Here is a 71,453-nt window from a genome sequence, read left to right on the forward strand (position 1 = left end):
AGACTGACACTGACTATTGATTGCTTTTTTTATGACACAAATGTTTTGACTCTAGGCAGACACAGACGTCCTGTGGTGTCCTGTGCTGCACAGCCTGCCCTGGTGAGCGTGCCTGCAAATTCATCAAGAGCTGCTGTACTGATGGCAAAGGCAAAGTTTTGATTTATGCATGTGTTTGGGGATTTTTTTCTTCCTCTGACTATTTTTGAAGCTAACCACAAAGTTTCCTGTACAACTTGAACTTGGTGTTCAAAGCATGCCCCAATGTCATTTTTGTTACCCAGTGTGTCAAAAGCAAGCTTAGTGCGTGCAGCCTCGCTTTCCTCTAATGCCTGGCTCACAGTTTCAGCCTCCATCAGTGATGGGGGTCCCTGCTCCTGATGTTCAAAGCCACATGTGTGTCTCTGCTGGTACACAGCAAGATGTTGCCACAAGTTCGACAGCCCCAGAAATGTGCTATTTGGGGCTCTGGAACTCATTGCTTCACAATGTCGTGGAGGTAAAGAATTTAGCAAGGTTCAAATTTGGGCTCAGCACTACATGAAAACAGAATTCTTCAGAAGTAAATTAATCAAAAAAATATTTGGAGAAGCTGCAAAGTGCCAAGTTTTGAAGATTTAAGCCAGTCTTTATGAGCAATCAAGACTTCTCTGAGGGGAACAATTTATCCTGCCAGAAGTTTCTTGCAAATGCTCCTAAACCACCACTGTCAGAAGACAACCAGTGGGGTCAAGCTAAGCTGACCACTGGCCTGATTGATTTTTAGGTATCTAGAAATAGAAAATAAGGTTAAGTCAGAGATTTATGTAACTGTGAACATAACTAATGTGACAGACATGATGTACAGTTGCAGAAGAGAAAACCAAACCATTGTCATGAAAAATAGGCTGTGCTAACCAAGAAATGACTCAGCCATTGCAGCATTTCAATAAAAATATCTTTGACACTCTGCATGTACCTACGTACACACACATAGAGTGTGAGTAGCTGAAGACATATAAACCTGTGTCACAATCTCAGGTCAAAAGGGAAAAAATAGTAAACATGATTTAAGCCCTGTTGAAAGGTGCTGTGCTGGCATGCCTTGTTAGCAAAGTGCTTTTGTATCTGGAGTACAAGCACAAAGTGGGTGGACAGGCTTGCTTACACTGGTGTGGCATTGTGCCTCACTCTGATCCCAAAAGACTGTCCCACCCGTGGGTGAGAGTTTTTTGGCTGAGGAAAGTGGACAGTGCCCACTGCAGCCCATCACAGAATCACAGAGTGGTTGAAAGGAATGGAAAGGACCTCTGGAGGTCACCTACCCCAGCCCCCAGGTTGAAGCAGGGCCTCCCAGAGCAGGGTGCCCAGGCCCAGGCCCAGGCAGCCCATGAAGTCATGCAGCCCCCACACCCAGGCTAAGCCCCCCCACACGCACTCTGCAACTATTGGGCAACTGTTGGGCATCAGCCCCTCCATCGGGGCTGGACCAGCTTTGGCCTAGTGACCCAGGGATCTGCTTGCATCCCATTTCTAATGCCTTGAAAAAAAATCCTCCATGCTCAGCTCCCACAAGAGAACACCAGGGCCCTGCTTGCTGGACAGCACTGCACGCTGCCCTTGGTGCTCCTGGTGCACCTCAGTAAGGGAAAGTGGCAGCCATCACCCACGGACAGCAGCACCTGCAGCCCCGACACTCAACAGCTGGTGAAAGCCCCGTAACCTGTCCTGATTGGTGGGGTGGGGCTACATAAATGCCAAAGGGCAGAAGCACAGCAACAGCTCTGATGGAGAAAATGCATTCTTGTTGTTGTTACAGCTCTCATTGATGTCAATGAAACTCAGCTCCTTACTCCAGCCTTCATCTCAGCTGTCATGCTTGTTCTCATCTTACCTGAAAAGGTATTAAACAGATTTTCCACATAATAACTTTTTTTTTTTTCCTAGTGCTCAGGTTTTCCCTGGAGCTATGATCTCCCTACACAGCTCAAGAAGCTGATCATGCTTAGTTTGGAGATCTGGGTCTCCCTGCCTCAGCCACACTGAATGGTATCATCTAGCCCTCTTGTAGTTCAGGAGGCCATGCATGTTGCAAGCCATTTCTTAATGGTGAAAGAATCTGCCCTCTTCCAGGTTTAAGGTGGGAGTTTAACAGCCACTTAATTCTGCTTTTGAGGAATCAGAGATCTCTCACTTTGGTGGGAAAAAACTCCACAATTCTTTTCAGAATTCCACTGTAATTTACCTACTCACGTCCTTTTGACAATCTAGGTTGTCATATAAAAATGACTATGGGACAGTAAATACTGCTCAATACAATAAGAAAAGAGAGCTAACACAGAAAAGGATTTTTTTCTGTCTTACATGCAGTGATGTCCCCTCCCGCAGTATGCTTGTGACTCTTATTATTGCCCAGTCTGATTACCAGCTCAGTAGATAGAATCCAGAAGCCTGCTGAATTAGGTAAGTGTATGGTTATTTTTAACTGAATTGAACGTTACATGTTCGTATGGCATGTTGTGCAACAGATATATGCTGGTGTCATATGATATTCTGTCCAGACACTTGTCCTAAATTTAACCTGAGAGAAGTAGGGCAAACAATTAAATGTCAACCCTGCAAAACAAACCTGTTGCGTTGTGATTTGAACTTAAAGGAGGCATAAATCTCTGGTCCGTTCTCATGCGTGCTTGGAGCAGTCAGTGCAGGATAGCTAAGCTTTCTCAGTGGCACTATAAAGGGGAGTTAATTTGATCAGAGCTTCAAATATTGTATTTATTACATTTGAATTTGACTGCACTGCAAAAACAGCACTGGCTAAATAGAGATGATGGTGCAATGTCCTTTAGCACAGTCTATTCTGGTTCTTTCACTGCTCTCATCTGCACAGCAAGCAATGATGTCCCAGGCCTGATCATTTCACTAGGGGAAACAGGCCAGTGCTGCATGGCAGGAGTCAGTAGGGATGACAGGCTGTTCCCCTGCTTTGAGTTTCTGAGTCTGATGGCAGTGAACCCACTTCCAGCTGGGGTGTCTGGAAGCCACCTTCAGCATTTGTTCCAAGCCAGGCTGGAGCTCATCTCTGTGGAACCCAAACCACCCGCTTCTCCTGGCAGCACTGCGCAGCAGGGTCTCACTCTGCCTCATCTCTCTGGTAGCCTTGGTTTAACTCTGGACACACAGAAAGTTATAACTGAACTCCTTGAACTTCATCATGCTGAAAGGTTTGTATGTTTTTGCAAGCTGCTCTATTTAGGTGGGGACATCTTTTGGTTTCCAAGGGCTTTTTGTCTGTGAGAACAGTAAAGCAAGGACAGACCCGTAACTAGAAGGCCTGCTGTTCCCAGGTCAGGAAAGGGGAGGAGAGCACTACAGCAGATGCTCTTGCATACAGCAGTCACAATAGTTGGAAACTAATCAGTCTTAAAGGAATTAGAGGGTACCAGAGAAATGCATCCAAAATTGTAAAGTAGCAGAAGGAGACTGTTCAGAAAGTTGATTATGGGATAAAATGGAGGGGTAAACTCCCATGGTATATTTACGCAGATTGCTTTTTTTTTTTTTTTAAAAAAAAAAAAAAAAGGTACAAAGCTTGTTTTCCATCAAAATCTCTTTGACTTTTTCACCATTGCTGTTTTGGAGTCCCTGTTTCTGCTAGGATCTTCACTGTTTGCAGCAGCTCGTGTCTCACATTGCCATTCTTGCCCTCCTGCTCCTCTGCAAGAGCCTCAGAGCAAACAGTTTGCAGCAACATCTCTGAATTCTGTGGATTTTGTAAAGGTCAAGAAAAAGAAAAGCTTTCATTAGAACTCTTAATAGCATACATTATAGCATAAAATAAATGATATTTGGACAGCGAAGAGTAACTAAAAGATAATGTTTATGCTTTTTCCCTTCCTCCAAGGAGTTGTATTTTTTTTTTTTTACATATAGTTTTGGGGTTGCATTCACTTTGTATTAGGATTTCATGTTCTACTCCGACTGATTGCTCTTTCAGTCTGAGTCAGTGGATGTGACCTTAGGATGACATTTGCAGAGAGGCAACGACTGCAATAGCTGTGCGTTCTTCCAAAGCTCACTGGTATGGCAGGTCTGGCCTGAGTCACCAGATACCTGAAATAAGGCTTAGGACCCTAATACAGGGTGTTCCCTGTTGTGATCATACCATGTTTCCAGAAGACTGAGGGCTCCATTTTGATTGCTTCTGAAAGGTTAAAGTTTTCTGTGAAGACCTCCCAACACGGAGGTTGCACACTGAGCAAAAGTCCACCCTGGCTTAGGGGTGAGGGCCAGGAGCCACTGAAGAGAGCTAAATCCCTCCTGATTATTATGTTTTCAGTAGAGTGAACTCAAAGCATCTACATCTTTGCAATGATGAAGTACTGAGACAGCAGCCTCAGCAAGGAAAACTCTATATTGTATTCCCTACCCCTGGGCATGTGTGACACTCTGCACCTTTTCCCATGCAAGTGCCTCTGGCTCCTTGCCTCTCTCAGGTTACTGTGGCCAAAGCAATGTTTAGTTCTTGCAAGGGAAATTGAAACTGTCTTCCCCTGTGGGAGTTTCTGCCTCCTTGTTGTTTGAACGTGGGTTGTATAGCGGGAGGTGCAGGAGGATTGTTTTTGGTTCTGGCGTTTGCATTTAATCTTTGGGAGTGCCTGATGGAAGCGCAGCATGGCAACACCGAATGCAAAGCAAAGCTCTGCTTACTGGAATACGATTGCGAGAGGTGCAGAGACATGTGCCCTAGGTCTATACTCACATTGAGAGGTACCACCCAAATTACCTTGCTGTCTTGCTGTAGTGAAAAAGTTCAGACAAGACGTAAGTGACAAGGGAAGAGTTCATGGTACCTGGCACACAAGTCTGTGGCAAAGTATTGTGGGGTTGCTCTGCTTTAAACATAAGAAATTGTCAGCAGGAAACCTAATCAAACAGCTGCTATGCAACTCCATACTGCAAGGGGTCCCCTCGGCTGGATCTTTTTGCATCTCATATCTGTGTGCATTCAGCAGTTACTACTGCACAAATGAACTTTGTTTTTTCACAAGCCTTAGTTACCTGATTAATTTGTGCTTTAATAGAAAATAGCACTTAGTGGAATGGAAGGGCTACTCAATTCAACTAACTATATTAGCGGCTGCAAACAAATCCAAAAATAAAACACGTTAAATGTGCTTTCCTGACCTGGCTTCTGATGGCTATTTTGAGGAAACGTAAAAAAAATAAAGAGAACCTTGTTGTTCATTTAGCCATTTGCTATTTTTACATGGTTGTCCTTTGTCTTCTCTCAGATTCAACTCTCTTTTTATTGCTCCCTGTTTGTGAGACCCTAGCTGACTCCCCCATCAGCATGAGTTGGCTATTTCCATCGTTTTCTATTTAAAGAGAAAGCAAACAGATCTAATGTGCAGTGTCTGAGTTTGAAGTCTGTCCCAGAAAATGGCATGAATTTATGTATTTATTTTTGCAGGTGACATTTTGTAATCTCTTGGAATGTCTCAGGGTTAAGTTGAAAATGCAAATTCATTATTGGGTGAGTCCCAGGGGAAATATTAACAAATCTGATGCAATGCTAATAAATCATAATGATTGTTATTATTATGCTTTGGATGTGTTGTAATAAAGACACAACATTGTTTTGGAAAAAAAAAAAAAAAGAAGGAAAAAAAAAACTCAGCCTCCAAATGTATGATTTCATGACTGTGTAGTAATATTTCTGTAATTAGTATTGCAAACTTCTATGAGGTCTTCCTCTGAGGATAAGAAAGTATTTCACAGATACTGATTAAATAAAGTCATATTTGTCAATCTCTATCCATATAAGTAATCTTGTTGGCTTCCCGTCTATGAAGAAATCTGAACTCATCTCTGAAGTTAATGCATTTGGTTATTCACTGACGCAGATGAGACACAGAGGAGTTAAATGTTTTACTCAAGAGAAAAGTGAGAGTCAGTGGTATCTAAAAATAGATCTTCTGAGGCACTTTTATTAGAAAAGGGTGCAGCAGCCTTCATAGGTGCTCCCAATACATCAAATCCCTTATGCCCACAGTGATGCATTCGTCCAGCAATGGGCACTTAATGCTGCCTGGTCTGTCCAGAGTCATGCACCAAGGGAGACATTCATGCAAAAAAGCTCCTCCATGGTGGAGCTTCTCTCCCACTCATGAGCTACAGCTGGCAATCCTGCTCCATGACCTACCAGCCTGTGGCATTTGGTTTGCTGAAATGTGGAGTGGGGGAAGAGGCTACAGCACTGTGCTGTGCTGGGTAGGCACCAGAGGACCCTGCACCAAAAGCAGCCACCCAGCTGTGGCCCTTGCCACTTCATGCTGTGTGTCTTGCATGTCTCTGTACAGATGAAACATCTGATGCAGTGCACAACTTGAATGGTCTGATCTGTATAACGCTAAAGAAAAGCAAGGCATGGGCCAGGACTTACGGTGACACGTTCCTAATTTCTTGTATGCCCCAGGACTCAGAGTATGCTTCACACAGTTTCTGTGTGGGAAGGATGCACTGGGCATTGCAAGGAAAACCAGTAGCGTGGGAGGGAGGGAAGTGCAGTGTGCTTAGTGTGAATGACATGGGTTACCTCCTGCAATGTTCATAGCTGCTGGGACCTTGAGCTCCAGTGTCTTTTTTCTGATTAAATAACCCTTACTGGAACACTTACACACCCTTGCCTTTTCCAAGTATGAATCTGCAATGAAGTATCAGCATTGTTCCTTGAGTTCAGTGGGTCATCACGCAGGCCATAAGAGTGCCAAGGGTGTGGATCTGATGAGAGGCTGCCAAAAGGAAAGCAGAAGGGTTAGATCTGGGAGATATTCACTCTTGTTTTTAAGGCAAGGCTGGTTGCAATCTTAAAGTAATATCAGGAAAAAAAATGTTGGGTGTTGTTTAAAAGTCACAGAGGATTGGCTGACATGCTGTCAGGGGTGTAGGAGTTTCACACCCACTCAATGACGACATCCATGGCTCCTTTGCCTGCCACAGTAATTGTTGAATGTCCTTAACTTTGGACAAAACAATTGCCCTAGAACTGGTGATGAGGGGTAGATCATTTTTCAGACAGCAGAGAAGAGGGACGTGTCATGTAATGGCCATCTTCTTGTGCTGGAGCACATCGGATTGAAGAACAGACACGGAGAAGGAATGATGCTGGTCCTGAAAGACCCTAACTGCAAAGCAGGTAAGTTGGAAGGGATCATGTAGGAGTGGATGATGCTAAATGGGTTCTCTTCCAGATTGCTCTTGCCAAGCCTTGGATGGGGTTGTTTATGCAGTGACAGGGTGAGTACAACTAGCCTGAGGCTCAACAAGGTGTTCTGAAAGGAAACGAGACCTGTTGCAATCCAGGCTTTATTCTTTTTAAATGCAATGTTTTGTCACAGGAATTAATGAAATGGGAGCTGAAAGAAAAAGCATAGACATCATTTTGATTCTGTATTATACTTCATCCATCATATTAGCTAGACAAATACATAGTAACCATCCCAAATGGAGGATTATGCCCATGTTCCAGTTAATCCAGCAGTGTCAGCTCTCCTGTATGTGCCTGACTATTTCCTGTGATCAGAGTTATCTCTTCCTTTGCCAGTTTGCCCTATAACAGATGTGGGGACAATGGCTGCCATTTCACTATTATGGCCGAAGGCAGTCTTGTGTTCGAGGGTCTTGTCTTCTACATTTAAGTGTTTTGAGAGCTGTTCTTTTCCAGTTGTAAGCTCTTATAAATATTACTTGGAACAGGTTCACAGCTGCTTTTGTCGTCTTTGGAATTCTCAAGTCTCAAACCTTGTAGCCTTAAAAATGCACAAACCACTCTAAAACATCACTAAATACCCACAGTAATGTTTGCCTGTTTCATTTAACGTGCAGCAGCTAAAGGAAAAGTAAATTGAGCTCCCTTCACCCATGTAAATAAAACTCTCCAGGACAACATATTTTACTTCAAAATTATATGGTAATTTCTTTTCTTTTTTTTTTCTTTAGGTTCCAGAAACATGTCCATATATGGTCTACTTGTCAGGGACAATAAATAATGATGTAATAGAAAGGTCAACTTTGTGTCATTTAGTTACAGGATGCTTGATGAAGTGAAGTTCCTCAGATTAATGCAACAAAGAAGAACTTTAGAATGGGAAAAAGTTTCAGCAGTACATCTTCAAGCAGGAAATCTGAGATTCGGAACAACTTATATTTTGGCTTGTATTCGCTGATCATGGGGTGATCCAGAAATAAACTCCAGGCTTCAAAGCGAGAGTGTTTCAAAGCTGTCCTGCAGTTGATCGAAACATCCAGGCAAAGCAGGGAGATGAATACCAACAAGGATTTTCTGAACTAAGACTTAATCAAGGAGATAACTAATTTCAACAATATTATTACCCTTTTATTTCAGAACAAAAAGGTAATGCAAATATGCATGTTTTGAACTTATTTAGCATTTTCAATCTGTCTTTTCTATTTGCTATGTCTGTGTAAATGCTTATTCCTATAGCAGTTTGTAACCTAACACCCTAACACAGTCTTGGGAGGTTTTGTGGTTTCCTTTTGTGTTTTTTCATTTATTTATTTATTTATTTTTACAAATAAGCCATACAACACTCACTGGTGTTAAGCAGAGCTGTAGTTCTGTCATTTCCTTAGTTTTCTTTTACTTGCAGGTGATGCTTTTATCTTTATCCCTTAGAATATCTTGCTCAGAAATAATTGTTGTTGTTATGACATGAAAAGGTAAAACATAGTGTGCAAGGCACAGTGCAGGAAAAAGATGTCATCAGCAAATAATTTCTTTCATTTTTAAATTTCCAGTTGGTATGACACAAAGCTAATATTGCACTTATTGCTGTGTGAATCAATGCTTTCTGAGAAAAATAAAAGCATGCAGGTGTATGTATTTCCAGTAAAGATTTTGCACAGAATCACAACTTGATGACATCATAACCCATGCCAGACTGATAGGTGACCTGTTTTGACAGCTGGGGCTGGACAAGTGGATTTGTTTGCTTGGAGGATTCCTTTGGGAAGCCTGGCTTTGCTCCTCCAGCACTGGGCTATAACTTGACCAGTATGCATAAGCTGTTGTTACAAAATGTGTTTGCCTGTTGCTGCAGCTGGACTGCATGAGGTGTCTTCTAATGCCCCAGCTCTGACAGGTCTGATAGGCACTGGAAATCTTTCTCTTTTTAAAATATCATTTGCCTCCCAGCAGTAGTTAACAATATATTTCAAAAACTGCAGAGATGTCTGGAAACTGACCTAAAATATAGAAAAAAATATGAGCGCTCTAAGTGCTGTAAATTGGTCTAGTTTCTACTGCCAGCAGAGGATCTGGCCTGAAAGGTGCAGCAGAAAGAGCTGAAGTGGAGGCTTGGTTTTCTGGGAAGACTTCCAGCCATGTTTACCTTCCCCCTGTGTGCTCCTGCTGCTTTCAGAAGTAAAGGCAAACACACGGAGTGGTATCCTCAGAACCTGGGGCTCACTCATGCCTTGTGAAAGGTAAAAGGAGCAAACCACTCCTCTTCTCTCCCATTTGCAGCCTCTCAAAGACTTGTTTTTGTTTTTAGAAATGTGGTTTATCTCACCCTGTGCCATAAATACTGAGGTTCTGTATTGAGTTACAAGCTGACCGGGTAAACGAAGTGCAAAGGCAGGCAAAGTCCCTGGCTGTGCTCCCTTAATGACCTTGTCACTCACCTGCCGCCCTCCTCTGACAGCGAGAAGTAATTCTGCTAATTCTGCTGCCTGGGGTGCATTGAAGGACAAGCAGCCTTGCTAAGCTTTTCTTGAAGGGAGTGCTATCAATGGGGACCAGTTGTTTCAGATGCTAATGGTGTCGAACAGTGCACTCCTGCATGTTGAGAGCCAGCTGTAATCCTCCTTGTTTATTTACGCTGCACCAGGAATCCGAGGTCCATTCTCCCAAACACTGGATGTTGACAGAGCCTGCAGTCCAAATGTAATAGCATCCTAATTGTGTTTGTCTGTGGCTTTTACCACAATGTGAGTGGTTGCCAGTAGTCAGCCGGGAGCAGTACCTCTGCTTTCAGAGCCAGGTACAGCTGCTCGTCCGTCGCACAGTGAGGGCAGGGCCTGGGCCTGCCACCACCATGTCCCTGCTGGCCCTACCTGCTGGGCCCCGGGTGCAGCTGCAGTACGTCTGTATGGCACAGACCTGATTGCTACATCAAATAAACTCACTGAAACCAGGAGAGCAAAGTTACAAATCAGGTGGAGATGTTGTTTATGTCAGGAGAGCAGGGTCAGGCCCGAGGTGGAAATGATGAGGAATTTAGATCCAGAAGATCTTGTCAGACTGAGGTATTAAGTGGAAGCAGAGGCAGCAATATCCTAAGATGTGTCTCTAACAAGAGAGTTCACTAATGAGGCAATTCAGACCTGAAGGCAGAGTGTTCTTCTGTGACTAATACAGGCGCTATAACCACAGCTTTAAAAATCAGGTTCTGCTCTTCTAAAGTACAAGCAATGTGCCTCTGAAGATGATTGCTGTAGAAATTACTTGGTAGGTGACACAATCACCCACCTGTGAGGATAGGCTCTCGGGCTGCCAGAGGAGTACAGGGGACAGCCCGAAGTGAAAATCTCCCACAAAAACTTGGAGATAAAGTGGACAGTTAAGCCAGCATTTAATTTCTAGATCTGATTCTAATATTTTAAACCTACAATAAACAGTACTGAAACAAGTAAATAGATTCATGCTGACTGCAGAAAGACCACTTTGGCTAGACCTTATTTGACCAAATTGGTTCAACCATTCCACACAAGAAAATTTTATTTATTTATTTATTTATTTCTATTTATTTACATCTTTGTTACTGCAGGTGGAAAATATGTAGCTTATAGCACATTAGCCTAGTGGGTATTTATAAGGCCGTGGCTGGAGGTTCACTGCTGTCCAGCCAAGCAGGGCAGCACCAGGCGAGCGACTGAACCCAGCCCAGGGGGAAAGGAGGTTAATCTCCATCCCACTGCTGTGCACCAGCCTCCAGAGGAAGGCATGCACTTGGGCAGCTACCACAGCTCGCATGGCTTACAGCAGCTTCCTACAGAATTAAATCGAACCCAAATCAGATCACTCTGACTCCACAGCTGCCTACTAAAGCATCTCGCCAGAGAATGGCTTCAAACCCAACTTGAATCATCTCTTGGAGGGTTCAGGGCAGCTAAGGACATCTTTGGCTGTCCGAATGGGCCTGAAAGCTCCTGCAGCCCCCAGATGTGACCCTCACAGCCACAGCAAGGTTGTGCCAGTCAGATGAGCAGCACTTAAAGCTTTCTCTATTTCGGGCCTCACAACATTTCTGACTGCAGGATGAGTCAGTGGTGGGAGCTGCTGCCAGCACTGTTGTTTCTGCACTCCATGGGACTCCTGTCAAAATATTTAGATTAGTGAGGATCACCAACACATGGGGGAGGTTCTCCCTTTCCTCTCGAGTGGGTGGGACCCAGTTAACCCATACAAGAGTAAGAGGATCAAGCAGGAATGATCCCCAAGTTAAGAAATGTTCCCTCACTGTGCTTCAACAAGGCAGGAAACAAAAGGAGGGAAAGGAAGATGTCCAGAAATGGCCTTTATATCTAGATCTGATAGGGGTTTAGAGGGTCACCTAAATCAGTAGGCCCAGTGTGCCGGAGCATGGAATTGCATTGCTGCTGCTTTGCCCCTGTGCAGTCAGGATGCAGGTGGTGGTGCTGGGGAGGATAGAGAAGAGGCATATGAGCCCCATGCCCCACTGCTACAGGTTCCCCTCAAAGAACACTTTAGCTCCATTCTTGCCTCCTCCAAAGAGTCACTGTGCATCACCTTCATTAGGAGCTTAGGATAAGATCCTGCCCCCTCCACTAACAACTGAGTTTAAGTCTCTGAGTCACCATCTGGGCCAGGCCCCTGCATCTGGGCACAAAAGTGCTGGATGTTGCAGACAAGCTCTCTGATTCCAGCCCGTGGGTTTCACACAGCCACAGCACACCACTCACTACGTAAGTACCTAGGCTGCGGGACTGTAAGTGTGCTGCCCAGCATGCCAGGAATTGAGCAAGCCAAACAGCAGCAGAAGTTGCAGGGAAAACAAGGCTGTGTCATGGGTTTGGGCCAGCCGTGGGCTGGAGTGCAGCCAAGGACAGGTACTGGAGCAGCTGGGGTATGGGGCGACAGCAGCTCTTGTATGGGGACTGTCAGTGGTTTGATGCCTGGTTTCAGTTCCTTGGGACAGCAAGGGGTCAGAGAAGAGCTGAAGTGCACCAGCTCACATTAGATCAGCCTTCAGAAATCTGGGGAAAAAAAATAAAAATAAAAAAAAATGGGTTGCATTATTTACAGGAACAGAAGGTTTTATTTTGGCAGTTTTCATGACTGCAAAACACATCCTTCATCGTTAAGAGTCATAATGTTGATCTGAAATCTGCTGGGCTTCCCTTTCCCACTTCCTCTGGGGCATGCTTGGAGCTTGAGGGGGCCGTGGATGTAGCAAACATGACTGTTTCTGAGGTGAAATGCTTAAATCCAAGGTTTTAAGTTTCTTGTGGCTTGATTCAGGCTCTTGCATTTCTTTAAACTTTGTGTGTATACATATATATACATACATATTATGGTTAAAGATATGACCGTGAGTGTCTTGATGCACATAGCTATGTCCATTCCCATGTGGGGAGTTACTGTTTCCCCCAGGTCCGGACTGTCTCTCAGCTGTGCACACAGCAGCAAGGGCTGTGGGAGCAGACCAATCTCCTGGCATAAGCCCCAGGAAGCCAGTCTGCCCTGGGTGGCTAAGTGGGAAAGAGAGGTGGAGGCTTCAGTGGTGCTCTGGCATGGCAGGGGCAGGGACCCCCTTACTCTGGCATGGTTTCTGGGGCAGGGACTGACACCCCTAGGGGCTGAAAGGGGCCCTGATCCCCAGCGGGAGTAGAGGCAGCTTTGTTGAAACCCCACAGGTACACTTAGCCAGCCCCTTGCCTATGTGTGCCTGGGGGATGCTTCTCCACCGTCATATTCTGCTGTCTCCCTGTCCTCCCCTGTCCTGTCCACCTCCTCCTGGGCAGCTTGTAACCATTTCTCTTCATGCCAGTGTTCTCTGTAATTTTACACAGTTCTTGTCACTTTGGTGCGCTTATAAAGAGCAAACCTATTCCCTCTTTGCTGTCATCTTAAAAGAGCCAAGCTTTTCCACCTCATCCCTTGATTTTGGGACACTGACGGCCAGAATCCTCTCTGGCATCTGGAGCAGATCCTGCTAGAGTATTGTACTGTTCATGGCATTAATTCATCCCTATTACTACTGGAAATGCAGTAGTACTTTGGATTGTCTTTGCCTTTTTTGAGTCCGTATTATGATGAGGGTTTGCAGTCATTCTGTGATTTCTGAGTGTGCCCTTGTGTTTCCCCCACCTCTCCTTTCCAGATCTCAACCACCAGTTTTTAGAAGTGAGTCTTACCATAAGTCTTGAAACTGATGACCTTGAACTTTGTTCTGTGGGCAGCAAAAAATCAGAAGTGAAACTGAGCAGTGTCGTGTTGCTCTGCTAGCTGAGCGAGACAAAGAAAGTCACTTCAAAGAATATCTTTGCATGTTGCTCAAGAGATCCCCTGATAGGGTGGAAGAAATTACTCCACGAAGTTGCTTTATCCTGGCAGAGAACCTGTGCTTGCAGAAAACAAGCAGAAAGACAAACCTTGTCCCTAAATTTTCTGCAATTAGAGTGAGAAATAAAATAAAACAAAACAAACAACAGCAAAACACACACAGAATGATGCCCACTGGTGTTGACCTAAATAAACTCACTTCCAGGCTGTATCTTTTTAATCTGACGAGGATTTCCTTTACTGATTCTTCTCTTGAACTGTGGCAACCAGAAAGAGTAGATAAGAACCTGCCTTCCTCGCAGCAGCTCCCTTCCCTGTTTAATCAACAGATAAATCAGCTACTTTATGTGATAGAAAGGAGTTCGTTCAGTAAGTTCATGTGCAGATTTTGGCTGATAATATTCTCTCCCTGGTGAAGGATTTCCGAAGTGTTTGCCAGTCAGTCCAATCAAGGGGCAGAGCTGAACAAAAGCACAAGATGGTTGAATTTCTTTGCTAATTCCAGATTTTGATTACTGTAATCTCCCTTTACAGGAAAGCAAAACAAACATAAAAGAATAAAAATGGCTACAACAGCAGCAAATACCCAAAGACAAACAATAGGCTGCGAGGAATACAGCCTGTACGGTAGCTTGAGCGAAGACGAGCTTATAAAAATGGCCATCCAGCAGAGCTTGGAAGAGGACCCGGCAGGCCAGGCAGCTGCCCAGAGCCACCAGAAGTCAGTGGTGGGGAGCCCTGGCGAGGCGGCCACCCCTGGCCGTGCCAGCAGCCACAACCCTCCCTACCAGCTCTACCCTTGGCAAAGGTGAGTGAGCGCCTGCCCAGTCTGGGCCATCTTGCGCTGCCCGCCAGCAGGAAAACAGCTTCCCCCGTCAAAACACGTGCTTTCTAATTAGTGCTGCTGAGCAGCTTCACGCGCTTGGTCTGCAAGCCTGTCATTAGTTTGAAAGCCGGAGCCTGCTATAAATCCAGTGAGGTCAACAATTTACATCCTCACAGTGAAATGAGAATCTGCCCGGAGCTGTCTGGTTTAAGTAATAAATAAAAGGAGAAAGGGGCACTGCTGTGTGCTTCCTGAAGGGAAGAAGCCCTGCTGAAGCCAGCAGCTCTCCTCTCCTACAGGGGCACACTTTGCGCCAGGCTTCAGCTTCACCAGAGGAAGCACAGCGTTTGTTATGGGAAAACATAGGAGAGAGGCCAAAACCAGACATATAAAACAGTGTGAGCTGGATACCTTTTAGATACTGTAGAGGATGAATTTATTTCGGGTCTGAGTCTGGTCCCAGGCATGCAGCTGTGGAGGCACTCCCTGCTCTGCCATGCTGGGCTCAGGCGGTGACAGTGGGGACCTGCTGGCAGGGGAAAACCAGACCTTGTTCTTTTGGTCTTTATAAGGCAGATTTCTCAAGGCTAAAGGGAGAAAGACATTAGATAGTCACCCCAAAATCAAGGCAGATAAAAAAGTATCCTTTAAAACCTTTTTTTTTTTTTTTTTTTTTGGGGGGTGGGGGAGGAGTAACTGAAGTTTTTGTTCCTTCTCCCTTCTCATAGCTCTACTGTCCTTCCTTGGTTCCCAAGGCTAGGAAGCTTGGGACAATCTGAGGAGCTATAAGCATGTCTAACAGCTGCAGAACAAGGATGCTTTACAGAGTGCACTCCTGCTCCAGCTGAAGTTTGTGGCTTCTCGGTGTCATTACAGTGCACTTGCACTGTCAGCTCTGCCGTGGGGACCCAATGCTGGACAGAATAAGGGCTTCCCTGGCTATTTGGTCCTGTCCTCCTTGGGGGTCCTTGCTATTTTACTGAAAGACTGCATCCACTGCTCTTTGCATTAACTTGTCCTGCCTTTGCCGCAGGCCAGCAGCATTTGACCTCCCAGCACAGCAAAAGCCTTTGCAGCTTTGTAACTCCAGGCTTGGAGCAGTGCTGAGCTCTTCCACCACCCCGAGGAGTCAGGTGTCTTCCACCCCCTGCTCAGACCTGCTTGTGTGACACTTGGGGAGGTGACAAATGTCACCTCGCCTCGTGCCTGCTTCCTGTGTGGTGGCGGCAGGGTTAAACTCACTCTTGTCTTATATGGTCATTTGAATCCCCTGACGCTTCCTCAGAGGGCCAAAAATAATCTCGAGCTGAGAGAGCAGCTGAATCCAGCGTAGAACAAGCTGTGGCCATCTGCTTTTATTCAAAGCCCTGACCGGCAAGCTTCCTTGCTCCATCTCTGCGGATGTGTGTCTCTGTTTCTGCCTCACCATGACCTGTTTCTCCTATTCGGAGTATTTCTCTTTATTTCATTCATGTCATCGCCACTCCAGATTGGCAGCCCAGCCGAGAGGCCGTGCTCAGCCTCCCAGCACAGGAGCAGCCTGGGGGGTCAGGCGAAGGTACGACGGCAGCCTGTACAGCACAGCACAGCCCGTGTAAGTGCCTCCCCTCCTGCTCCCGCTCCAGACCCCCCTTGCTCTCTTCTCCCCCTTCATCCCTCTCCATCCCTCCAGTGCACACTTCCTGGGGACTCTGGGTCACTTGGTAGCTCTGGGAAAAAGCAGGGAAAAGAAATATTCTGTCGCGTTATATAAACAGGGCAAGAAAGTCCTTCAAAGGGATGTTTTATTAATGCTGCCAGATGCAATGCCTGTTCCCAGCAATACCTACACTGTCCTGCCATGTTAAGAGGGGCTGCTGGGAAGCCGTGCTGCATCTTACCTGCCCGAGGGGCAAGCCAGCATGGTTGACTTTTGACCGTCCTGGCCACATTTTGCTGTTGGCAGAGACCATAAATAAACTCAGATGATCACAGTCATGGTTGAGGAAAGCAGACAGGCAAGTGAGTGGCCCTGTCTTATGCCTGGGTGTTGTGGAAGTGTCTGGACACAAATGGATTTATTACAGCTCTCTGCAGGCAAAGTAGATGCAGGCACCTGCCTTTAGGGGCTAGACAAATTATTGCAGCAGCATTTCTCTTTATCCTGCAGAAAACTCCTCCCTGCCTTTTTTATCCCAGTTTGAAATCACTTTCTTCTATCCATCTTTCAAGTCCCTCGCTGGATGCATGCTTGCAGTGACTACCTTTCCACCACTCTACTTCCTTTCCTCTATCACCCATCTCTATATTCTCCCCCATATCACCTATCACCCATTCTCCCCAGTCTCACCCTGCACCCAGGCTGATCCAAGCTCTGTTCCCTGCTCTCCGCTGACATTGCCCTCCCTGACACATGTGAAAACCCCTTTCTGCTGGAACATGGAGCCTCCCTTATCCCCATAACCTGACACCTCCTCTTGGTCCCACTGAAACCACACCCTCTTGTTAAGTGTCCTGCACTCCTTGCACACCTCTCTCCTTCTCTGGGTGCGATGACTGGAGGGACAGCTTCTTCTGCATCACACAGCTCAGTAGGGTTCAGTCCACAGTGCGAGGTGGGATAACGCTGATAAACTGCCCGTCCTCTGCTGCCAGGTGAGAGCAGAAGTGTGGCGGGGAAGCTACAGGGGAGCGTGCTGTCACGGCTATTTTAGGGCCCTGGTCTTGGAGCCAGGCAGGGCTGATTGTTGGCTTCACCTGGAGAGATGTTGCTCCTTCCTGCTTTCTGCATCTTACCAGGCTGCCAGGAAAATGAGGAGCTTCCTGAACCCTCCTGTGCTCCTCTGCACCTCTTCTGCAGTGCTCAGAATTGACCCCCCTGTACATCTCTTCTGCAATGTGTATTTATCAGCTTGGCTACTGGCATTTGAAATGCAGTAATTCTTTTGATTAGTCTATAAGGTTAAGATTTCATCAGAGCTTCGGGCTTCCTCCATAGTCCTAATACTTATTTTGTATATTTCTGATGAAATCCAAGCAGCAGAATGGTGACTTTTTTTTTTTTTTTTAGATAGTTTGGTTTGGTTTGTGTTTTGTTTTGTTTTGTTTTTTATAACAGCCAACTATGAGCCAAGCAGAAAACAAGGATTTCACATGGAGATTCATTAAACTTTCTGTACTGATCTGGAATGCGCTTGGCTAAAGCATCCACAACCTGATCCAGCAAACCCCTCTTCTTACTCAGGAATCATTTAAGGTCAAGGATCCCAACAGAAGCTTGCTTCATTCGGCATCTAAGGGCTCAAGCCGAACAGTAACCGATTCTTCATACATTTTTAACCCTATCGCTGATACGAGGTAGGCTGCTTTCACTGAGGTCCCAGCTAATGAGATTCACCTTGCATTTGCTGCCTGCAGGCACCATGCACAGACTCCTGCCATGGCCCACCTGGCATGCAGTAACTCATTCAGCGCCAGTAACTATTGTGTGCCGAATCCTGAGGTTGTGGTGAGCAGCCCAGCGTATGTAACATGAACCTTTGCACAGAACAACAGATGGCTTTGGCAGCCTTGTGCCAGAGGCTGTTACAGACAAAGATCCCCCACCTCCTCCTCCTGTCCCAGCCAAACGCACCAATTGCTGCTGGCTGACTTCAACAAAATGCTGGGTTTCCAGCACTTATATAAAAGTCTCTTATCTATAATTTAGTTGTAGTCCTCGGGGTACTCTGAGAATATGAAGATGCAGCAGAAGATGGGACCTCAGCCCTGCAGCTACCAGGTCAGGTGATTCCTCCTGGCCAGCTGTGGCTAGGACAGCAGCTGCCTGCTCTAGCTGTTATCTCCTCATGTAAAATGCCTGGCTTTGTCCCCTATCTCCCTCCATTCCAGGGTTGCTATTTTTGTGACTCTGCAGTCCTGAGACTGCTGCCTCCAGCTCTAGAGAAACAGCAGTGGCAAAAGGGACATTTTCATCTGGGGAACGGTGTCTTTCCCCATTCCTTGGCACACTGCTCCTGCAAGCTGCACTAAATGCAGAGGTTGTACCAATGATGTGGTTTTTGAGAACTCCCATGCTGAGCTGCTTATATTTTTCTGTCTCTAGTCTCACTCCATTGTGGTATTTTAGACCTCCTGTCATAATCAGAGTTTCTGTCTGTTCCCAGTATCACTGCCATCATCTCATACTGGGTTCCTACCCTGGTGATGCTAATGCTCTCCTTGAGACACTCACCTCCATCCCCAGTCTCTTTGCCTTCAAAGCTGCAATATTTTCTCTACAGAGTTAGCATGAGCCACAAGCTCCCCTAGGTTTTCAACATCCTCATGTTCTCTGTCTCTGAAAATACAACCCCTGTTCATTTTTTCGCAAACCCCCATCAGAACTGGAAGGATGCTTCTTCCCTTGGGGTGTTTGCTGCCCTGGAGCTTGACAATTTGCTGCCTCAGAATAGGGAAGCAGTGGCTGCCTTCTGTCAGCACAGCCAGGCAGAGAAGGACCAGGCACTGGTGCTGGAAGGAGTAGATCGCCTGCTGGGTCTATGCAGGATGCAGGCTTGGCAAAGGAAAGGCTTGTTGGAAAGAAGCTCACCTGAAGGCTGCTCCTCATGTCTCACTTCTCAGGGGCATGGAGCACACTCCATGATTTTTCTAGGTTTTCAAAGTGAGTCTCTTCTTCTACACCCCATGGAAAGAGATCAACACATCCAGACAGTGATTCTTCTGACCTGTTGTGAATGGCTAAATTAGAGCAGATAGATAAATTTCACCTTTAGAGGTCCCGTAGCTAGAAAAAAATAATCTTAGCATATCAGCTGTAGGGGTTCACTGTTGTTGCCAAATGATACAGTGATGTTGCTGTGAAAAGCTTATTGGGAATGAAGGAAATGGTAATCAGGTTTTAATCTTGTTTTAAAGAGAACTTGACCCTGTTGTGGCAGCAATCAAGGATGGAGATGAAAAAGCAGTGTGCAACATGATGAAATCAGGAAAAAACCTTTCTGAACCTAATAAGGATGGCTGGATACCCTTACACGAAGCTGCGTACTATGGCCAAGTGGGTTGCCTGAGTCTGTTGCAAAAAGGTCAGTGAAATTAAAACTAATTACAAAAGGAGGAAGAAGAATATGAGTATACTAAAAAGCAGAATTAGCACCAGCCCAATCCTTTTCTGGGACTGTGTGTGAAGCTTTTTTTCAACCTCTATGAGTGCATATTAATTTAACCTTGTCTTTGAGGGTAGTTTTCCAGACTTAAGCCCCTAAAAGTTAGGATCTTCAGGAGAAAGTGATGCCTGGATAGATCTTGCCAAGCCTTGGACTTCTCCCAGCAGTCTTATAGTTGGGATCTTGGCCGTTGCAAACTGCTCAGCCACCACAGCAGGCATCAGTGTCACCTGCTAGCACTAGCTTCAGAGCCAGCCCAGCACCTCTTTCCACCTCTCTGAAAGTGGTCGACTACTGAAATTTATTTTCAAACTGCTGCTGAAGTGCAGTTACTCAACAGGTTTCTGCATCACCAGTGGCCATAGCTAAACATTTTAATCTAAGCTATTGACTGATCAGATTCATAGTAACTTTATATTCTTAACTTTGTTTGCTGAAAATAAAAGGAGGAATAAACAAAAGAAACTCACCTAAAACTGTAAGGGTGATGGTGCTGCAGATACTTGTGCACTACCTGCCGCGATGACTTTGGGCTCTCGGTTTCTTCACAGCGTACCCTGGCACCATTGACCAGCGCACCCTCAACGAGGAGACAGCTCTCTACCTGGCTACCAGCCGGGGCAACCTGGACTGCCTGCTCACCCTGCTGCAGGCTGGGGCCGAGCCCGACATCTCCAACAAGGCCAGAGAAACTCCACTCTACAAAGGTAAGGGTGGTGCTTCAAGGGATGATGAGCTCTTCTGGCACCACCAGGAGAGAGCTGCAGGTGCTTGAAGGATCAGCTGCACCTTGCTCACCTCAGACATCTTGCCTATCATGCCCTTAGGCTGAAACTCCGCAATTAACTCATTTTGCACCCTCTGTCCAACAGTTCTGTGTCTCCTATGTCTGACCTGCCATGCCATGGCCTCTCTTCTCATTCACGAGAGACATTTTAGATGTTGCCCTGGGGGCATAGGCTGCAACGTGGTGCCGAGGACGGGGTGTGTGGTGCTCAGTGGGCTTCTCAGCACAGGGAGTCCATGCAGTGTCCCAAACTTTGGGAAATCAGAAAGCTGGACAGTACAGGAATACGTATGTCTTTCCAAGCAGTTGGTCCTAAGTAGCTGTTCGGTGTGGGAGTGTATCAGCTGTAGACATGCCAGTAATTCATAGACAGGGCCAGGCCAGGCTGTGTGCTACGGGAGATGAACGAAGTTATAAACAATCCAGTGAGGCAGATAAAGTGTTTAACATGGACATACTACATTGCTGCTGGTCAGAGAAAACACTTTCTTCAGCAGAACAACATCAGATCTATGATATCACAAGGACTGAGAGGACATGAACTCTCACACCTTCATGTCCATCCCTCTTTGACCGACTGTTACTGCCATAACCATTTTTAGTGCTCTAACACATTAAATAGCACATATTACTGCTTTCAACAGCAACCTTGCCTCCAGCTTCGGATGCCTGGCACTAGACCTGTTCAGTTTAAAATGTCTTAGTTGTAAAATTCTGGCTTATAGTCTGTCAAAGGAAAGCTGTTCTACTCTGGCTGTTCTACTGTGTGTTAAACACACAGCAACAGTGGTAGTAGCAGGTAGCAATGTTAGCAGTAATAGTAGCAATAATAATAATGTGAATGCATCCTTTAACCAGAGAAAAGCTATTATTCAGAATATGCAGGTCTTTATGCAAAACCTTCTGGCCCATCCTCTAATAAAAAGAGTGAAAAATTTGAATGGCAAATAAGTCATCCCTTATGTGTTAGCAAATTTAATTCTGCAGAGCTACCATGCATAGGTGATTATAATAGTGTCTATTCAGATCGTTGCTTTCAGTACATGTGAGCGACACCTGTGTATGAAAGAGAAATCCATGTGCATGTCCCAAGGGAAGGATCAAAACCAAAAAAGGACCACTGTGAGAAAAATGAGCTATTATATAAAACAAAACAAAAACAAAAACACAATTACTATATAATGTGCTGGCCTACCTCTCTGAACGTTGTAGAACAAATGCTACAGGGGGTGGTAAAAGTTTCGGATTATCCTAGGTGCCTTTAGTTTAGGATGCCACAGTCGAAGTGTATAACAAGGATTGGAAGCCTCATGATTTGGAATTCAAGAAGCAATGGGACAAACTGATGGAATAAAAATCAGTAGAATACTATTAATTACTAAGAAAGCACCATTAGCTCGGGATGGTCCTAAGCTGTGAATTGTTGCAGGCTGAGAGAGTGCTACTGACTCACCCTGTTATTATTTTCAAAGGATCTTTTTCTGGCCACACTTGGTTTGGGCTTTTTTTCATTTTATTGTCTATATAGAACTCTATTTGTAGTTCAGAACAGTAAGATCTAGAGCCATTTTGCTCAGAATTTGCAAATACAGTGTTCAGGTCATGTGATTTCTATGACTTGTTCAGTCTTCATAAATTATCTCTCGTGCTTTGTCCTCTCCCTGTGTCACTGTGATGTACAAATGTGCTGGTACAAATGTGCTGGGCTTCCTTAGAACTAGGCTTGGCACAAGTCCTGCACATGGCACAGCCTCCCCCAGCTCCAGACTGAAGATTGGCTTCACTGCCGCGTCTCTTGCAAGCCCCAGACAATGTCATTTGGCAGCAGCCTTAGCCATCATATTGAACGAGACGGTCTTATTCAATATGGCCAAGTTGCGTTATATTGCCTTGTGCTACATGAGGTGGATACCCACAATACCTAGAATCTTTTCAAAAGCTTGTACTGATCGCTTCACTTTTCTTCAAAACAGCCTGTGAGCGCAAGAATGCAGAGGCCGCAAGACTTCTGGTACAGTACAATGCCGATACCAATCACCGTTGCAATCGAGGATGGACTGCTCTCCATGAGGCTGTCTCCCGAAACGACCTGGAGATTATCGATATCCTGGTGAAAGGGGGTGCCAAGATTGAGTCTGCAAACTCCTATGGAATCACTTCTTTATTTGTGGCAGCTGAGAGTGGGCAGTTGGAAGCTCTGAGATACCTGGCAAAATGTGGTGAGTAGAGTTGTGCCCTTGACACACCATTCCTCGTTTCATCCTTGATATTTCAAAGTTCCCATTAATTTGCCCTGACTCAGCTTTTCTATCTCCAGACAAAGACTGGCCTGTAGAGCTGCTGAACCCCTGTTGCTCCAGATGGCTGGATTGTGTAGGGTCTTTCAGAGAGCATGGTCTAAACAAATGCACTTTAGCATTCATTTGAGGTCACCTACTTCAGGAATTAATATGGCGCTCTCTAATTTCATTGTTTGACAGCTTTCAAAACCTGTATTGCTGTGAACACGTAGCTTAAATCCGATCAGTCATAGAAGAAAACTGTAGGTGGTAAGAGATGGCAGAAGTTGAATATTAGCCAGCCCCATCTGCTCATGAACATGTACACTGATGTTCAAGGTTATCTCTACTCCACTAATGAATCCTGCTGAAAATAGACAGAGTACTATTGTTATAATTAATGGATTTACACCTAGGAGAAGCAGACACTCTCCCTCATGTGTATGTGTTCAAACATATAAACAGAATGAATTTTATTCTAGTTTACACAAAATCTAACTTCTACTGCTCCAGTCATGTAAAACAGCATTACAATAAGCACAGACTTTACTACCATTCTGAAGAATATTTTATTATTGCTGTGGACTACTATCTTCAACGTAGGTAAGAATTGGGTCCTGCACTTGTGAAATGAGAGTTAAACAGCAACGAAGATAAGAAAAACTTCTAAATCAGAACAGCTAAGAAATATATGAGAGTCGGGGAGAAAAAAAAAAAAAAAAGTTCTGTTGTCCAGCTAACATTGTCAAGTCAGTTTTATGAGACCATTTAGTCCATCAGACTGCCTACAATTTTAGAAACTAAGCTGGAATGTGATTTATGTTTCAACTTTCATAGATATTATGAGTTTCTTAAAGTTCAATTTTGAGAAAAATACACAAGAGAAAATCCAATAAAACTGTCCAGTTGTTTCAAGCTCTCAAAAACTCCTCTGAGAATCCCAGAAATGATATCACTGCATTGTTTACAATGAGCAATATTCATCATAAAAAAGGTTTCTTTTTCATTTCTTTTTCATTAAGAATGTAGTCCTGTGTTATGTTTTGTCACTGCAATTCTCTTGATGTTTCCAGCTACAACATCTTCAAAGGGCCAAACACAACACAGATGTTTCATTTTGGGGTGAGAGCACAGGGAAATGTTCTCTTTGGCAGGAATTTTTCATGATCAAACGGGAGACTGATTGACTCCTTTATTGGAGTTTAGAAGCAAAACTCCAGTGAACTGTCATTCCCATTTAGGATGCACATAGAGCAGCCTTCCCCAGGACAGCATGGTAGAGTATATTGCAGTCAAAACTCAGTCTGCCAGGCCTTAAATATCTAGCACAGAAAAAAAGCAAAATTCCAAACTGTTTCTGGCCAAATAGTACCAGGGCTTGGTTTATTCTTGGTTGTTGTTTATTAAGACAAGCACCCACTAGAGTACATGAAAAAATGCCCCAAATACTCTAGTAACTCATCAATAATATTTATCTTTTCTTAGGTAAAATTCACTATTTGGGGCCTAAGGTGAAGCCTCATAAAATGGAAAGATAAAGCTTTAGGTGCTAAGTTTTGAAATGAAATATTCATTAACTAAGACTTGCCCAAATGAAAGCTGATTAGAATTCTTGTTCAGAACTATGCAGATGTCTTTATAAAATCCTGTTTTAGCCTGTATATGTACTAAAATTGAAATATATTATAAATAGTATAAATGTACATACATATGTACCTGCATAAATATATAGATTATAAGCAATTTTAAAATGAAATAAATATATAAATCATAAATACATAATCATATAATAATTTACTTTGGAGAGCTACTATTGAAGTAATCTAGTCCACACTTCTGCTCAGTAATATTATATATACATAGTGTAAATATATAAGTACTAATGGAATTATTGTGTCCAAAGAAAAGGCCATGTTAAATAAAGAACAAGCATATTTTAAAGCATTTGTCTTTGAGATACAGCTGAATGGAGCCTCCATTCATAACTGGGATCTCATGTTCGACACCTGCTGTGCATTTTATCCTGAGAATATCTCCGCTTTCCTAGAGTGCATTGTCACTTTATCACTTTACTTTCCCCAGCAGTCTCTGAGTAAGAGTATGATTCCCTGTTTAAACTCTCCCTCATAAAATTCACATCATAGTAAAAGCCAGTGGAGATCTATAATATAACTGTATCACATTGTCATTTTGCTGCGATAAGACTTCATTCGCATCCTCTTTCTGCACATGGTGTAACTCCAGTGTCATGGAGATTTATGTGTTCATTCAAAGTATGTTGCTCCCATCTTATTTTAACCTTTTAGTGCTACAAAGATTTTCTTCCTTCCTAGGTGCTGATATAAACACTCAAGCCAGTGATAATGCCTCTGCTCTTTACGAAGCTTGTAAAAATGGACATGTACCTATTGTGGAGTTTCTATTGTCCCAAGGAGCTGATGCTAACAGAGCCAATAAGGATGGCCTGTTACCTCTTCACATAGCAGCCAAAAAAGGGATTTGCGAGTAAGTTTTAGTTCATTTCATAATTTCATCTTTTAGATAAAAATACAAAGTCCTTATGAAAAGGAGAACGTAATGTTCCAGATCCAATTCTGAGCATTGCAAGCAAGGGAGCTGCCGCTTTCAGAGCTTAGGTTGGAAATCATAAACTGAACAGAGTGTGTTTTCCGGATGGGGTGGTGTGAGCAGGGATGTGAGGTGAAAGGTCCCTTTAGCTTTGACAAGATATCACCTATTACAGCTAAATAACCCCATGTATCTTGAGAGTGGATTAAATTGAGCTCCACAAAATATGCTTGAGATAGAATAAAAAAGCATCTGTATAACGGGTTAGTACTCAACAGCTATCACGGCATAGCCTAGTCTGCAATCATTTTCCTACATAAATAAGCCCAGAGTGATTTTTCTCCATAAGCAGAACATGCTGCATTCATCTCTGGTGTGTTCAGGTTTTATTAGCCATAATTCAGCTGCTGACAGCAGGAAGTGGTTAAGTGAATCTTTAGGGCATTAATGAGATTGTTGCTAGAATATGGTGTCCAGTTCTGGTATCCTGCCTTTCAGAAGGCTTTCAGGAAATTGGAAAAGCTTCAGAAAAGAAGTATAAGGATCACCCAAGGTCTGGAAAATATGCTTGTTAGTGAGTGATTAAATACTCTTTCATGGAACAAATTCATAAAAAGATACTTTTTTTTTTTAATTAAATGTCTTTGGGATAGAACTGATTATATTCTGTAAACACTGAGAAAAGTACCTAATGGAAAAAATAACCAGGAATTGAGTAGATTTACCGGTCCTCTGAAGTAGTTTTTTCTAATAGGAGAACACAGTCCTGCCTGAAATAAATGACGTCAGTTTAGGAGGTGTTGTCTAGGGGTGGGATTGTTGCACTGTCATGTAAGTAGTGCTTCCCTATCTCTTTCAAGACCCAATAGGAACTGACATTGCAACCTGCTTATGAGCCTGAATTCCTGAGCATTTCCTTCTGATCCCAGGATGAGTTTTAGCTCCCACCTTTAATCCCCTGCCACAGCCCACAGCTACTTTTGCAAAACACAGTCACATCTCTGGTTGCAGTGACAGACCCCTTTGGTGACTTTAGTGGACTCTTCTGACTATAGCAATTTCTGTCGAAATCCTTTAAGCAGTGATTAAAAGAGGGAGTATGTCCAACCACATCCAGAAAAGGCTGTTTCTAGATAGTAAAGCTATCTTTGCAGACTGCTAGAGCAGATTCTTATGTATTTCACAATGTCTGAGGAATTAAAACTTTTGACAGTGCTACACCTCCCCACAGTATCTTTTCTCTTAGCATTTTGGCCCGTTTGGGAAACCCAATTACACTTCTCAAATCACTTTGATAGACCTGAGAATATTTATTTTCTGCAATTGCAGTAGGCCTGCTTCTTTGTGGAAGCTGTATTCAGAGGGCAACCCGGTGTGAATTTACATAATTGGTTTATATGCTTCTAGCATGTACATAAATATCTTGCATAGACTAATACAGGCACGATTCAACATTTTCTCCGGGGTTTGACTTACAAAGACAGTTTCTTGAAAACAAACACATTTTAGATGAGAAATGTGCCAGAGACAAAAACCAGCTCCAGTCGTTCACTTTCAAAAAAGTTGATCCAACAGTACAGTAAATTGATCTGAATCCAATCCGTATATAGAGTCTAGACCAGCTCTCTGAATCTATTCTTCCCCTCAGAAGATCCACACCCCAATCTGAAAACAAATTTACATGGAAAGTCTGCAACCTCAGTCCATCCCTATGTTATGAGAAAAAGGGCCTAATTCAGAGATCACGTCTATCATTGCTAACATTGAGCAGCGTAAATGAGACCAGAATTCATCTCAAACTCAGTTTGTTCACTTGCAAAAGTCTGAGCACAAATTTTTGTGCACAACTGCCCAACTGCTGCAAACAGAATTGCAAGAGGATGAAAAAAAGAAAAAGATCTCTTATAAATATTTATCTAAATGACAAAGCTTTAGCCCGATTGGCTGATCGTTCTTAATTCCTTTGGTATTCGGTAAAATAACACCCTTCATGGTGACCTCTCTTTGTATTCCTGCAGATTTAATACGTAATTCTGCAGGAATTCTACTCTTCAACTTTTTGCCAGAGCACGAAGGCTCCCTACCATCAAAAAGCAAATAATGTAGTCTCAGGGCTTAACTGTCAACTCTTGTGTCTTGGTGTTTGTTTATTTTAAATGACACCTTGTCAATACTGACATGAAATTCATAAGGGTCATCTCATCAGCTGTAGGACAATCACAAGCAGTCATTTAACTCCTTCCCCCTTGGAACCAAGGAGCTGAGAAGAGTTTGTGAAGTGTGGGCAGATTTATTAAGTAAATGCAAGTCAATAATCTCTTGGCACGCTCATAGTAAGGATGCCCTCTGCCTCTTCCCTATAATTTCTAGCAAATGGAAATCCCAAAAGCAGGTGTCAGGGGTAAGGGGACACTCAGCACTATTTCAAAACTGTGCAAGAAGCTCAGCCTTGTGACAGACACAAGCTGTGGCATGGCTTGTCCAGCTTTGGCTGCCTTCACTTGAGCTCCATTCTCCTTCCCACCAGACAGGAAAGACTGCAGTGGTGGAGACACCACATAACTGAACCAACTCGCTTTGAAGGAAGAAGAAACAGACAGGTACTAGATACAGAACTATATTCTGATAAAATATGATGATTCCAGACTTTCCTTTTTTTTCTCCCAACAAAGTCTGAGGTACAGGGGTTGTACTGATGTTTGTGGCACTGCAACATTTGGACATAAAGCCTCAGTGTGGCACCCCTGGGGTGAGGTTCAGGTTCTTGCAGACAGAAATGAGGCAGGTTAGAACTTAGATGTGAAGAGCTGGCTGAAGCACATATTCTGGAGGGAAAGAGCAAAACAGACCCTTAAATCTTCAAAAGAGTTGGTCATGGGATGACAAATTCTGGCACTTGGCATGGTGTCCTCACAGTGCTTTGTGCCCTTTCTGCTATTAGGGCTCTTATAGAAAACATTTGCTAATGGTGGAAAGTTGCACGCTCACCAACATCCAATCTTCCTGCTCCCTGGTGAGCATCACAGTGCTGGAATGAGTGAGGATGCTGGAAGAAAAGAAAAAAAAGAAAAAAAAGTGCTTCGCTACTCAAGATATTTACATAATTTAAAACAACAACAACAACACAACTTCTGTTTAAAAAATAAGATGTAAAAGTAACTTGGAAACATCAACTGTCCACCATGTAAATGGGAACATAATCCTGTAAAGTGTTATGCATCTTCAACTCTTCTTTCAGCTCCTGAGAGCACTGGAGGCTCAGTCTTTCACAGGATAATTCAATGCATCAGAAGCAAAGTTTTTTTCCTGAGACTAGGGCTTATATTTTGCTTAATTTGATATGTAAATATATGTTTGAGGGCCTAGTGTTGGAACCAGCCATTGAAGCCCAGCTGAAGATGTGCCATATTTTAAAGGAGAGAGACACTACTCATTGGGAAACTGAGCTCTGCATGTTTGTTAAAAGAGCTGTTGAATGCCAAATAGAGTCATCTGCATGAGAGGAGGATGAAGAGGTGTGTGACTTGCTGGCTGCCACAAGTCCCTTTTTTAGATGTCCCTGTCTCTGCAGGCATCCCATAGGGAGCATGGGCATCTCCTGGCACAGTAGGCAGGCTCAGGTCTGATGGTCCATACTCTCTTTCTACATCTAGCTTAGGGTGACTGTCTGTGTCTACAGAATCAGGATAGCACCTTAGCTAAAACACCCAACTTTATGAGCAGGAAATGAGGGTTTAACCCATGGGTCTGGTTATGCAGCTCCAGTGACAACTGTGGAGACATAAAATGCTCATGGATTTGAAATGGCAGGGGCCTTTTACATCATATATTTGAAATTCTGATTACATAACGAGAGCGGCCTGATTTATGTTGCTGTGCTAAAGGCTGCATCACACTTTCCAATAGCAATCCCTGGTTACTGGGGTTTAGGACTTGGCTGTACATTTTTTCTCCCTGGGTTAAAAGCATGGCAACCAGCCTAGAAAATATTTGTGTTTCTTTTTCTCTCCTTTCCTAATTATCTTTTTGGCTCCCCATGATCTGGGATGGATGTTGATAGCCCCACGGATTTGCCACAGCCAAAAGCTGCACAGTGAGGTCCTCCAGGACGGGGCTCAATCCAGGGTAATAACTGAACTGTAAAATCTGGCATGGAGGTCTGGAAACCAAATATATAGTTTATCCCAGCTCTGTCCCACAGAGGAAGGTTTGGTTTCATCCCCTTTTTGGTCTCAAGCCTCTTGCTGCAGCTGTGACCCATGAGGCCTACCAATGTCTTGTGTGGGTGAGCACTCAGCAACAGAGCTATCATGATGGAGGTGGGGATGTACAACCCCTCTTTCAACAAGTCCAGCCTGCTTCCTCAGGCAGTTCTTCTGACTCCTACCCACAACGCAATGGTGGAGGTGCAGAACATCCGGGAAAGCCCATCTGGGTGTTTGCCATTGGGTTGTTGCACAGGAGTGAGTTACAGCGGGATAGGTGAGGAGGCAGCACATTGTCTCTTCCATTGTAAATGCCTCTGTGGCTGTCAGTACCTCACAGAAACTGGGTGATAATTTCGAAAAATTTGCTCCTCTCTGAAAGAGGAGTCACCTAACTCACATTTTTGTCAAGGTAAGAACATAGGGAGATGAAGACAGGTTTCAAGTTCACACTCTGGTTTTGCTCTGAGTGAGTTGTTCCTGTGCCAGTTAGTAGGCTCTTAAGGTTACAACCACAAAGCGAGGATTTGCAGTAGATCCACTAGAGCTCACCACTGCTCACTGGCTCTCCATCCATCCATCAGGATTGTCTCCATGCTGATCCCCGTGACCAGCCGCACCCGTGTCAAGCGCAGCGGCATTAGCCCCCTGCATTTAGCAGCTGAGCGCAACAACGATGACATTTTGGAAGAGCTGATTGATGCTGGCTATGAGGTGAACACCAGCCTCTCCAATGAACGCTCCTGCCTTTATGAGGACAGACGCACCACCCCCCTCTATTTTGCTGTTTTTAACAACAATATCTACGCCACAGAGCTCCTGCTGCAGGCTGGAGCCAACCCCAATGTTGACCTCATCAACCCGTTGCTCATCTCCATCCGCCATGGTTGCCTGAAGACCATGAAACTGCTTCTTGACCACGGAGCAAACATCAATGCCTATATTTCAAGCCATCCTACCACATTTCCAGCAACCATCATGTTTTCAATGAAGTACCTTTCTGTGCTGAAGTATCTCCTGGATCTGGGCTGTGATGCTGTTTCCTGTTTTCAGTGTCAGTATGGAAATTGCCCACACCCTGCATTAAATTACAGACGGGACAGACTTAATGATCCTCAGCTGTCCACAGAGCCAACTGTAATACAGGTAAGCACAGCTAAATCTACCTTTAGCACTTCTGAGGACACCTCTCACCTATATATCTTGATAACTTCATGTATTTCTTCTCCCACCTTTCCTGTGAGAGAAGTTGCCTTTAGTCCTACTTCACTTACATAAAAAAAACATAAGGCTTAATAAGAGTATGTGAGAGCTCCAAGTCCATGTTCAATGAAGGGGGGAGAGTGGGGGGAGGGAGAGGGAAGATAGGCAAAATCTGCTGTTGCCCTAGCCTGAATTTCAGGTGAATTATAGGCATCTTGACAGCTTTTGCTGTCAGATCCACAATACTCTTTTCCTCTGGACCTGAGGTGCCAGGAGTGAAGCATGTTTTCTTGACAGGCAGTGTCAAATGGGCAATAGAAACATGCTTGTGCTTCTCACCCTGTAACACCTGTTTTATCTAATAGAGAATTTAAACTCATGGTTAAATTAAAAATGTATAGTCCTTTACTTTATGAGGGTAAACTAGTGAATGTAAATTGTTGCGATTTCTGAATCTACTGGATAAGCAGCCAGGGAGAGGGTGTATAAATCACTACATTAGCTACATGATTGCACATTATATTCAGTTTTCAAACAAGATTAGGAGATTTAGATCCATGATTCCATATTTTCAAAGCCACTTACAGATTTTAGATGACCATGTCTTACATGTGTAACTCTGCAGTCCTTTCCAAATCTCAGCTACCATTTCCATTGAGCTGGAATTGGATTCTCAGTCCCCTAAATGACATTGCATAATCTCAGATTACACTTTTGTTGTGTGTGATCTTTGCCTGTTGACTCCTTCCAAAATATCTCAAGGAAAATATAACCCTCCAGTCATAATTTACTATCCTTCAACATAAGACACTACAAAAACTCTCAGCATGGCAGTCCTCTTTCTCTATTGCAAAGCATTATGGAAGCAGTAAGTCAACTCCTGTATAGCTTAAGTGTACCCTTGTGTGATTTAGAAGATAGTGTCACTTAGGCCGAAGAAATGCTCACCAATAAACTGAATAATTTCTGAGTCTTGAACAATGACAAGGTAGGAAGTAGAGTGAAAGAAGGCTGGAGTTCCAAGGCAAAGAGAGAGGATTTGTCTGTACCCTCTGTGATATCCCAGCCACAAATAAACTGGTCTGTTTTTACTTAGTTAAATGTGTATTTCCTTCTGGATGTCACCTAACACTATTTTTAACACGTAACAAAATATTGGGTCACACACAAACAGAGCCATCACCTCAAAAGTCAGACCACGTGAGGCAGAAGAAGCAAAAGCTGTGTAAATTTATATCTGTGCCTAGAGAGAGATTGGTGAGGGACAAATTCACACAGAGCAGAAAAAGTGATGCCTTCCCTCCAGTGTTATTTTAAATTTGCTTCTTAGTGCTAGGTTTCTGGCTAATAAAAGTAAGGCTTGTGTGGTATAGCTTTGTGACGTGGCTCTGATATGGTTTGTATTCTAAAATACAGAGCATCATATGAAACTGGAGTCTTTTCTACACAAAGGGTGTACATTTCTTATTTTCCTGTATGGAATTGCATAAGGAAAATAAATCTGAATTAGTCTTTACACAGTAAAGACAATGAGCTATTGGATTTGAAAAATACATAGCTATAAATCATTATTGCTTCTACTGAATTAGTGTTTCCTGGAGAAAGTGAATGCAGAAAAACGCACGCTGTCTCAGTCCCCATTTCCCGAATTGCAGTGTCAAAACCATGGACGTGGGGAGTGAAGCAACCTACTGCCGCGAGAGGGCATTCGGGGGCCTGCCAAGACTTCAGGCAAAGTATGTTCCGAGTCCAGAGTCACTGTCCCCGAGGCAATTCCACTGCCTGTAGTTGCAGTTTTGCATTATTTTGCTTCATTTTGCTCTGCTTGCTTTCTTGTAACATGTTTTGGAACATTTTTAATCTGGAAAACATTTTTGTAGGATGAGCTCGTGAATAGGGAAGAGAGAAAAAGACAGGCAAAGTCTCTGGCAGAGACGAAAAGAGGGGAGCAATAATATCCGGAGTTTTATTACTCTGAAACTGTGTCCTCATTTAAATTCTGTCAAAGTGGAGTTAATGCTTGGAGGTGTAGTGCAGAGCCCCAGTTTGCACGCTGTATGTGTATCTGCATGGTAAGGGCATACATTGGAGAATGTCAGATATCCCAAACTGAATTTCCTATAAACAATTTGGTAGAAAATTCTGGGTTGTACACTGGGATCCTCCCAACATTACTATATTTAATTTTTCTGAGAAACATTACATGGGGGTGCTCAGAGAAACAAAGTCAGAAGAGCAGTAAACACATCTGAGAATGCTCTCACTATGAATGAAATGACCTTATAATTCTCTACAGCTTTATTCTTCCTAGGTGTACTAATATTTTATTTCTGAATAAGAATATCCACACAAAATCTTAATGCATTATGAGTTAGTGCCCATACGTGTACAATCAAATGAGATCTAGTTACAGGGGCTTAAACTGAAAGAGGTTTAGGCTGGTACATTTTCTTTCCCATCTGGGGTGGGCTTGGAAGGTGCCTGCAGACAGTCTCAGTGACTAAGAAGATGGATGGTGCATAAGTCACCATTACTCAATTGTGTCCAGCTATGTGTCTGAGTTCTCATCCACACAGCATGATTTAGTTTATCTTAACTTATCTGACTGCTCATATGCAGATAAATCCACAGATATCTTCATATGCAGCAGTCTAACAGAGACAGATGAAGCAGTCTGGTATAATACATGCATTTAAATCAAAGGGGGAAGGCAAGTAACTACTTTTTTGAAATGATGCTGTTTCAAGTCAGCTCTGTGCTTCAGTGTTTCCATCAGCAGCCCTCCATGCTAAAGCTCTGAGTACTCTGCAGCTTGCCCTGTGGGCAACAGATGCCAAGAAGAGAAAGGGACCCAAGATGCTGGGTCATGGTGCTTTGAGCTGCATGCACCTTGCAGCAGCTCCCTCACCTGCTAAGGGCAAAGCTCTGAGGGCTCTTCTTCCCTCCCATTCCCCTGGAAGTAGAACTGTCAGACCCTGTAAACAATTCACCATCCTTTCTGTGCTCCAGAGATGGTACTCCAGCAGGGTTTTGTGTCCTCCTGTGGCTGCAAAGAGGGGATTCTGCCCTCAGTCGGAAAAAAAAAAATAGAGGCATTAGTAGAAGTTTTCCCATGGTAAACTGGAAATAGCCTTCACAGCTGGTAGAAATTTGGGACCAAAGAAGTAGCTGGGATTGATGCTGTTGTCATAGTTTCTGAAGGTGCATTTGTCTCTCACTGACTGTAGTGAATTTGTTTTTTCTTGAAGTTTTGTGACATGGTGTCTACTCCAGAGATGAGTCGCTGGGCTGGGCCAATTATTGATGTTCTCCTGGATTATGTGGGTAACGTGCAGCTCTGTTCCCGGCTCAAGGAGCATATAGACAGCTACGAGGACTGGGCTGTCATTAAAGAAAAAGCAGGTATGGTCACTCAGAAGAGAATCCAGTAAAAATAGTCTCACCGTTGGATTCAAAATGTCAGTCACCATCTCCTCTTATAGTTTCAATTATTTCTATTGAAAAGTCCTATAGGTTTTTAACCTGATCTCTGCAGAACCAGACAGTCAGTATCCATCCCTTAAACTCAGAAGGATTTCCTACTGAGACTGATTTACATTTTGGACCAGTTATGAGGCACTAGAAATTGCTGGGGTGCCATTGACTCTGATGTTAAATCCATCAGTTGTGGATCTGACCCACTGGAAAAAAGCCGTTGCAGTGCCGGAAGGCTTATTTGGCTTTACCTGGAATGCAGGCAGATCAGGGTAAGTGGCCAGCATGACCATCTCCACAGCGAGCCAGCAAGCACCAGTGGCTCCCCTCAAATATCATTTCTCACAGGATTCAAAGTCTTTCATAGACATTATCAGAATTAGTTGTCCAGCACCAAGCTAAACTGGGAAGGTGTTGCATCTATTTTCAGTGGGGAGGATGAGTACTGTGAAGCAGCTTGCTTAAGTCCTCCTAGAAAGCCCACTGGTATGCTGAGATGGGATATAGCACCCCTTCCTCCGGCCTTCTTCCTTCTCTATGCCATGCCTCAGAATGAATGAGCAGCCACTGATGCCAGACGCATCATCCCTCCATTACAGAAGTCCCCTTTTTCCTCCTCCCATCCTCCTCTTCCCACTGTCCTAGCTGTCCCTCTTGAGTTTAAACCTGCTCTGCTCATGTTTCTGACCTTCCTCTCTTTCAGAGCCCCCACGGCCCCTTGCCCATCTTTGCCGTGTCAAGGTACGAAGCCTGATCGGAAGAAACCGCATTAAACTTATTGACACCTTGCCTCTCCCACACAGACTGATTCGATACCTGCAGCATGATTACACGCAGTGACCTCAGGCATAGCAGACACGCAGCGGCTTCCCGGCACGGCACCCAACACCATCGGCATGGTAAGGGTGCACGCCATGCACAGTGGAGAGGAATTGCTGCTGGCTTGGTCAAGTGCACTCCAATGATTAATCTAAAATCTAAAAGAAATATGCTTCTGGAGCACAAGTAAGAAGAAAATGGAGGAGACAGATAAACATTAGGTTTTGCAGGAGAAAACACATGTGATTCACCTCAGAGCTTGGTCTGCAAAGAAAAAGAAATGAAAGACAACTCTGAAAAATGAATAGTTCTGAAGCAAGTACCAGTGGGAGACTGAAAGGTATCCTGGGGTCTGGTGGAGCTTAGCATCCTTGCTGTGATCACAATTCAGAAGTTGTCAAGAGTCAACATATTTGGGAAAACAATCACATTTCATTCACTGACTGAGATTTTTATTTTAGTTTCTATTCTATGTTTTGGATTTCTGCTCAGTGTGCTGATTGCTGATTCTCTGATAGTTTGACACCAGCTTGTTAACACTTACACTTTTATTCTTTGGACCTTTCTTATTGAGTAGAGTACTTGGTTTCTGAACATTCAAAGCTCAGAACTTTTAAAAAGACTAAAACCCAGATATGCTGATTCCTTTAATACTCAAGGGAAGGTTTATTTTAGAAGGATGTAAGAATTGTATTTACACAAAGCAAATACAGTTCATGTTGTATTACATTTGCAATAAGAAGGAGGTGAAATTCTGCTTGAGAGAATTTTCTAGACTGGGGGTTTGAAAGAAACTCTGAGCTATTTTTTATTTTTTATTTTTCTTTTCTGTAAATTAGAAATAGCTGCACTGTAAACAGTAGCTTGAGTCTGTCATGAAGCTGATATCAGAACAGAACAAAGGCCTAGAGGAGCATGGACAGTGATGGAGAAAAAAGAGGCAAGGTACATAGGGAAAGACAACGCTGCCAAGCTAACTTTATCTGTTGTTCCACTGGAGGGTCTCATACCAATGAAATCCAACATCTCTTACCTCCTTGGACCTCTGTGGCTATAACAATACCATCACTGGAAGAAAAGAGAGAGTATCTCAAAATGAGGAAATGCAGACTTTGAGATTTACAAAAACAAATGCACAAAATTAGGCTTCTAAATCTTTATTCAGATTCTCAAACAATGCCAAGTTGCTTGTGCCAGGTGTAGTTCCACTGAAGCCAATGGGATGACATTTGGTGTCATATTATCGAGGCAGAATAAAAGTCCAAGGATTTAGCCCTGAATTTCCTGACTTTGGAAGTCTGAAGTATCTATTAGCTCCCTTTGACACTGATGAAAGTTATTATCTCAGCTTCTTTGAAAATTAGGTCACCTATTTACAGCTCAGATGCACAACTGATTTATGGCAGCTTAACAAGTTGCCATCTATCAGCTGAACCACCATAATTGTCCGTGAAATTCTTTTATTGAAGTTTTTAACAAGTCACATTCCCTCACAGCTGGGGAGGCTGAGGAGCCCACGAAGGGTTATTGGCAGTGTCTGCAGCTCAGTTGACAGGTGTGCCTTGCTGAACTGCTGCAATTTGATGCATGCCTCGGTCCCGCCCAGGCACCTAGGTTGAGATGAAAGAGCCTAAATTTGTAATCACGTCTTGGCAGATCTTACCCTAGAAGCATGCCCATTCTTACCTTAGGTAACAAAGGAGCTGTGCAGTAGGGTTTGCTTTGATTCCCCACCAGAAACCTGACAGATCTGTTCTTTCTTTGCTGGCCTGCGTACCATGGAACCAGGTAGAAATACAAGTAGGGAAAATGCATTGCACCAACTTTTTTTTGTTTGGAGTTTTACACTTCAACACAGGACTAAAAGTGTGTTGCACACATACAAGTCTGGGCACAGAAGTCCAGATTCTGTGATGGTTTTGCGTGAAATTTGTTCAGCACTCTTGGGATAGGATGTGAGCGGGAGCAGAAATGGTTACAGCTAAGGGCACTCTGTCCATAGCTGTCCCCTTCCCAAATGCAGAAGCAGTTGAAAAACCAGTTGCAATTCACACTGAACTGTCACCTTTTTGCAAAGCTTTGGAAAGTCAGGTGTGATTCCTCCACCGTTGAAATTTCATTCACTACCTTCCATTACTACCAGGACCTGCACCCTTGTCCTGCAGCGTGACCCCACCCCTCATACAGGGAGGAGTGAGGTCCCTGGGGGTACCGTGCCATCTGCCCAGTACAGTCATCCAGAAGATGGAGCCTCCCAGTGACACCAGATAGGAGCTGGCCACCACTGTTGGCTGTACAGAGAACAGCTGGCTGAGCAGGCCATTGAAACCTCCCCCAGCCTTTGTGAGTCTGTCATCTTTAGAGCAGTATTGCCAGTGGAGGCCCTGCAATTGTAAGCAATAGTTTGAGAAATGGAAAGTCACCTGTGGAGGTCTCGCATCCCTCACCTTACAGGGCTGAGCAGTGAAGGTCTGGGTCTTCCTCATATTGATGTAAATCAGAAGAGAAATACTTGAAATTAAATGGCTGTAACAGAGCAGAGTTGTAGGGGGTGATAGACACACAACACGACCTGGTGGAGACCATTTACTTAAGCATTCGTTTGGTGTTCAGTGACAGCCCTGGCAATTTCTGGCTGGTGGAAGGATTCAAAATGACCACCTGCATGCATAACTGCAGGGGTGCGGTTTCATTAGCCATCCCAAACTGGGTATTTCCCCTGAACCAGCACTGTTATGTCCTTGGACAAGCCCATACTCGGTTTGGGAAGAGCAAATACAGAAAGTTCATTTATTTTTTCAGCCAAAAGACCTTCATCTGTTTTGGGAGACTCATGTCCTGGTTGCTCTCATCTGTCTGTCCTGAGCCACAGAGCCACTGGCCTGATGTGAGCACACCGCAGCTGCAGGAAGAGTAAGAGCCCACACTGCACAGAAACTGAGGAGAGACAAGTATGTTAAAGGGGGAATCTAGGAATTATGTTATTGCGTCCTTTCTGCTTGATCTTTACTGCAAACCTTCACACAGTCAGTTTACATTTATTTGCACTGAAATGGAGCCAGCTACCTCTCCTACACTCCGGTCACTGACACAATGTTTTACGTGTGATACTGAATCTGCAAAAATTTGACGATCATTTAATGCATCTGTCTAGAAGTTGCTATGAAAAGACAAATACCCAACATCCCAAGCAACCCAGGCTTTGTAAGCAGATCAGTCGTCCCAGTGCAGGGAAAAGTGGCTTGTTTTTATGGAGCATAATAGAATCCTTCAGAGATTATGACTTTTTGTGAAATGTTGTAGGAATATTTCATGACCAGGTTACTGTACTTTTTCTTACTGCAACATGTGCAATTTACTTTATGTTCTCGTGCACTTTTTTGATTTTTTATTTTGTATGAATGCTTTTTCATTTACCTTTCCCTTCCCATTATTTATGAAAGCTATTGTAGTTTCAACAGTTTAAATTTGCACTGCTGTAGTAAATAGCAGCTCTCAATTGTTATGTTTCCATCTTTCAAACAAAGTATGAATTAAACAATTAGACTCTGAAGGGTTATCATCTGTTCTGAACAATAGTATTGAACAACCAAACACTAAAATAGCCAGGAAAAGTCTGAATCAATCCAATCTTGAACAGTTAATAATTTTGATGGTAATCTCAGGGGTGAGTGAACAAAGTATTGCGAGAGAGGAGAGAGAGTTGTTATTCTTTGCAAACCTTTTGGAAAGTTTCATGCATCTCCATTCAGTGATTCTGAATATACTTAGCAATTCTCTTCTGTTCATTTGCGTTTTACTTCACTGCTGCTCCAGTTCAGAGCCCCAGCAAGGGCCAGCTCCTGCTCTGGGCTGGGGAGGGAAGTTCCATGTCACAAAGGAATTTAAGGATTTTAAAACATACTATCAGTTGAATCTGAGGGTAAGTGTGTAAATTTAAGTGCGTTAGCACTATAGAACCAGAATGGTCTGGTTCTGTATCTTGACTTAAAATATGCTATACAGCTACAACAGAAATGTACAGCAACACACATTCAAATAAACAGTTAAAAAATAAAAAGAAAAAGAAAAAAAAAAGATTTGGTATTTATAAGGTAGAAACTTGATTTTAACTCCCTTCATTTTCTGGATTTCTTCAGAAATAAAATTTCTGCAGAAGCTATCCACTTTGCCAAGTATGTCAATGTTGATAGAAATCCATATTCTTGTGCAATATGCAGCACTTTCAAATTTCTCCCCTGAATTCAAGCAGGAGCACTTGCCCACGGAGATCTCTGCAATACCCGCTGCTCATTCCATGAGCTGCTCTGGTCACCCAGAGGGAAATCAAGAGTGGTGCCAAGGAGGCTGCTCTGCACTGGCAACACTGAGAGAGAGCAGTTCAGCAGCGGGCTTCATCTGGATTACAACAGTGACACAGAGCTGTTTATGTGAGAAAGTGCTCCTATTTCCTTGTAAAAAATACCTTGCCTACAGCTCTGCAATTTAAGAACCATAATTCTCCTCCCACTAAAGTAAATAGGGCTACTGTCTCTGATTTTTGTTGGAGTCTCCTTGTGGAGAGGGACAGTCTCCTCGTGGATTTTTTTTTCCCCAAAAGACAAAACATAAAGACATAAGTATATTCATATCTTCACTTCTGGATCAAGAGCTAACTTGATGCCTTTATCTCTTAGACCATCTCTTTACCACCTTGCACCTTGCATGTAATTGCATGTATGTGCTACCAAAGCCATTTTTTTGCTCTGTCTCCTATAGGAGAGGCTTGATACATATGTGAAGTACTGGTAGCAGTGAGAAGGCAGTGAAAACCATCTCTGCTTCTACTTTGGATCTGCTGGACCAGCACACTACAGCCATTGTTTCCATAAAAGTAAACATCACTGGGATAAACTGAGAGGTTTGGGGAAAGAATAAGCTACTTTTGGCCTGAAAGTAGTTTATGTCCTAACTACAGTTGCAGCCTGGTTATATAACACCAAGCTCCATCACAAGATCCAAAATTAGACTCCATCGTGGCTTAAGATGATAATTTTTTCATGACCAAAACTGGAAATTGCAATGAATGAACGAAATTTTCATGACTGCACTTGAAAGAAGCATAGCCTGTTTTTCTCTTCACCCAGATACCAAGAGTGATAGAGCGCTACAGTAGCAAGAAGCCAATGATATTAAGGCCATTTTTTGTTGAATCCTGGGAGAAGCTCCCATTCACTCCAGCGAGAGCAGGTTCAGGTCCGGGGAGGTCACAGATGTCCATTCTCTGTCCCTTTTTTCCCCCATAACACACATCTCCTGTCCTCAGTGATTTATTCCAGTGTAACTGAATAGTTATACACCTGAAATATTAAAACTTTCAGATCTCATGTTCTGTGCCTTAGCAACACCTTCTCTGCGGGTTTAAGAAAAACTTAACTTAAAAAAAATCACCTATAAGCTTTTACAATGCCACTTCACTAAAATAATTAAGAAAATACTGGGCAAATCATTTGTAGCCAGGCTTTGTGATCACATCTTAAAATCAGGCAAAATAAAAGATCTCTGCTAGATGGAAATGAAGACAGGCTATTCTATGCTCTTTTCTATCATATTTTATGTTTTTGTATTCAACAAGTTAGACAATTTATCATTTTTTTTTGGTTGGTGCAGAACAATTTCTGAGGCAGAAATTCATTCAGCTTTCATTTGCACTGGTTTAACACCAGCTAATTTCCCAGCCTCAGAAGAATTACATTTGATTTACATCACTCTGAATGGACAGAGATTTCAGCCCTCGTGTCTAACCACCAGTTGCAAATTAAACCTGTGTCTACCCAGTGGGGCAAAAGTAAACACACTACATCTGCAGAATCACTAGAATAAAATTACCTCCTTTCTTCCTTTATTTTTTTTAATTCTCTCAGTATTTACACACAAGAAGAGCTTAAATCAATTCACAAACATGGTTTCTACATTAAATACTGTCCTTCCAGTCTCTTGCACGCAAAAGGAAGTGACCTGAATATCTTGACTTATCCAGAATTACTTAAAAGTACAAAAACTGTTTCAAGCAGTTTAATTCATTTCATTTCGCTGCTGTGGCCACAGGGCAACCCCAGGAAGATGTTCCCACATGGAGGAGGTCTCCTAGGTGTTACAAGTGCGGACTGTGAATGGTCCGGAGCCCCGCTCGCCGTGGCTCGAACAATGTGCTTCCACAAAAGAGGCCTGGTTTGCCCCACACGCTGTGCCACCAGCTTCATAAGGCTTATTCCTGATTTGCACCTGTGTGGTGAGAGGAGAATGGAGGCCAAACAGTTACTGATTCACTCCAGCCTGTGCAGGAGGACAACGATGTGTTCGCCGCCGTCTCTGGATGGAAACTCCTTCCCCACGCTGCCAGCAGCTCGCACCCACTGCCCAACCTGACACTTCAACTCTCTCTAAAGGGCTCGTATCCAGTGTGACACCCCCCAACCCCTTCCCCCGGCTAAAGATACCCAAAAACATTGAAAATCGGCGGGGGGACAGCAGGCTTGGTGGGGATAGGTTTCAAAACCACGGGCCTGTAGAGTTTCTGCCCCGCGCCCTCCATCTCCTTGCAGAAGGGCTGTGCCTCGGCCGGCAGTGTGGCCGCACTCTTCCTCCACAGCCCCAGCCCTGGGAAGGGTGACTGGGGCAGTGTCCCTGGGGGCTGGTACACGGCTGGCCCAGGGCATGGGAAGGGGCAGCAGGTCCAGGTGCCCACCCGGCCTGAGAGGTCGCCAGCAGGGTCTTTCTCCCCTGTGTGCAGGGCAGGCTCAGAGGGGCTCTCAGGACCAGCAGTGTCCTGGCTCCTTTTGCTTTTCTTCCCCTCAAAGGGAGGAGTGTCTCTGGGGGCTGACAGCCCCTCAGGGCCCGGGGGGAAGCCCCTGGATGGCAGGCTCTGGGCCGGCCTCGGCTCTTCCCAGAAGGAGGCGGGGAGCTGTCGTTTCCTCATGGGCACCTGGTCAGGCCTGCCGGCCTCAGGGTTTTGCTCTGGCAAAGCCCTCTCCCCAGCCAGGCTCTCCTCCGCCTCGGCTGCCCGCAGCACCTTCTCAGCAGCAGCCCCGCTGTGGGGGCCGGAGTCAGGCATCTCGGACTGGCAGCCACGGGCCCTGTCCTCTGCTCCCCGGCGCGGGCCGCACTCCGACGGCTTGCCAGGGTGGCACCGCGGGACCCGCGAGTACTTCTGAGAAAACCGCTTGAGCTGCTTCTGCAAGTATTTTCTGTGGTCCACCGACCGGCGGCAGGGAGCGGATTTATCCAGAGCTGCCTTGATGTCACTGGAGGCCAGGTTGACAAAGTTCAACAGGGTTTTTACCTCGCTGTCCGATGCCATTTCACTGGACGTCGCGTGCAGAGTTTCCCATTAAAAGTTTATAATCCGTCCCGAGCAACCTGCGAGACACGGCGGGCAGGCTTGGAGCACGACGCCTGCATTCAAAACACATCAAGAAAACTGAGGGAGCATACGGAAAGCCGTCAAACTTCTCAGCTATGCCCACACGTTGTCCATCAGGTCGCCTCCGTGCAGGCAAGCCGCCGGCAGAGCTGCCGCACACCCGCGGCCCCTCAGCGCTGCCCGGGCACGGGGTCTGCTGGCTTAATCTTGTTAGGTGAGGCTTAGGTGGGGAGGAGAAGCCGGGACAGCTGCTCCAGCATCCCTGCAAGCAAGCGTGGACACTCACCCGGCGCGCGGGGGCTTCTCCGGCGGTGCTGGCGGAGGAGAGCCCTTCCCGCTAATCTCGTTAGGCAGGTTACACACCGCCACCCCGGCGGAGCAGAGGCAGCCGGTGTGTGGAGGCAGCTGAGCGAGCACTTGAGCAAGCTGAATGAATATCGACTCCGCCGAGTTCGGGGCTCTCTCAGGCCAATCAGGAGCCACTTTGCCAAATACAAAGCATCCCAATCAGGCATCAGCCTCCCCTTCTCACATTCTTTGCCATCGCAAATTGTTGCCATGGGGACAGCCACAGAAAGACAGCTAATAAATACAATCATTTCCCCGCGATTTCTACCATTCTCCCCTATCCTCTTCACCCCTACCAAGGCCTTTCTTTTTTAAAGGCACAATCCAAAGGGAAAGTGCCGATGATGAGTTAGGAAAGTTTAGGCACCCTTTTCTCTGCACTCCCTGAAGCTGTCTGGGGGCTGATACTGACCATGCTTCATTGGCACAGGACAATGTAATACGGGGGACCGGCCTAGCCTACTTTTAACCGTTCCCCATCAGAGACTTTTTTTTTTTTTCAGGGGAGGATGATGTCAGAAAAAGGTAGGAAAGGAACAAATCTCTAAAGAGATGTGCAGATATCCATGGAAAGGGAGCTTGAGCGCTCAAGAATCTTGTCTTTATGTTTGCCCCCTCAATTGAGTTACACAAAAGCTGAATTACCCATTCAAACTACCCGGACAAAAGGATGGAGTTGGATAGTACTCTTGCATCTGTAGTCAAACAGTTAGAGACTTAAATCGAGTCGTCATGATGGAGAAAGAGTTAGACAAAGCCCATAGAATTGCCATCAGCAAACATTTTCCTGTGTCATATTAGTGGGTCTCCATGACTCCCCCTGGCCTGGGGACAATAGCACAAGTTTGCACACTCGACTACTGTCACCCTGCCAACGCTGGCAAGGAGCAGAAACAGGACAATCCTTTAAGGGGAAAGCATGCCCGCTGCAGGGAAGGTAAGAAGAGAGGGAAGAAAAGGCGTGTGAAATGCTAATTGAGCTGCTTCCTTTACTGATCCAGAGTTATGCGAGCCCTCCGCCTTCTCGCAGGCTTGTCCCTAAGGGGTGGCAATAACTTAATAGCACAGTAAAACCGGGAGCCAGGGGAAGAGGAGAGCAGAAGGGCTGCCCTCGGTGCACGCCGGCGGCGCAGAGCTGGCGGCAGCCCCATGCCCCAGCCTGAGACCCGCTGCCTCCCACTGCTGGCACAGCGCTGCTCCGGGGATGGGAACTGCGGAGCAGGCGGCAGGCTGTGCGTGCCCACAGTCTGGGAGATGCTGCTGGCTCGGGGGCAAGCACACCTGTGCCTTGGGGAAAGCAGGGACTGAAGTCCAAGCTGTCCCCCCTTTTGCAAGTAAAATCTTCCTTGCTGACAAGAGGCATTGAAGGTCTGAGTGCTGAGTTGAAAACTGTGGCAATTTACATGTATTTCTATTACTCTGATTTTCCTTAGAGAAGGACAAGAACCAGACCGTGCCACTATACCACGCTCTGGGCTTACTCCTCAGTGTCTTCATACCAGTGCACCCAGTGCTGCTGCCCCATTTCACACCATTTGTCCCAGTCCAGCCCAAGCCACATGTGCTGGTGCCCACACTCAGACGTTGCAGGTCTAGGGAGACCCAGGAACCAGGACATCCCACAGCAGGAGATGCTAGAGAGTCATTCGCACCACGGCGGGCTGTAATGTGCTGACTGGACAGAAAACCTTGAGGGCACCTTTGTGCTGTCTGAGGCAGGTGAGGCTGGCAGGGCGAGGGGCTGCTGTGGGCACTGGGGCTTCTCTCCTTCTGTCCTCCCAATTTCTATTGCAGAAGCAGCTCATCCCCGGGAGACCTGGTGCAACTAACCCTGCCTGCACCCTTCATCATCTTCCTCATGCCATCAGGATGCAAATCTCTGCACAGTCTTCTCCAGTAAGACCTTGGGGAGGGAGGGCAACAGGGGCAGGGACAGGACACAAGAGTTTCCAGTCACCTGCTCGAGCATCTATTTTGGAATGCACTAGCTGGGGTTTGCCCTCTCTGTGACCCAACACAGATCTTTCTTCTGCAGCTGAGGTTACAGAAAGAGGTTTTGTGGAGTTCATTTAACGAGACGCACATAAAGGGATCACACCTCTGTTTTCAGGAACAAACTGCCCCCTGTGCTCGAGCGTTTGCCCCCAACCTGGCCATCATGTTGCATCCACCTCCTGATGGAGCTAGTTGGTAGCCCAAGGGAATGCAAGAGAGAGACAGAGAGGTGTGGGATAGATGCCAGGGAGCAAAGGATTGACTCAGGATGTTAATAAGCTTTGTCCTCAGAGGCCTGGGAAACTCATGTCACATGCTTTCAGACCCTATATGCATTATAGGCAATTTATAGGAAGGATATGGGATATATACTGGAGAATACAGGAAACCTAGCACCCCTCCGAGACACCCATGGATAAAGTTCTCTCCCAGTCCCCATCCATGCCTGTCCCCTCCTGGAAGGACACTTGCCCAGGTCACGGCTTCTTGGCCACCACGTGGCAGCTCCCCATGCCCCAGTGCACTTGCTGCTCCAGCATCCCATTGCCTGCAGCTGGGTAACGGCAGGGAGCTGGAGGGGAATGAACCGGCAAGTGGGATTTAAAAACCAGAGCAACCCACCCTTTCAAGGTCAGACTCAGGTTGAGCTGCACAGGGTTTTCTCTAAGAGGCCACCGGAGCCCTTTTGTTCCTCGCTGCTCTCGCCATGTTCATCCCAATGTACATGTGAAAGGAACAATTAACAATAGGGCACTCCTCTCCGAGGATCCAGTGCACTTTGAAGTGTCCACCAACCAAAGGCTCAAGAATGATACATCATTTTCCACTGTGAACGTGTCAAACTAGTACAGCAATTGAAAAAATGTCTCCACATGCCTTCTCAGCATGCAGACAGGGACCAGCTGGAGAGCCACTTCATATCTGACATGTCACCCCCTGACAGCTGTCTTCTTGGGAATTTTTGGTATGTGAGGTTTACTAACTCCTTTTTTTAAGTGAAGCACAAAAATAAATCCATTCACTTTAAAGTTTTAGCCAGGCTTCTCCTAAACATGGAGCATCTCATTCAGAACTAAATAAAGGAGAGAGAAAAGATTTTCTTCCACAAAAATACCTGGGAGTTGTTTTTAAAGTGTCACTCATTGAAAGTAATGTCACGATTTAACCGCTTCTACACTAAAACCTCCCCCAGTTTATTTCCACTCTGAGGGCCCCTTCAGCACGAGTATTCCAGCACCAGCATCCTCCTTGGACACTGCGAGCAGACCCCTAACACACCCCACTAACGGAGGAAGCAGTCCCTAAGCAGTAAGCACACCGAGCAGTTCAGATAACATGGATCCCCATATCACTGGTGTTATTTTAATGGTCTGTAAAGCAAAGAGCAGCTCGATGAACAGCTGGGTGGTACAGAGGTGATGCAAAGCCATAGTTTTGACACTGGTTTGCTCAGAATTCCTTTTCGCCCCCAAAACCAGCACTTTTTATCTATCCTAGCCTGAGCAATAAGTGTTGTCATGGGGCTCTCTCCACTGTCAGTATAACAACGCTGCGTATTGCAGTGCTGGTACACTTCCTGGGCAGACCTGGGCTGAAATCAGCTCCGGGTGGCTTCTTGCCCTCCCTGATTTGGGGTAAGTAGTTGTTTGTCTGAGGTATGTGTATATGGTAAGGACTGTTATTCCCATCTCTTCTCTATGCATGCTAAAACTAGGCAATATCCATTAATTTAAAAAAAAAAAAAAACTTTCAGATTTTTACTTAAAAAATAAGGCTTCTTAGCAATTGTCAAAAGATTTGCTTTAGAGCTAAAGGTTTAGGTTCATTGTGCTTTGGAGAGGAGAGGACTGGACAGGACAGGACAGGACAGGAGAGCAATGTTAATGATGCACTGATGGCATAAAAGTGGAAGATGTTATTTAACGTCATGCTGCAAGAACTGGGTGGCCTCAGGAGTTAATGCAGTAGGAGAAGAAAGGATAGTAGGAATGCTTGGCCACACACCTCAGGAGTTGATAGCAGGAATTTCTGCCATAAGGACAGAAGTCACTGTCTGGAAATGGGAAGGAAAAACAGGTGATAGGACGAAAATGAACCTCTTCCCTCCATCCAGTCTGACCTTCCTGGGCCCCAGGATGGGTTCTGTAGGCCATAATCCAAGAGAGGGCACTGATGGGGTTCTGGCCTCCAAACAGGTTATCCTCTGGACTCAGAGCCTGACCCAAGCCTGGGACATGAACCTGCACATCCCAGAACCTGCAGATTCATTTTGAAAGGGAGAAAGACTTCTAAGCTCCTTTCATAACTGTTTCTGAGGATGAAATCCATCTGTCGGAAAGCTGGCGCAGGCCAAGCTAGCAGCCTGGCTCCCGGTCCAAGGACCTGAAGGACCTCCAGGGCAGACAGGCAAATAGTGCCCATGGCTGCAGGACCAGTCCCCAGGGGATGTCTGACAGCGTCTGCATGGGGACGCAACCAAAGCCCTTGGCATCCTTTCCTGTGCCCCAGCACGCAGGCGCTGCAGACAGCAGCAGGGATGTCTCACCTTCGCACTGATCCTCACGCTGTCTGGTCCTGCCCTGAACCTGGGTCCTCTAAGCTCAGGGATGGAGAAAGGAGGGAGAATATGGGATTTCTCCCCAGACTCACACTGCCCAGCTCCCTCTCCGTGTCTCCCTGTTGGAGCCAACACCTCTCCTCCCAGGAGAGCAACGTGGCACTCCCACCAGACGCAGCTTTGACTCTTCCCCCCCCCCCCCCATTTTTTTTTTTTCTCTTGACAATCTGCTTTGACCTGAGTGACATCCTCTCTTTGCTTTCAGTCCCCGATTTTCTGCACTTGGGGACAGACTTTGGGCAGGCACCGAGTGCCGAGGCGGCGAGGGGGGCCCGCCGCTGCCCCGCAGCCTGCCATTCAGGCAGATGGCGGAGGGGGCCGCTCTGAATAGCTCCTGTCAGTCTCTCAGAGCGAACTTTACAATTGTGCTACGTGTTGGACTGCACGTGACTAATGCCATTCTTCTGCAGGCTGCAGGCAGGACACAGCTGTTTCTTTAAGGAAAAAAAATTGTCCTTTTTTTTTTTTTTCTGGGAAGGAAAAACAAAACCAAGCACTATTGCAAGGTCACGGCAATATTGTATCTATGTATCTAATATTACACTCCGTAATTAGACATGATCAAAGCTCATCCTGCTTTTCACTGCCTCTCTTTCTGGTAAATCAGATAATGTTTAAAAATGAGCCTGGTCTTGGTTTGTTCCTTCTGGAGGTTTAAATCCTGTCTCCACATGCATTAGCTATGCACTGAGCAGCAGTAGCGGGGCCAAATACAGTTTTCTTTACATAGTTCTGGAGTAATTCAGTATTTCACAATCAGTGAGGAGTTCACTGCCAAACACTACAGGTAGAATGTGTTGATGAGAAATTGTACAGCAAAAAGGATTAAAAAATACAGATATGAGTATGAACATGTGAATAGGTGAAGATCTCCTCTTAAAACCTAGAAAAAAAAAAGAAGAAAAAAAAAGAAAACAAAAGAAATGCACAGTGAAATAAAAAAAAAAAAAATCCCTTGCCCTCTTCTCACCCTTTATATCATGATGTCAGAGTGCATTTGTCGTCCTGATGCAACACCCAGCAGGAGAAGCCATTGCGTGCAAGCAAATGCATCTCCATGCTCAGGAGTCCCTCATACAAGGAAAAGCTCAAATGAGACTGAGCAAAACCCTGAGCTGCCTCAAAACTCCCCCAGATCAATGGGGCCTGAGTGTGTTCAGCATTGTCCCAGTGCTCAAGCCCAGCTCTTCAGGACCAATCCTACCTCCATAAAGCATCAGGAAGAGTTTCAGATGGAAATGGGATCTGCAGTGAAGAAACTGCACAAATCACAAAGCCAATATTAAGTGAAGCATCAGTGATCAGGGTCAGCTTGTCTGCTGGAGCTTGCGTGTTTGCTACTGCAGTTCTGGGCTCATTTCTTCCACTGAAGCCAAATTTTAATTGGGCATGGATTTCTGCAGGTGCCAAATTAGGTTCCCCCATGAGTTTTCTGCTCAGAACACAAGAGCTGGATACTTGGAGCAGATTAGCACTCTGCTTGTCTGGGATATCACAGTGTTTGTGCCCACTGGGAGCCTATATGTAGGTGTTGATGGTACACAGCAGGGTTTGGTATGTGCTTCTGCAGAATGTGAAGGGCTTAGAACAGGAGAGCAATGTGTTGAAATAAAGAAAAAAATCATAGATGCTTATTGGCCCTAACACAGTGTTTTCAACCAACTTTTGCTGATAAAATGCTAAAAAAGAAACAAAATAAATATTTTATTTGTTTATGGCAAATAGCAATAAGAATGTCTTGTCCAAGTTGGATGTCCAAGCCAATTTTTGCAAGTCTGATGCCAAGTGTATCATTATTCCTCTCTTTCTGCCCCCAGCAGATCTGGTACACTGGGGTTTGTCACCATTGCACAAGTTAGATCTGTCCATGAAGCTGCCAAGCACATGCAGAGCTCCACAATACCCCACACAGGAGTTGGTGGTGTTGGGGTGCCCAGTCTGATCCACCACAAGGATCACAAAAATCAGTCCAGAGAGCTAGTGTTTTAAAGAAGCACTTCACACACAATCGGTGGCTTATGCTGATAGATGAGTGTTTGTAGCTATTTCTAATAGTACCTTAAATGTCTATTTCTTGCAGTGTGATTTGCACCGGAGCAATGAAATCTGATAAATCTAAATGATCTTCAGAGGTCCCTTCCAACCCTGCCCATTCCTTGATTCTGTGATTAAAGAAGGTAGATCCAAGGCAAAGCCTTGGATAAGCCTCATCAGAAATGTCTTTGGTCACAGAGAAGCAGTGACAGCCTCTAGAAAGCAGACCCTCCTGGGTGAATTGACCTGGATCACACTAGGGGGATGAGATGGCATTCAATCAGGTGTGCTAAAAGAGCTCAAATACAAAATTGCTGAGCTACAAACACAGACCTTACACCAGCCTCCATCCCAAGGAACAAAGATGCTTAACGTAATAAGTAGTTGTATGAATAACAGAATAGAGCATCATTTTCTCTGGACTGAAGGCAGATTTACTGCAGCAGTGCTGAGAGGGCTTATGCTGGCATTGGTGCCATTCACCATCTCTGTGTGTTGCATGTGGCAAAGTTTGCAGATGATACAAAATTATTCATAATAATCAAAGCTAAAGCTGACTGTTGCAGAAGGAGCTTATAATACCAACTGACAGTGAAGTGCCAGATGAAATTCCATATTGGCAAGTGCAAAGTAAGGCACTTAGGGAAAAAATAACTCTACTTATACATCTGCAGTGATGGGCCCTAGATAGTAACACTCAAGAAGAGATCTTGGGCAACCGAAACAGAGGTATGAGGTTTCTGAAAGCATCGTGCATTGCCCTGCAACAATCGGAAGGCAAACTGAACAGCTGGAATTAATGAAAGAATAGAGTGAAACAGAACAGAAACCAGTAATTAGAACATTGTTTATACTGTTTGTACACCTTTGAACTCTAGTTGCAGTTTTGTTCTCCTTAGCTCAAAAATAAGTAAAAACTTTGCATTTAAATAGCTATAGAAAAACTAGCAAGGATAGTCAAAGGTCTGGAACCATTTCTGTACGAGGAAAGACTAAATTAGACCTCTTCAGCTGGGAAAGAAAACAAACTGAGGGGGCATGATATAAGTGTAAAAAATCACCAGTAGCATGGAGAAGGTAAAGAAGCCAAGGTTAATTTCTGTTACTCCGATGCAAGAATTAGGGGTAACAAATTGAATTATCATGCAGTAGGTCTAAACCATAAGGAAGGAATTTTCCACATGATGCATTAAACTGTGGGACTTGCTGCCAAATAACAAATGAGTTTAAAAAGGACTTAGACAAAGTCATTCCATATAGGACCACTATTAAGCTGAATAATCCACCTTCAGTCCATAGCTCAGGGACTCCTGAGGCTGTTGATTGTCAAAAGCCAAAAGAAAATATCAGGTACAGATCGCTGTGCACTTCCCCTGTCCTTGCATCCTTCCCTAAATATCCACACAGGCTGTTATCTGAGATGGGATACTGGACTAGAAAGACCTTTGATCTCATGCACTAAAGTATCTGTTACCATAAGGAACGACAAAACACATCCTGGGTATGACTGTGCAGTGTGAGACACGGAAGGGGTGCACTGGAGTTGTGTGAAAAGCAAAGACCCATTTCATTCCACCTACTATTTACAAGTTTATTTGGGGCTATTCTGTATTCATAGCGATTTTGTTTTAATGCTCATAAAAGAAAGTCTGAAATTCAGAAAGATTTACTTATGGTATTTTTTTTAGAAGAAAGATGAGGTTGCTCTAAGGCGAGCTAACATAATGCAAAGTGTCATCCATCATGAAGAAAGATGTTATCTTTTTGAGATTTTGTATCGGTTGCTGTTCTATCATGGTCTCAGTCACAACATCTTTTCTTACACCATAAAATACTGAGCCCATTGAAACAACAGCCCCAGTCCAGTCCTGAGAACAGCCGTGTGCCTGCTTAGCTCTGAAGCCTCTCCCCAGCATGCCTGGAAGCTAACGTGGCCATTCATTTCAGTGCATGTGAGCACGTATGAGCTCACAGAACTAAGAACTAAGGAGAAAAGCCATATAATTACATATAATTACATTATTTCTTGCTTGCTGGTTTGCACGCCCCACCAAGGGTTCAGATGCACCAGCTCAGCACGCAGTGACTCCATCCAGCGATGACTACAGGTCTGAGGCCATGGCTGAGGGTGACACACAGCTGGTAGCAGCTCAGTGTGGTCCTGGCAGCTCGTGAGGCAGCACAAACTCAATTTTGCTCAGCTTGCTGCTGAGTCTTGAGCTGCTCTGCCTTGTTTGCAAACACAGGGGAGGCATGCTCCCGCTGGAGCTAAAAAGCAATGAGATGGGCCTGTTTCTGCTGTCCCATTTTACTCATACAGATTTCCTAGCCACATTCAAGGTCACATTTGATACATAGACAAAAGCCAAGGATTTCTGAGCCTTCCCAGAAGCCAGACAAACATGTTCCTCAGCCCCATGAGCCTCCAGATACTGCAGTGAAGTGTTTGGTAGGAAAACTTTGGTTGCTTTCTGCTCCCAACAGCTCTGCTTTGATAAATGCAGCAGGATTGATCTGTGCTGTGCGTCCCTTAACTGAATTACGATGTATAATCCTCCCTGGAACAGAACATTTACATTCCACTGACCTAGTTGAAAAAATGCATTAATTTTAATTTATGTAAAATTCTTCCAATAGAAGAGTGAGAGGAATGAGGCAATGTCTTATTTGCAGTCCGTGCCTGCTTGGAGCTAGAAGAGAAGTCCAACTTTTTAATCAGGATTTTTGAAAATGGTGAAGCATTTCAGTGGGTGGGTTGTTCATGTAAATCCAGATAAGGCTTTATTACCTCCCATTTTAGCTTACAGGGGTCATGAATAAAACATGTGCCATAAACCTGTCTGCTCTGCATCAACAGCTGTCTCCTGCTCTGATCCTGGGGTAGAGGGGCAGTGAGAATTGTTTGTACAGCCCAAAGTTTGGGGCTAGGGTCACTTCATCCATCTGAATGAAACACCACAGGTATATTTACAAAAGGGACTGAGTAGAGAGTGTTGTTGTATTGTTTCACCACCAAAAAACAATTGGAAAGATGTCTCATGCTAGAATATCCTTTAGTAAGAATTACTTGTGGGGTCTTGAGTCAGCAATGTTGTTCCTACTCTTCTGCTTCCACAGAAGGGGTTATGAGAGCAAAGAATTGATAGGAGCCATCATTATGTACTCTACAAGCTCTCTGGCTGATACCAACATTACTGTAGCCAGTGAGAAATTAATCTAACTCGGGAGTACCAAAATGGCCTAGGGTCAGAGGAGCACAAAGATGTCCAAGTCATCTTTTCCTTCCTTTCCTAACTCTTGCATAAATGGTAAATTTGGGGCAGGTGGGCATGGAGTCTTAAGGCTCAAACCCAGCCTGCCTTCCTAGTGCCAGCAGCCCAGCTGTGGCCAGGGCCCAAAGCAGGAGCAACACCATTCCCGTATGATACCTGTATGCGACCTGAAACTCACTGACCTGGGGAGACATTTGCATCCAAACTCTGCCATGAGCCCTGCTCCAGTAGTACAAATACAGCCTGTTGCTCACACAGCACTGCTGCACAGCATGTTATCGCATGCAGTCTTTGACAGAAATTGCTATGTAAACACAGGAATTGGAACTTGAGCAAGCAGAAAGAAAAAAAGAAAAAAAAAAAAAAAGGTACTTGCATGCAGCAGCTGCGTAATTCTTACATCTCCATTTCATGCCATACCCCTGATGTTTGCAGTCTTACACCTTCTTCTGGTTCAAAATCATCTTTGTTATAACTCCAGAAAAACTTCCCTTGTAGCTACAAGGAAGCATCTCTGACTAATGGAGATATCCCAGGGCTGAATTTGATGGCTAATGTGTAAAGGCCAGACCACTGTGCTTCCTGAAGACTACTGCCCACCTGACATGACATTTTTTCTTACTCACTGTTATCTTTAGCTTCCATTTCAAATGGAAAGTACTGTAGATGTCTTGCTCATTACCAATGGAAATGTGATGGTATGTTCTCAGTAAGGCTCTGAATGTGCTTATCTACAGCCATTTAAGGACACAATCCTATTGCTGGAGAAGGGCAATCCCTACACTAGACCACAGCTGCTTAGAGTGATATAGTATCGTAAAATGCAAACCACAATTGTGACTGAGAAATTGCTATTTTTTACCCAGCTAAAATTCAGTTATTTTGGACCCTCCCTTATACAACATGAAAAAGCTCTTATGGAAAGCAACCTTTCCCTGTTTTCTAATAAATGGATACCAGAAATGTCAGGCAGGTATAAATAATGACAGGCAAGGAAAGCAGGAGGAATATTGTCCACAAAAGGAAGTGCCCCATCCGTTTGCAGAACATTTCCAAAGATTTATTTGCCAGTGAAACCAGCAACATTTATTTCAAACATTAGAACTCACTTGCCAGGTTTTCAGGCCTTGATAACCCACAAGCTGTCAAATCTCCTTCCAAATACACATACATGTCTTTTTCTGTGCTGAACTGTAGCAGATTCTCAAAACAAACGTTTTAAGAGAGATAAATGGCTATCAAATGATACAGCTTTCTCTAAAAAATAGAAAACATAAATAAGTAAGTAATATCAATGACCAATGTGCAACAAATTAACATTTGGAGGACTCTGTCAGATCAGATGGAAATTTATCAACTGTTCTTCCAGGTATAGAAGTGTTGAGAAGTGACCAGCCAAGACTTGGTAAAAGCAGTCTGCAAATGGAAATTTTCTTTCAGCAGAATCTTTATTTTCCATGGAACTTCCCATTTGCTTTACTTATAGTTTGTATAGATTTGCGATTATTATTATTTTTTATTTTCAGAATCAACAACATGACTGTCATTCTGCAATGTCATTCTAAGGGCAAAGAAGACAAAATGATTTCTGACAGAGAAGATTGTTCCCAGGTTTTGCACACACCTGATATTTTGTGCACTCTAGTGGTGATCGCATCCAGATACAAGCTCAGAAAAGAAGCACAGATACCCATATGTCCCACACCATCTGGTATTGCTTCACAGAGAAGTGGCCATCTGCGCCAGACCCTTGACTAGACCCTATTCCCTATGCAGGGTCTCTTCCAGTGTAAGCAACTCGGTGAACAAAACTGGGGATGCTGCTAAATATGTGTTGAGGGAAGGTGTTACAGATCTGGCAGGGCTTATTATATCAGCTGAATTGACCTATGGTGTGCTCCCAGAATATCTAGGAATAAAACTGTCCACAAACAACTTCTGTTGTTTAACTTCTGTATGCCACCTTGAGGACAAGATCAGCTGAATAATACCAAGGATTTCTAGCATGAAAATTTCTAGCATTTGTAGCTTGATGAAGAGGCATTAGTCTCTTCCTTCTTTTCTTGCTATACTTTTAGATCATATTTATGCAAGTACAATGGTCAGAAATTCCTTGAAGACTAAAAAAAAAAAAAAAAGAAAAGTTATTTTTTCTTCTAAGAATTATTCATTAATTATCCAGCTATGATTTCCTGAAATGTTTAGGTAGCCCAGGCTCCAGCTACTGGGTTAATTCATTTTGTGTCAGTTCAGCTGGGTCACACCATGTCATCTTTGTTTCTTGATTGGGTGAATGAAACCTTTAAAACGGGATGTAGCAAGTAATGAATACCCTGTTCATACAGTAGAGTAATTCTCGGTTTTGTGTGTGACTGACTACGCAAACAAGATTACATCCAGGCCAGTGCAGCCAGCCACCACGGGGTGAATGCCGCACACCAGCTGCACAGGCAATAAGTGGAGTTTGAAAATGCCACTGCAGACCTGGTCCAAATACTTTGAATAAAACAGTCGCCATTTACAAAGCTTTTCTAGGAAAAAAATAATAATAATAACTGTCCCTACAAAATGATCAGCACCATTATCTGTTTATTATTATTATTATTATTATTATTATTATTATTATTATTATTATTATTATTATTAAACAGTGACTTTTAAAAAATTTTAATCACCTATTATCACCACTGGAATGAGTAATCTTGTTATCTGAACTCATTTCCCAGAACTAGCTGTTAGCACAGAGAGAGAGAGAGAGAGTAAAGAAAAACAGAAACATCATCTAATCCAGCAACATTTTAAAAAATCAGAAGTTTTTTTTTTGTAAAATTGATTTTGTATGTTAGTGCACAAGCATGCCCATCAACCACTCAGCATTATTTTTGCAAATGTAGTACACAGAAGCCTTAACATACGAGGACCTCATTGTCCTTTGCTTTAGGCTTCTGTGTGGGGTGAGTCTCAGTCACAAACATCAATTTCTCCAATAATTATAAAGACGTGGGGAAAGTTTTTTGAAATGGTAACTAATGTATGGCTTAGGAACATGGATGAATCCAACAGCATTTGGAGGTTCTCACAAATATTTACAAATGCTGTTTGTGGTGTGCAGGCAACCCTAAACAGCAATACAAAAACTGTATCAGCCTGGTGTTTAGAAACTGCAGTGAACATTAAGAGGCTGAATGCTTGTTGGCTCTGGAGAGATTGCTTGGTAGTGGGAATATCGATTTGCAGGAAGATGATTTAGATAATCCATTTCCAGGACGGCTTGTAGGAAAAATAAGTTCTGATTGCTGTGTATTTTACATGAAAGAACACTGCACTTTGGTTAGTCATACCTGCATTTTACACATCAGAAAGTGAATATCTTTTTTCCTTAAGAACTACCATTTACCAGACTTCATACTGTTCTGCTTCAGGCAGATGGAAGCAAGGCAAAAGGTTGCAGAAATTTATTATATCAGTGCAACTGATACTTTTGGAAAAAACAGGTAAGCTTTTGAACACAAAAATCATTTTTTTAGGTCTGAAAAAGGCATCAAGCTTCACGCTGAGTTTAGTTTAGTTGTGACAGTTATATAGTTATATAGTTATAGATAGTTATAATCTAATTGTTGCTTTAAAAACTGTGCTAACTGATTATGAGCAAAGGATGCCCAGTACTCATGGAGCAGGTGAATGGAGCAAGCAAGAGGAGTCCTGCAGCTACCAGCTGACGACATTATTTTATACCACTGAAGTGATGTCTTTGTTCGGTTGGCAATACCTAGTGCCCAGTGGAGCTCTGAGCACTGAGCAATTTCTGAGGTAGGTGAGCTAACCTGTTGAGTACATATCTGCTGGTGATGAGTAAAAGGGAACGGATCCTTTGCAGTGCTCTATCAAGATTATATTAAGTGCATATGGTAAATGAAATGCATCCAGACTGCCTGACAAATCTCTCAAATGCTGAGATGTTTATTCAAAACAAGATTGTGGGGCAGAATGAAAGACCAGTGGGAAAGTATGTGGCTAATATTGATTGGGCTAGGAGCTTTCTGTAAAGCTAAACACAATAAGCTTCCAGAGAGTTCAGCTGTCTGCCTGCATGTCCCAGTCCCTCTGGCGCTGCTCTCCATTAGCAAGTCTCTTTTAGCGCAGGGTGGGGTGCTGAAAAGGCTTGAGGCCCTCTGGGTCAGGACTGCAGGTCCCTCTTTCTGAGCTCTCTCTGCTCTCTTGCACCAGAACTGCTCTTTCTATGAGTCTTTCTTGTCTTTCTATTTTCATCTGTCACAGATTGATATTACTCTTATCATCATATTGCTAACAGTGCTTATTTAGAGGTAGAGGAAAGTAGGATCTTTCACCCATGTGTTTATCTTGCTAATAGGAATTATCTGAATAGAAAATGAGCACAAGCAACACTCATTTACCATGAAAAAAGCAAGCTGGAAAGTGTCAGAGAGATGCAATGAATGAACTCCTCTTGCTAATGGCTGACTGGCCTTGTTATTAATATAGATATAATGATGTTAAGCTTCTCTATTAAGTCAGCAGACCGGGGCTATTGGTTACACTTCATTTCTAAGAAACAGACTCATTTTTCAATTACATTATAATTTACAGTGTCTTTAAGTGCCTGGAAAATGCAAGGAGTTCAAGAACACCTTACAGAGGATTATGCAAAGTCTTACTCAAACTGAAAATTCAGTACAGAAAGGCCACATTTGCTGGCTTGTGAGTCACTTCTTCCCTGTGCTCAGGTGAAAGGAAGAAAGGAGGTACAGCCATGCAGATTGGGGTCCAAGTTTATAACAGATATAACTCCTTCCCTCTCTATGTCCTTGTCTTCATCCATTGTTTTTGTGATGTTTGGATATCTCGGAGCTGGGAGCCCCAGGGAATGCTGCCTTCACTTGGCCGGAAAACTTGGTGCAAAGGAGACAGTTAATGGCTGCCCAGAAGGGTGAAGCATGAAAGCCGGAGCAGTTGGCTGTGAAGACGAATGTAACAGTGGTTGGCAGGAGGAGACAGTTTCCCTTGCCAGCACCCTGCCTTTGCCAGTGCTCAGGGGCACCAGACCACACACGAGGCCTTGCTGGGCCTCCGCAGACCTCTGTGAGAAGCGTGTTACCAGGGCACTGAGGGATGCCCTCCTCTCACTGCTGCTGGCGGAGAAGCCTGGCCCAGGCCCTCACAGCCATTGCCTTACTCCCGATTAATTTCAGCAGCAGTACCTCTCCATGTACCGTTTTCTCTCAGTAACCCCATTAGGTGCCTTCTCAGTCCCAGCATCTAGGTCTACCATCTGAAAAGGTTTCTTCCTCTCCTGACCCATTTCATAGCCATTTCACCCTTCCTTCATGCAGCAAAAGCAAGTCCCATCCTGCTGCCCTTTGGCTACTCTGAAAACCCTCACTTGTCAGAGCTAAAACACTTGTAAATGGATATACCGTGTAAATGGCCATGGATCTACCATATTCTCAAACAAGATCTTATTATCTGGTTATCAAAGGTTGTCCAGTTCAGGCCAGGCTAAGGTAAAAGACAAATAATTTATTCACAGCCTCAAAATACAGTGGCACTGCTGTGAAAACTGGCATCTGCCAGCAGCACGGCCAGGGCAGCTGCTCTGCAGACCAAGCAGGAGAAATTTCAGGGCACCTGACTGGTTTCCATGGCTTAGCATTTACATTTTAAGACCTGGGGCTCTTAGGAACATTGCAGATAGGGCATGGCAGCTTGAAGTGACAGAAAATGGTCAAAAACATGGAAGGTTATCAGTGACACAGCCAGGTGCAGGCACTGCAGGCTGCCTCTCGCAGGCCAGGACAGCACCCAGGCCTCCTCGCTGGGCCTGCCCCAGTGCTGCGGCATGGCTTCTGCCTGGTGTGGCAGATACTTGTCTTGAGGGGTTGGGGGAAGTGTATGGGGCAGGGGAACTGCTTCTGTCTCACACAGGGGGAGCAACTGTGTAAGATCAGCACATCCATGCGAAGTTCAGATCCCCCTAACACTCCCAAGGCCAGGAAGACCTGCAGACCTGCTGGGCAAGGGACAGCCAGATGTCTGAAAGGTGCCCCTGAGCACTGCTGAGTGCTGCTCCCACTCTGCTTGCGAGGTCTCCCTGGCTGCACAGGGCCTGCTCCTCCAGGAAGCACCTCGGCCCCTAATGGTGGGACTGCTTTTGTAACAGGACTGCTCCCTACCTCCCACTGGGGCAAACCCTCTCCCTGTTGGAGGTGCTGAGCAATTGGGAGTGACCCTGCCTTGGGAACAGGGAGCGACCCCAGGGAAACAGTGGTCGAGCTGACATGCTCTGTGGAAGGTCCCAGCATTTCTAGTCTGTGGAGCAGGAAAAAAACACCTATTTTTCAGTGTCCATTTTTCTGAGTCTCCTGCATCCCAGCCTAGTTGCACAAGCAGGCTTTACTGCTGAGCTTTATCCCTGTTTCACCAAGACAGCTCTGTGCTTTGTAAAGCTAAAGCCATGGTTACACCCCCACAACGCGGGGGGATGAGGCTGAACTTTGAGAAACTGTTGGACAAGGGAGGAGTTTAAACTTGAAGTTGATCCAGTTGCACATCATATCCTTCCAAGTATTTATTCATTGAAAACATCTACTGCAAGCAGAAAATTAAGTACCCACTCTGAAACATGGGGGAGACCCAAGTGTAGGGTCTTCATGAAACCTTGGCTGCTGAACAAAGGCAGTTCAGACTCTCTGGCTCTTTCTCACTCACTTTGTATCACTCTGGCAGAACAGCTCAGCTCCTGTGAGCATGGCAGGAGTGATTTACTTCTCACAGTGTGGGTAGGGTCAGAGCCTGAGGTACATCCCTTATTCCCCTGTCTCTTGGTCTTTTGTCTCCAGTGACTTGCGCCGCACTGCGGACAAGAACAGGACAAGAACAGGTCTTTGCCTAGTGTCCAGCTCATGGGACTTCTAATAAGAGACCTGGCCCCAGATGGTGAACCCAGTTCATTTTGGGGGTGTGCATGATGACATTGAGCATCTCTGAGACCCCCAAAGCAAAGCACTTGATTCAGAGAACAGCCAGAGACATTTCACCTCCCTGATTAGGAAGAAGCAGCCATTTGAATTTGAGAGTGACTGATATTCATGACCTTTTCCTCCTAGAAGTGAAGAACTGCCTTTAAAATGCACATTGTCTGTGTCTGGGGATGCGCTGTGAGCTGAGCTGCTCTTGAAAACAGGACTTGAAAGGACTTCCCTTCCCAGGGACTTGGTCCGAAACCAGGAACTTGCCCTGCAAAGGGAGGGAGGTTGGGGGCACACTCATTCAGTGTCAGAAGCAATACGTGAGGGATCATGGTGAAGCATACTGTCTTGCTCAGCTGTGAGAGCTGGACTCTTAGCTGCAGGGCACCCTGCAGCCCAGGCTGGTGATGGCAGGAGGATCGCTGGCTGGAGGAGACAGGCTGGAGCCTGAGGGCAGGTCCCAGCATGGCCACCAGCTAGCTATGGGGCCACAGGGAAGAACCTGCCTTGGTGCCAACTGGGTGACAATTGCTTGTTGCATCTTGTGCTCTGTGTTAGCTCTGGGAGGGTTTGAGAGCTAAAGCTGCAGACAGCTTGTCTTGCTAATGACCATAGCTGCCAGGAGGGTTTGGAAAGCTAAAGCTAGACTTTGTGGATTCGGCAAGCTGTTGCAGTCTGCAGCTTGCACCCTGCCTGAGACTGGGGAGGAACCTACAGTGTGGGAATGAATATGCTTCCTTAGTAGCACAGGTGAAAAGTTAGATGAAGACTTAAGTTATCTTCATACACAAAAGTATAAAGACAACATGCACAACCAAACAAGGAGGTGGAGATGTTTAAATCACAGCTACATGGTTCTGTCTTGCTTTCCTACATACATATACATCAACAAATATCCAACAGACTGGGTTTTGATTCTCGTTCTTTGCCAGGATTGTTGCCGGCAGCCTTATCAAAATCAAAGCAAGGTAAAATTATCTTTTAAATGATCCCAAACCACAAAATAATAATAAAACAAATAAATAAATAGATAAAACCAGGGATTCAAACAAGATGATCATAGCAGTCTTCTGAACATAGTGAACCATTTAAGCTTCAAAATTATGCTATATGGAAAGGTTATTTTCCATGCAACATAAGAATGTATGCTTATTGCTACAGCAATTTATTATTATAATCTTTATCACTGGTAAGCCCTAAGCCAAAGCATAGTTTGTTTCCCATCTACAGAGTGGATAGGAAGTCCTGAGATTTGCAGACCCGTAACTGAGAGTTAAATTAGGCTGAAAATATTTTTACAGATTTTGGCTTCTTTTAGTGTGCCTCATTTTGCATGGCTACACATTACAAGCTCAAGCTCTAAGCTACAGCTGTAAGTAGGCACTGTGAAAAACTCAGAGAAACTTTCTCAAATACACGCATTAGAAACCACTCCTGAGGCTCACCCGAGGCTGCTGTACCTACTTAGGCAGTGTCTGAAGAGCTTTCAGATCATAATGAATGCATGCACTCTGCTTCATTTAAATACACATAGACACCATTTTTCAGTGTATAATCCTGAGCTCTCCCATTTCATTTTGCATATCAAACAGGGAGGTGACTGGGATCAGTCTGGTCCCACTCACACTGCCATTACCAGGGCTCTGCCTGCCAGCCCCCACCCTAGGTGGCACTGCAGCTCCCCGACAGCCCCAGCCCAGCAGCTGGAGACTTTGAGCTGCATCTCACCCCCTTTGTTCACCCACTAACCTTATGCAAACGGAGATATGGATGTTAGACTGTTTAGTGCAGATAATGAAAGGGCTTTTCTTCAGAAGATTGAGAAAAAAAAATAAGAAAGACTTTTTCAAGCGTGGAGGAGTGCATGTGTACTGATAGATGCATTATTTGCCAAGATTCACTGCAAATTATGGCTCTTACTTCCTACAGGCTTTCCCTCTGGCTACTTTTTAAGGTAAATAAGTCAGCTCCATCACCACCATTTCTGGTAGTGGACCTTAACATGCCCCCATACAGATTTGGGGCACACACTGCTCTACTGCTTGCATGGCAAGGAAGCTCTCCCTGCCTGAGCACAAAAGCCTTACACTAAGGCAGAAAGATAGAGTTCCTGTGCTTACTTATATGTAGATCTAACCTTTTTTTTCTTCCTTTAGTTAACACAGGGGCACCTCTACAACCACAGGGCTTCTTGTGCATGCTTTGCTTGTGGCATGGGGCTCTCTGCGATATAGAACTGGAACAGGAAAGGACAGAAGAAGAAAAAAAAAAAAGAAACCCAGGGAGAAGAGATGCCTAGTCCAGATGCAGATGGCCATAGCAGAGAGAGAACTGCAGATGTGAACTGAACCCCAGCTTGGCCTAACACTGTTCCTACCCCTGGCAGAGAGTGGTGGGTGTAGATGGTACCCAGTCCACCCTTGTTCCCAGGTCCCAAGCTTCCTACATCCAAAACACTTATGAGGCTCAAAATGCCCTTCACCAGACCTCCCTGCTGGGAACATCGCAAGTGTTTCAGACTCACCTTTACATCTTCACATCTTCTTCAGCATACCAGCATACCCCAGCCCATGGCCCCTTTTCTCCAGGACCTCATCTCCAGCATGCTAGCCCTGCTCCCACCTCAGCTGGTGCTTACCAGTCACAGGTCTCAGGTCACAAGCTCCCTTCTGGGATGCTTCAGAAAAGGGAAAATGGGCTATGCCAGAGGTACCTGAGCAGGTCCAGCAGGTCTAATCAGCTCTGCCAGCACCTCAGTGGCTTTTTGTGACCCTTTCTGTGCAGCAGCTAACACAGAGAGTGGGTAAGGCAGTTGTGGGTGATGGAGAGCTGACAGCACTGCTCTCTTCTGTGCTGGGGACATCATAGATGGTGAAAGGGCTGGCAGAAGCATCCCTAGAGTGGTGTCAGCAGGGCCTGTGCACACTGCTGTCAGCTAGGCCATTTCCAATCACGTACAGCCTCCAGCTGTTTTGCAAGGGTAAGCACAATGGATGCAGCTTGGAGCATGAATCACAGAACATGCCTTCTCCTCTAATTTTATCAGCCATAAATCATGAGTCACAGCCAGGTGTGCTAAGTACTGAGTTCTGTGCAAGCCTACATTGTCCACAGCTGGGACACGCTGGCTTTAGAGCATTCTGAACACAGTGTAAGACACGTTGTCCATAGCGATGTCATTTTTCTCAACAACCTGATCTCAGAAGTCATCTCAAGCACATCAGACCTCCATTCCCATATCTGTCCTATTGCTCTCCTTCCAAATCAGCAGCATACAAGCCCTCCAGTGACTTTTCAAAACCCTTGTCCCATCACAAGCAGAAAGGATGAGAAGAAGAGAGTGCTATTTCTCTAGATGTTACACAGAACATGTGCATCTCTCAGCCTTGGGCAGACTGCAGTCACCATGCACATCAGGTGCCACTGTCAATATTACAGGTTGACGGATGCAGGTGAAGCCTCTCCTGCACAGCAGAGGCTGATGCCTGCCCTGCAATGTGAAAGGAGTGAGGCTGGGAGATCTCCTGCAACAGCAGCACCAGAACCTGGCAAAACAGCAGCAAGAATGGCTTGCACGAAAGTCTGTGCATGCTGGCAAGCTTTCCTCAGAAAGCTATTCGAAGTCACCTTGGGCACTCCTAAAGGACAGGCCAGGCAGTGGGTTGCGCATGTTGGGATCCTTCAACTTCCTCTGGATGTGTAGTGGCCCCATTTTGCCCCTTAGTTCATGTTCTGGTTGCCTCCCATACAAAATACAAAGTCATTTCACAACCAGACCCTCTCCTTGCCACTGCCCCTTTCCTGTAATTAAATAGCAATGGTCTAATGGAACATGGCATGATGGCAAGTGCTTAAAAGAATTATCTTTGTATATTCATTTAAGACATTTTAGTATCAGTTGACACTTTCCAGCTGTCATGGTAATTTATTTAAATGATTTATATGGAAAATCAAGACATTCCCCAATACCTCTAAGATGGCTCCTGGAGCTGTTGCTGGCTAAGATGCTCCAGGCTAAAATGTTGCTAAAGTGGCTCCAGGAGCAACAGCTGTGGCTGTTGCAGGCTAACACTGCCTTTGGGAGTCCCAGGTATTCATTTACACCTTGTACTTCACATCTCTGTGGGATGGTGATTATCCCCTGATAACAACACCCCTTGCCAGGGATTTTAAGCATTTAAATCATGAACAAATGTGAAGCTTCATGGAGTAATTCCCAAAGCAAAGTGCACAGGAATGACATGGGAAAGATTTTTTTCAGTGCAAGATGCAAACCCTGCAAAATGGTATGTCAGGAAAAGAAATAGATATTGTAACCCCAGGAAAAGATTTCTCCAAAGTAAAACCAAAACATACGTAGGAACTTTAGAATAAAAATTTGGGGGGGGCATGATTAATCCACAGGAGTAGTCAGACATTAGACACTACAGATCTCAGAAGCATTGACTGAGAACAGCTGCGGAAAGTACATTTTTTGTCCCATAAAACAGCGGAGAGCCACTTCACAAAAAATAATCAACCAATTTAAAGTATCGCCATTGCCTCCAGAGCTGCCTGGTTTATCCATTCGCAAAGAAATATTACCAGTTAAACAAAATTGATGTGTGTTAAGGGCTGGCCTAAACCCAAGCTCAGGTCAATTATCGTGCTATTTTTGAAGCCTCAAGTGAGAAGCCTGGCCTTGGCCATTCCTCCCTAGCCTTGGAGGGAAGCTCCGGCAGGTCACCATGACTTGAATCCTGGGACTTCACGCCCCATCAGCTTCAGCTTTACTGAAGATGCCTTCCCAATACCAAAGGACATGGTGTATGCAGCTGTATGACTTCCTTGTCTACATGCATGGGGTCATGACTCCTGCTAGTCATGAGACACCCAACTAAAATCAAAGCAAGTGTTCATCAATTTCTGCCTTGCAGGGATGGGGCAGAGGAGCAGAGTGTGGCAGAGGCTGGCTTGCCTGCACTCATGGAGAGGAGAAACTGAGCTAAGCATGGGACAGAGCCCCATGGGGCCGGGAGGCTCAGCTCACAGCCAAAATGCCAGGGAGCTCTCCCACTCAGCTGCCCGTACATGTACTTGTAGCCTAGCATCAACCACCTGGCTGCGGGCACACAAGAAGCACAGCAGCAAGATGGGAGGCAGCATCCAGCCTCCCTTTGCATTGGCAGCCTGAGGAACCTAGCAAAGCAGAAGAACTAGTCGGAGGTCTTCCAAGTATTCAAAAGTTTTTCCACTTATTAAGTAGGAGTTTACATTAAATAGAAAGTTATTTTCTCCCGGTAACCTCAAGGCCAGCTAAGCACTACAAAGAGCGCAGCATGCAGAGTAAATCAGCAGACACAATGTCTGGCCTCAGCCTGCATGTGAGCAGGGGATCTGCAGGCCGAGGACAGAGAGCACAGCCCAAGGGAACTGTCCTTGCTTCGTGATGGTTTGATGGGACTGCCAAAGTTGTGCTGCTATAACCCAAGCCCTGCTGGTGCTTTATAGGGGTACAAGGCCCAGAAACTGTGCTGCAAGCATCTGCTGTGTCTTTCCCCATGTCCCCCCAAGACCCACTTCCATTTCTCTCTCTCAGAGAAATTTAAACAAAAGCAATAGCAGTGACCTTGTTGGATAATATCCATTTCCCAAGCATGAATGTTTGAAGTGAACAAAGTTAAATAACTTTCCTTATGTCCTGGAGACCCTGCCTCCAAAACACTCAAGGTTCAGGCATTTGTTTTCATTACGCTCAGTTATTCCACCAGTGAAGGTTTTCTCAAAAGCAGTAAGTTTTCATTAGACTTCTTGTTTTGAATAAGCTGTGGTTTTTGATAGATAATAAAAAACCCGACTCAGGAATAACTATCAATCATTTATTGGAACAGCAACTACAACCTCGGTTGTGTCATGTCCCAAGCCAATGCCCCTAAACAAGGCAGGGGAGAAGGGGGAAAAAAATAAATCAATTTGTTTCCCTCTTTGGCTCCACAGATTACCAAACCTGTGGTCTCACGATACTGCTTCAACTCACTGGGAATAGATTTATTCATTTAGCTCTGTTACATCCCAATGAAGTGAGCCTGCTGTTACCAGGTAAGCAAAATTAGTTTTGTCACCATAGCAAGTCGGCGCAGGTCCCTGGTGATTAAAAAGCCACGCCAAGGTATATCAGTTGCAGTCCAGCCTATATTACCCATATTAGCTCTTGAAGGAAAGGAAAACTGAACAAGCTCTAAATTCCCCTACATAGACCTGTACCCACAGCCAGGCTGCAGTGTTACTTGAGACAAGTCAGCAAAGAACCATCAAAACACTCAGGATGAAGTACTAAGAGAGCAGAGGGACCTGACATTTCAGGAGCATTCAGCTGATAATGTCTCAGTGCACACCATCGGCATGAATGACAGAGAAACCCCCTAACACTGTATCTAGTTAAGTTCATCCCTATTTACAAAGTTAGAGCTTGCCTGCAAATTATCAAACTATGGTAGTGACAGGCAATATCTGCCACTAGGCATTGACATTTTTTTAATATTTTTTTAATATGACCTCTCCTGAATGAATTATTATCCCTAGTCCAGAAATAGGGAGGATGAAGCACTATGAGGTGAAGTGATTTGTACAAATTATCTTCAACAAATGGAAACCACAGCATTTGGTTCCCAGGCTCAGCGTGCCCATAGCTCTTTTCTCTGTTACTACCCTTTCTCATAAACATACGAAAAGAAAAGGTGGGTGAGGTAGAAAGACCTATACTCTTTTTTTTACATAAGTTCCTCCTAATATGAGGGGAGGTTTGTCCTATAAAGCAAACTCTATCCTTAGTTATTGCTCAAAAATTGCAAAGGTACGTGACTGCAGAAGTGTTGTGTTACTCACTAGTACAGGGAGCGGGTTGGAAAACAGACTATGTTTCGCTTTGCACGAAAGGCTTCCACTGGAACCAAATCTCCCAGTTTGGTCAGAGACAGCAGGTAAAACTGTACCTGGGCTCATACAGTGCTGCTGCAGAGGCAGCCAGCCATTGAAACACTCTTGATCTCCCCCAGCTTTGTTCTACCTCTAATACGTTAAAGTAAAACGTTTCCATGATATGTTTGAGCCAAATTATAACTCTTCATTTGCACCAGTTGTTCCTCTTGAGAGAGGAGAGGGCTTTTACTGATTTAGGCCTTTGGGCTTTGAAGTTCTTACAAGCCAGTGCTAGCAATATTAAAAACAGGTATATTTTTAGCATGTGGGACCAACATGTTGAGATGTATGGCTGAGAGCCATTAATAAAAGAAACGATAGAAAATAAAATAAATCTTTATTAATCAAAAACCACAACACCATGCTCTCTGTAGTCCCTTACCTCTCTCAAGGAAATCCACTTAGTGGCCTATGTCTTTCTCTCTGGAGTCTGATTCCCCTCTCATTTACACAGCTGTAAATCCAGACTGATTCCTTTGAAGTCAGGGGAATTTCAGGAGTTCAAAATACATGAAGTAAGAGAAGAATTGATCTCTGTATAAATACAGACTCCCCAGCTGCCTAGATCCTGATCCTGTTGAATTAGTGGGTGTTGCCTGTTGAGTTTAACAAGAGCAGGAAGAGCCATTTCGTTCTGCTCAGTAATACTTGCAGCTAAATCTTCTCCTGACTCCATACACTCCACTCCATGGAAGTTACGTTAGTCTTTGATGCCAGAAGACTTGGGATTTGATTTTGTGCGTGCTGGTGTAACTCAGAATAATCTAAATATGTAGCTGAAATCCCAGTTAGGTCTGTTATCTGCAGTGATAAATAACTGGTTTACCTGTCTTCAAAACATTGATTACCATTTTATAGCTTGAATTGTGAAAACCACTAGCAATAAAATAACGATAGGCCTCCAGCTGAAACTTGATAGCTGATAGGCAGTTCGGAATATTAATTTGTACAATTAAAAGGTAAAACATCCTTAGGGGGATTGTCCTAGGGACCACTCTGGCCAGGCACAGAACAAGGTCAATAAAGAGGTGTCATATGGATACGAAGCCAAAAAGGTAATTGGCCTTGTTATTAGCAAAGTATGTTGATTCAGATACAGTAATAAAATGACAGTGTCAAGAAGCCAGATAAAAATCTGAAGTTCTGGAAAATAGTTATTATAGGTATCAGAAGGGCTCATTGATTCCTGTAAATGTCATATCCATATGCAAAATCTGTCATCTTTAAATTGTCATTTTTTAACAAACACAAAAGCCTTTTTCTCTCCTTAAACAGAATTAATCTTTGGTTTTTAAAGACTAATAGCTGATGGAAACCTCAACAATCTTTTAGAGTCTGTATGGACTGTGGTGAAGGTGCAGAGGTTGAATCCAAAAACATGATTTATAGAGCTGAAAGTGATGAGTTTTGTTCTTCTGTGTGAATGCATGGCAGCAACTAACTTTATCTTGCCTTAACACACCACAGCCTGCAAGATATGACACTTTCCTCTCACCATGCTATCTCCTGAGCATAGGTAATAGTAGCAATGATGGCTCTTCTGACATAGCCTAAAAACTGTGGCATATTGAGATATTGGCAAAAAGGGCAGAAAGTCAGGGATGAAGCCAGCCGCTATGCCCAGCTGAGCATTCCTGCTGATAGAGTGTGGACTGACACAACCACCATAGGGAAGACCAACTAAGAGGCATATGATAAATTCAAACACACAAAAATATTATAAAATAACAGCAACACTGCCATGTTGTCCAGTCTGGAAGGAAACTCTACAGCCACAGACTTGATTGAGCTTCTGCTGGTAAATCACTGTAATCATCACCTTCAATAGCAGCTCTGTTGTCTGTAAGGTAAATTGTCTGTAGAGGTAAATTGTTCAGCTTTGAGCGGTTCGATATTTCTTACCTTTTTGAAAAGAAATTCGTCAGGTTGTGTTTTATCACTTTCATTCCTTCTGTAGTGCTAGAGAAGGCGTTTGACTACAGGAGATCTTTTGAATCCATGAGTTCATGAAGTTGTCTGTTCCAAACAGTAGGTCCGGGGCTCATTGTATCCCACATTACTCTACAATGACCTTTGGAAGCTGGCTAGAGATGGGCCAACATGAAAAAAGGTGGCAGAGATCTGCAGGGTATCATTGGCTTCAGCTGTTTTATCATCATATGTTGTACAAAGCAGAACTTGTCTTTAATATTCTTTTGTTGTTCTCACATCAAAGGGCTAAATTATGCCCCCTAATACATGTAAGAGGCTTTTCAGTTATCTTTCTGATGCAAATTATATCATTTTGCATTATCCACTGATTATCTGCAGTTTGAAAAGTACAGCAGATGTTGTGCAAAGCCTATATGTCAGATCTCTCCTCCTTTGAGAACAGGATCCAAGTAAGCAAAATTGAAAGAGCCCCATGGTGAATTTGTTTAGTTGTAGCTCAAGGGTGGAATCGGTCTGGGCTTTCAAAAATTTGTCAGGTATTTAGGTTCAAATGAAATTGGGTATGCCCAGCTCAGCACCTGGAAGTATACACGTTCTTTTCCAGCACGTACATCCTCTCCCCTTGTTAAATGCCTACATTTAGAGCAGAGTGTCATTACATTTAACAGGCGCTTCAGGTCCATTAGACGACAGCCCAGTATGAGATCTGCCCTCAGCTCTCATTGCACTACAAGGAGTAAGTTGAATTTGATTGTGGCATCATGCCGACAATGCTGAGGTTAATGAATTAAAGATGTATAACAAAGAATGCTTAATGAAGTCAACTTATAAGAGATTGTTTTACAAGGTGGCATTTAGCATTAATAATAATCATTACAAAGTAATTCCTCTACTCACCTCTGACTGGGCTCTTGCAGAGGTGCATCACATTTCAAAACATAGTTGAGTTAAGAAAAAGCAAATATTCAAAAGGTCTGCAAAGCATTATCAATTAAATGTGGTATTATTTATTGTGATAGAAATGTTTCGGGAGAAAGAAGGGCCAATGCCATGACTCCTTGCCTTGTAAATGTTATTATCATAATGTGGATAGACCATCCTTCTCTCTGGTTTTGCCTGTGTTAAATCTCAGCACAACTGGCTCCTTCGCCAGTTCAAGGTTTTGTATGTCTGTGGCATAGCCTGGGACTGTAGTCTACAATTATTAATTGAGTGGTGTTTCTGGACTATATCTTGTTATCTAGTCTGATACATTAAATTATGACAGAAGACCTCTCCAGAAGTCCACTGAGGGCATGTCTTCAAAATAAGAACATCGCCATATGGTAGAGCATCTGAGACAGAGCTGTTCCCCCAAGAAGGAATGAGAAGAGCCTTTTCACACAGTCCCATCTATCCCTTGGAAAGTCTAAAGTCTTGTCAAACTCACCCAGTCCTTAGCTCGTGGATGTTAGGGAAGATGGGGCTCTGTAGGACTCTCCTCCTTCCTCCTATGCTCAACCTACAAAATTGTAATGGGACCATGACTTGGCTAAGACAGGCCTTGACAGAGGGCAGAGCATGAAAGGCAGCTGCTGGTGCTGGAGGAATCAATGTAGGCTCTTTCTCTTTGCCAAAAAGACTATCGATTCTCTGTGCTTGCTTCTGTAATTTGGCTGACAGGTCTGTAGGATAGCAAGAATCTCAGCTAACAGCAGTGCTGCTTCAGCCAGTTGTTCTTAATAACCCTGCAAAGGAAGGAAGATTTATAGACAGGAACTGAACAAGGTAAGAGGGGGTTTGTTTGTTTGTTTGTTGCTTGTTTAGTTTGTTCATTTGTTCATTTTCATGTAAGTATATATCTCAAGACAATTTGCTCATGTGTTGGTTGTCTTACATTCTTTTCCACAAAGTTGCAAGAATGCAGCCTGTCTGGAGTGCTTGATGGGTAAGAGGAGATAGAAACAGACGGAGTGAGAGAAGATATACGTAGAGCCGGCTGCTCTGTGTTCCCTCATATAGGAGCAGCTGTACAATAGCATGGATTCTTAAATCAAGACCTTCGAGGAGGGAGACTAATCCATTCCCTCTTGAAGCCAATTAGAAAACTCTTGTTGATCTGTATGGGGGTTACATGTTTACCACAGTCAAGGTTTTGTCCTCAGTATGTCCTAAGGCCCTCAGTTCATTTCACCGTTATTGCTCTGTGCACACATTCTTCAAAATTATAACCAAGTCCTTCCAAATTACCTCTGTGCTTTGCTAGGTGTCTAAACTGCGACCTTCTGTTTCATCTACACTACAAAATCTGTCACAGTGCACTGGAAAATAAGCAGAATACAATAAAAATAGGAATGAAGGTGATTGGCTGGATGCTTACTGCTGTGGTAGAATATACATCAAAAGAAGGACTATGTCATGCTGAATATAGGATAGCTCTGATTTAATATTCTTTCAAGTCACACCTTAAATAACCTGTGTTTCAAGGCACACTATTTTTTTTTTTTGGAATCTTGCTTTAATGCAGTCCCTTGTATCCATTATTTTTATGAACCCTCTGTCCCCAAAGAAATACCAAACAGCACAAAGTACCTTCCAGGCTTAGTAAAAGCTTTTATGGAACTATAAAGAAAGCACCCAGAAAAAAAATAAATAGTTTGATATCTGAAATAATGTCTGCACATGCTTGATATGTGACTTTATGAGTGCAATGATGCCACAAGAGGGAAACAAATGTTTGTCAAGATTTGCTCATCAAAAAGAAGCAGAGAGAAGCAAGAGCTTCTTTCATTTTGTTCTGTTTTTCTTTTGTTTCTGTAATTCACCTTTCAGTAAAACATACGGGTGAAAGTCATATTTATTTTGATCTTTAAGTCTTAGCTACTTGTTGGGCAACACGGAGGACTTTTGAGGACTGAAAGCCCCTCTCTTTGGTCTTCTAGAGCATATATTCAATAGTGGAGCATAAAACCGCTATCCTTGACACTAAAACATCTCATTCATCTTGTCAAAAACTTTACCCCTATTGAATTCTGGCA

General features: G+C 44.3%; 2 protein-coding genes across 4 annotated transcripts; one reads left to right on the plus strand and one right to left on the minus strand.

The window, feature by feature from the left end:
- The first annotated feature begins 6,940 nt into the window (after nucleotides 1-6,940).
- ASB2 (ankyrin repeat and SOCS box containing 2) lies at nucleotides 6,941-38,446 on the plus strand. 3 transcript variants are annotated; one of them, XM_040559211.1, is made up of 12 exons: nucleotides 6,943-7,177; nucleotides 7,981-8,395; nucleotides 9,298-9,486; nucleotides 14,123-14,396; nucleotides 15,904-16,008; nucleotides 19,311-19,477; nucleotides 20,110-20,265; nucleotides 22,319-22,564; nucleotides 24,958-25,129; nucleotides 29,982-30,543; nucleotides 33,849-34,002; nucleotides 34,778-38,446. In XM_040559211.1, the coding sequence occupies exons 4-12, from the start codon at nucleotides 14,152-14,154 to the stop codon at nucleotides 34,912-34,914; spliced, it is 1,944 nt and encodes a 647-aa protein (XP_040415145.1). In that variant the 5' UTR covers nucleotides 6,943-7,177; nucleotides 7,981-8,395; nucleotides 9,298-9,486; nucleotides 14,123-14,151; the 3' UTR covers nucleotides 34,915-38,446. The 3 variants fall into 3 exon arrangements, with proteins under 3 accessions (XP_040415146.1, XP_040415145.1, XP_040415144.1); XM_040559210.1 differs by lacking the exon at nucleotides 9,298-9,486 and having other exon boundaries at nucleotides 6,944-7,177; XM_040559212.1 differs by lacking the exons at nucleotides 9,298-9,486; nucleotides 15,904-16,008 and having other exon boundaries at nucleotides 6,941-7,177.
- Nucleotides 38,447-40,668: 2,222 nt separating this feature from the next.
- Nucleotides 40,669-42,912, minus strand: FAM181A (family with sequence similarity 181 member A). The gene has a single exon (XM_040558745.1). It carries the CDS (start codon nucleotides 42,230-42,232, stop codon nucleotides 41,363-41,365), a length of 870 nt encoding a protein of 289 aa, XP_040414679.1. The 5' UTR covers nucleotides 42,233-42,912; the 3' UTR covers nucleotides 40,669-41,362.
- Between the last annotated feature and the right edge of the window lie 28,541 nt (nucleotides 42,913-71,453).

Source organism: Cygnus olor, chromosome 5 (assembly GCF_009769625.2).
Source record: "Cygnus olor isolate bCygOlo1 chromosome 5, bCygOlo1.pri.v2, whole genome shotgun sequence".
NCBI lineage: Eukaryota > Metazoa > Chordata > Aves > Anseriformes > Anatidae > Cygnus > Cygnus olor.

What these genes read in the sequence shown, in the direction of transcription:
- ASB2 (XM_040559211.1), top strand. Translation starts at nt 14,152, where the DNA reads ATGGCTACAACAGCAGCAAATACCCAAAGACAAACAATAGGCTGCGAG. An exon ending in AGAAACTCCACTCTACAAAG is followed by an intron (nt 20,266 to 22,318) that starts GTAAGGGTGGTG and finishes TCTTCAAAACAG; the next exon opens with CCTGTGAGCGCAAGAATGCA. An exon ending in GAGATACCTGGCAAAATGTG is followed by an intron (nt 22,565 to 24,957) that starts GTGAGTAGAGTT and finishes CTTCCTTCCTAG; the next exon opens with GTGCTGATATAAACACTCAA.
- FAM181A (XM_040558745.1), bottom strand. Translation starts at nt 42,232, where the DNA reads ATGGCATCGGACAGCGAGGTAAAAACCCTGTTGAACTTTGTCAACCTG.